Source organism: Lissotriton vulgaris, chromosome 3_1 (genome assembly GCF_964263255.1).
Source record: "Lissotriton vulgaris chromosome 3_1, aLisVul1.2, whole genome shotgun sequence".
Lineage (NCBI taxonomy): Eukaryota > Metazoa > Chordata > Amphibia > Caudata > Salamandridae > Lissotriton > Lissotriton vulgaris.
The window spans coordinates 1,945,732,202-1,945,804,290 of NC_141689.1; positions in this window are offsets into that span (position 1 = coordinate 1,945,732,202).

Sequence of the window (72,089 nt, forward strand, 5' to 3'; positions counted from 1 at the left end):
TATACAGCTTTCTATCAGTCGTTGTTGTTTAAAATCTAGGAATTTCCCTGTAAGAGTTTGTAAGCTGCTGTTCCTGATCTCATTTCCGAATACTCAATCCCAATACATGGATTTTAGGTTTTTTTTTGTGGGGAGGTCTTGGCCATCAGTACAACCTCCTATTAACCCAATGTTTTATAATAAAATGTCTATGTTCCTTATCCAGCCTTTCTTAATTTGTGTATCTAAAGTATATACTTCCTTCCAAGCCAAAGCATATGGGTGCAGATCCGTGATTGTAAGGAATCTCAGATACCACAATCTCTCTCGTAGAGGTATGGCTCAGCGTCCAGAGAGGCTGACTCCGGAGCGCGGGGCTCCATATCCAAATTGGTATAGACCAAGATGGGAAAAGTAAATAACACCCTTTTAGTGTCCAACACATTCACCAAATTAGTAAAGATTGGAATAGGAATTGTAGATATCACCCTTTAATTGTCCAACCCGTTCCATGAATTGGCATAGGTTGGAGTGGGAATCGTAAATGTCACCCTTTTAGTGTCCAACACAGTCCCCAAATTGGTTTAGACTAGAGAGGGAATAGAAAATATCAGCCCTTTAGAGTCCAGCTCCTTCCCCAAATTGTTTTAGTTTGTAGTGTGAATAGTGTCCAACACTTTCTCCCAATTGGGTAAGATTGGAGTGAGAATACTAAGTGGCATTCTTTTAGTGTCTAACACTTTCACCAAATTGGTATAGATTGGAGAAGAAAAAGCAAATTTCACTTACCCCTTTGCTGTCAACCACCTTACTCACCTTTGTTTAGGCTGGAGTGGCAATAGTAAATGTAGCCCCTTTAGTGTCCAACACCTTCTCTAAAGTGGTATAGATTGGAGTGGGAATAGTAAATGGCATATTATGTTATGTTACGTTATGTTATGTACATTATGTATGTACGATATGTCTTGTACGTTAAATTATGTTATGTTACCTGGTGGATCTTACTTATTTTAGGGTTATCAAGTGTAATATATATGTATTTTTGAGAATGTAATATGTTTTGTGGGTTGTTTTTCTCATTTACTTTACACATTTTTGTCTATAAATGTATCCTATGGGCTTTGGGAGTTACCATTTTATTTTTAAGAAAATCATTTTCGTGATTTTCCTTCCTATACTTAGACAATCTTTTAAAAAATTCCATTTTGTGACTTCTATGTGTCCTACATTAAGCAGCACAAATAGAAGTGACAGAATGGCATTTAAAGATTGTTTATGTGCAGGAAGAGACACCTTCCTACACATAAACAATCTTCCCCTGGAGGCGGACACTCTTGCACTATAGTGCAAGGGTGCCTGCATTGGCGCTACACTGCTAAGTGTAGCACCAGTGCAGGGGTAAACGCAAGGCTACACCAAATCCTTGTAAATATGGTGCAGCTTTTCATTTCTGAAGTGGTGGAGTGAAGTGTTAAGCAGGGACGGCTAATGCCTCACTCTGCCACTTCTATGTACATATCCCCCAAGTGTCTTTGAAGAAATCTATTAGGGTGCTTAGTTTGCCTTCATCTTGGTGGTAGAAGAGGCTTTCTATTAATAAATTATAGTGGTTAGCAACCTCTGTGATAAGGACATAGGCTAATGTTCCCTTTTTTATTTATTTCAAAGACAAATTGGCTGTTTGTGGAATATTCTACTAATAGCAGCACTCTTATCAATTGTTCATGCAGCACAATGCAGAAATCCACCTTGCTGCAGTGTATGAAATGGAAAAGGCAGGAATGAGCCCCAATTAACATCAAACAGCATATTCCTATCATTTGACTAGCCTGGTGAACTCTTGGCTGCCTAGCACTAATGTGGGCACACTTGCACCATGGTGCTAGGGTGCCTGCATTGTAAGCAGGATATTTATTGCGTAGGAATTCACACCATCCTGCTAAGAACAATTTTCTGAGGCATGTCCCTTTTTTTATTTGGGCTGTAGAATGCAGCACACATAGAAAGAGGAAAACACAAGGAGAAATGAACATATTTCTCCTTGTTACTGCTCACCTGGGGAGGCTTCGCATGTTGATACATTGGCAGGTCTACTTGTAATGATGAATCTTGGAATGCACCAAAATCCATGGGTGAATGCTTGGGAATACTAATGTTCCACTCTTGGAATGTGTCCCATGGGCAGAGTAACTCAATGAAGCTCTTTGTGCTGCATTGTGTTACTCTAGATTTATCAAGCATGCATGGCCATGCAAGGTGGTCTTGCATGGCTTGATAAATCATATTTTCATGTAGTATCACCCTTGCACCCCCTTGTATGGTACAAACAAGACACAGCAGATTGGTAAATATGCTCTTTAGTGTAGATTGTTGGAGGTGTCTCCATACACTGTGATTGAAATGACAATAATAGCCTGGTATGGCTGTGTGTGGCTAAACATTTAAAATGGTTTGAATCATGGCTTGCTCAAAGTCTTTCCTTATTTGTGGGTAATAGTTATTTGTTTTATGTTCAATGCAGTGTAAGAGTTTGTAGTAAGCGCTGCTTGGTTTATTTGGTGGTAGGGCATATATAAAAGGCATATTTGTGTTTTGATATTCACCATGTACTGTGTATATCTGAGCGAAGGATTTGGAAAACATTTTAAAGGTCTCATACATCATTCAGATTTGACGTGCGCTTAGTTTTAGTAAGTTACCTGCTGTAAAGTATTTTAGGATTCATCTATCATTGTTTAGGATGTCATATAAAAGGAAATGTTCCTCATTATATGTCATTGTCGAATGTTTGGGTATTTCTATGTCTTAATATCACTGGTGGCTTTTTTTATTCATATAATTAAACATTATAAAGTGGTTATATGTGGTAGTTGTCCTGGATGTGTTTCTGGACTTTAAGTAGTATCTTTTTTAGGATTTCGTTTTTCGGGTTCCTGAAAGAAAGTGTTTGCCTCTCTTACATCCTGTATACCCTGCAATACCATCCATACCGCTATTTTTGTCACATTTGGGAGGTAGTTGTGTTCTTAGCATAAGCCATTACACTGTTTGGGGTTTGGCTAGGAATGCATATTCCAGTTATTTCCTGTAAAACCAGAATACATCTGTTTCTGCAATCTGTTTCTTAGACTTGAGGTATGATGACAAGTTCTCGTTTTGTCATCAACAGATTACACTAGTGGTGGTAGCACTTAATTCCTCCCTGAGCTCCACGTAAAGTACATTGTTCCCTACAGTTTAAACTGTTGCAGAACTTGTAGGGTGCACTGCTGTCCATGTTCCCATGCTAGAAGTGGAGCAGTGAGCTGATCTAATCCCAGAGCATCTGGGCCCTCTCTGATGCAGCCCGTTCTTCACTCACCATTGGGTCTCGGAGAGTTCTCGCATGTGTGGTTCTGGCAATGTCACCACACAAGCAACTCTGACACTAAGTTCTGTGCAGCAGCGGAATCAATGGCACACAAGTCTGATCTATGGATTCATTAAACACGCTTACTTACTCTAGAGGTTTAAGTCCTGTGGTAGGTGGACAACGTAGTGTGTGATGACATTATATCTGTGTTGACATCAGTTCTAGGATGCTACGTCATTGTGGACAGGGCTAGAACAACTGGATTATTAATTTACAAGATCCTAGAAAAGGTGCAAGTAGCCAATCGGCCAGTGTTATTGTCAACTGCAGAACAAAAGTCAAACTGCCCTGCGCAGCATGAAGAGAGATAACATGCTCAGTTTCTCTACTCTTCTCTAATCAGCTGGTTCGCGTGACAATCTCTGTCCTTGCGGTGATGTGGATAGTGGACCTAAAGAGCATTAATTTAACATAATATGTGTGGCACTTGGCAGGGGTGGGATCTGGGTAAGTCCTGAAAAAAAGGCAAGATTACTGGGGTGGATAAGAGCACACTGGAATGCTTGGCTGTCTGAGGGCCAAGTTCAGATTGTTGGCCTGACCAGGTGCTTGCTGCTGCTCTGGTAAGCCTGATAGTCTGTGTGGCCAGCAATTTCCAGGGGACAACAACATGGGTAAGATAACCCTGTGGGGTCATTATCTTGCTAGAGAGATCAATGTGGCTGCCACAAAACACAACTTGTAGGGCTGCCACTGTTCCATTGGAAACATTTTCACTTTTAAAGATTCTGCAGAGGCCCAAGTGTGACAGTTGAATAGAACTCTACATAAAATCCCCTGTACTCTTTTTCAATGTGGCCTTTCTCTCTTTGTATATACTAATTATCAGCCATGGATCGTCAAGACAGTTTTACAACACATTTTAAAGTACTTCCTTGTAATAAATACTGTTTAATGTATGTACAGATGAGAGGGATATATTCTATATTCAATGCAATCATCACTCTGTGTGATATGCAGAGAGGGCAAGTAGTGGATGTAGTCTAAACTCCTTAATGGGACAGTGGCAAGCACTGTGAGAAACTAATGCTGCTTTCAGTCCCATGATTTAGTCATGCTCCAACATAAACACCGACCCACAATCTGAACTCACCTAGACACCTAAAGGTGACTCAATTCCTAATGTGCAAGATACAAGAGTGAGTTGTGGAAGAAATTACAGATTTGCATCTAAAAAAAAGCATACTCTTGGGAAATGAAGGATACATTGAATATGAAGTTAAAATGTAATCAGGGACTGCTTTGCTGACATGTATCGCCATATGGTTTTTTACATTACCTACTGAAAAATAAATCCATGCTTTAGTCTTAAAATTTAAGGGTATGAACCTAGACCTGATTTCAAAGTTAGTTTTAGGACCTCTCTCTAGTGTGGGTGACAAGTGTAAATGAGCTGCGTATCCTAATGGGACAGCACAGGACAATGTAAAAAGTGAGTGGGTCAGTGCTAAGGAGGAAGGGGCAAGGAATGGGATGGGCCAAGTTGAGTGATGACTGTGTCAGAAGATTTGAGGGAGTGTTAGTGTTGTGATGTTGCAGGAGGGTATCAGTTAAGGTGTTAGGAAAGGGGTATTTTTCCTTTCTGCTTAAAAAGCCTTGCTTTCATTTGGTCCCTAAACAAACACATCTGCTTCTTTACAATACTGGCTTTAGTCTAGTCTGTGCTGCAACACAAAGGCAGTGGTAAAGGTCCTGCATAACAATTTTTGCCAGAGTAATTGTTGATAATGAATGACTTTGGAATGGAGAGCAGGGAACTTATCAGAGTATTTGACTATTTTCTTTCTGGACTTCTTAAATTTTAACTAGAAGGAATGTGCCTCTAGTCATTCTGTGATGACCCTTCCAGCTTGCCAAACCAGTTTGCTGGAATTGCTTTAACCCTAGGGTGGTTTCTTTACATGTGTATCTTATTGTGGTGTTTATCCTGTGAGATCCACTCAATATACTGGTTAAATTTACTGTATTAAGAGCCACATTCCTTTAGGAGTTTCAACGTTTCTGCACTTGGGTTAATTAAAATAGGTTATAGTCTGCTCTTGTAGAGTTCATTCATCAGTGCCAGGTTCATGTTTAGATTTGTGGTGATAGATGTGCCAGTTAGAAGGTCCTAGAGAGGACCAATCTTCAAAATTAGTAGTTATGAATAGAATTTGGACATGACTGCAGAAGTGCATGGGTGTCCATTGAAACTCCCCCATTATACACATATTGAACTGCAATTAGATTTATGGTGTGAATGTTTTCTGAATGTTGTTTTTACATACTTTGAAGGTTGCAACTTTGGGATGGTTTTTGGGCTGATACTAGTCTATGTTGGGCTAAATTGAGGCTTGTCCCGAGAGAGCACTGGGCTTAGGGAGAGGCTGAAAATCTGACAAAACTGGCGGCTGCCCGAGTCAGCACTCAACACCCTTCGGTATGTACTTCAACTCCAGTTGCAGAGGGTTCCTTTTCAACCCTTATGGTAACTCCCAATACTACATCACAAGCTGTCTGTTGCACACAATTTCATTCCATCAGCTTTCAGACCTGAATAGCTTTCCACATTGCTCCAAGTCCTCTATTGTCAAACTTTGCCATCCCTGGGCTCCACTTTGTTACCTAGTTTCCCTCGATCTGGAATGTGCCAACACCAAAATAAAAGTCTACTGAAGAACGAAAATGAGAAAAGTCAAAAGCTTTGTGATCTTTGTCATGCCCATATTTTCACTGGTACCAAAAGAAAATGCTGTTGTGTTAATTAGAATTAGATGCATCCACTGGTAAAAATGACTCAACCATTAAATGTTGAAAACACAATGCATATGCAGAGTGCAGCTATGCACCAATATATGGAGTGTTTGGTCTTTTATGCTCAGTTTTTAAAATGTTTGTATATGTCCTCAAAGGTGGATGTTTGTCCTTAAGGAGTGCTTTCAATGATTGTGAAAATGGCAAAATACCCCTCCATATAATTCCTCCGCAGGCAACTGAAATGTTTGACAAATTGCACAATTGACCTCACACACTGTACAGACACCACCATGTTCATGTATATAATTACCTGGCACTGGCAGTCTGTAAAATGAAAAGAATATGGGGCCTCATTCATATTGGGGTTGCTGCAGGGACTCCTCTGACAACTAGCGGAGCCCTCTCTCTCAGTTTTCCCACCTCATTTATAGATGAAGAAATTGCTGAGTTTCTAATGATGGAGCCTCAGCTCGCTACACTGTCAGAAACCCTTTGTGAGAGGACAATCCATCAAAAGACTTTTGGTTGTACAGTGTTAAAAGCCCCAATCTTTTTAAGCTAGTCCTTCCAAACTTGGTTCCTCTTGATCCCATGACATGTAAAGCATGGCGATCCTCATAAAAAAGGAGAAAAAAAACACCAATGCTGATGAACAATGTTTTTTTTGTTTTACAAAATCAGTCCCCAACATAAGAACATGACAACCACATGCCAAAACAGGCAGCTTTGCATTCACATTTTTGCCAAAAGTACTCCTTCTAAATTAGAAGTGACATTGTCCCTCACTCTGATCCTCAGAGTAAATTCGTTACACTTAGATCTGATAGCCTTATAGTGATCTTTTCCAAAATGTTTTGCCTGCTTGCCTCCAATTTTGCTGAATGTTACTCCTGTTTGCTTAGCACTTTACCATTGCTAACCAGTGCTAAAGTGCTTGCGCTCACTCCCCCAAATATAGTTTAATTGGTATATCCACAATTGGCATATTTACTTGCTTACTTTATTTACCTAGAAGTCCCTGGTAATGTGCCATAACTGTGCCACACTGAGGCACAGGGTCAGACTGATTTGCATATGGCCATGTCTGAACTGGGGTGGCAGAGTGAGCTAAAGAACGGTGATGGATTAAACCCAGATCAGTTGACTGGGGGTGAGTGTTTGTATTGTCAACGCTCCGTCCATCACCCCCTTTTGGTTTTTCTTTGTTCGCCCTAAGTTGGCAGGGTATGCTCAGACGTGAGTCCCTTGCTCACTTTGCCACTGGATTCAAGCAAGCCCGACTGAAGACGGCTGTAATGCCAGAAACCGGTCCTGGGAAGCTTGATTCCGGTCCAGGGAAGACATGGCTTGGCAGTTCGGGCTGGACTGTTCCTATGAGGCACAGGGTCAGACTGATTTGCATTGCCCATGTCTGAAATGGGGTGGCAGAGTGAGCTAAAGAACGGTGATGGATTAAACCCAGATCAGTTGACCGGGGGTGAGTGTTTGTATTGTCAACGCTCCGTCCATCACCCCCTTTGATTTTTCTTCATAACTGTGCCAAGGGCCTGTAAATTAAAAGTTTCAGTGGGCCTGCAGCACTGATTGTGCCACCCACTTGAGTAGTCCTTTAATCATGTCTCAGGCCTGCCATTGCAGAGCCTGTGTGTGCAGCTTTAAACTACTATGTTGACCTGGCAAGTTAAACCTCTTGCTGGGCCTAAACCGTCCTTGTTAATGCTTCTAGGTCACACTGAGGGTAGGCCCTGTATAGCCCAAAGGGCAGGATGATATGTATTTAAAAAGCAGGACATTTACTTTTGAGTTTTACATGTCCTGGTAGTGAAAAACTCTTACTCTCATCGGATGACATTGGAGTTGTGTTATTACATTTTATAAGAGTCATTTAAAAATGAAAAGACATGACTCCGTAAAGTTTGGTGTCTCTGGAATCACAATTTAAAATCGTAATGTATATTGAAGTCAGATTTTTAAAATGATTTCAAAAAAGCCACTTTTAAAAAGTTTGCCTTTTTTTGTTTTAGCCATTTGGTGTCTGTTCCTGATCACAAGTCTAGGGTGGGTGACAGCTGGACTTTGTGTATTCTCTCTAGATAGTCACACACAATGAAAGATTAGATGTGACTTGAATAGACAACATCCTGTCCCCACACAAAGCGTTGCATACCACCCTGTAGTCAGTCTGGAGCAAGAGTAAGAAGGTCAGGACATCTGTGCACCTCAAAGGCTTGTCTTTGAAGTCTCCCCCACTTAAAAAGCACCACTGGGTATAAGTTCTGGACCCCAGACACCACCACTTTAGCACACTTCTGGACCTGGGGATAGTCCGCCAGGAAAGAGTACTTCAGGTTGCTGAAGAACTGCCACTCTACTGGTCTGCTGCTCCAGAAGCACTGCTGCCCTGCTGAGCCGACCTGCTACCTGCTGCCTGCTGCCCTCCTTGTCTGAAGCTTCTGGGACAGAATAGGATTCCACCAACCTAGTATCTGTACCTGGACTCTGCCACCTGTGAGTTTACCCTGCCTACGGTGCTTATCAGCAGAACTGATACAGCTTATCTTTTGAGCAGCGCATACTCGAGCAGAACCGTTGCAGCTCCTCAGCTGAGCGGCGCATCCTCAAGCAGAACCAACGCATCTCTGCTCTTGCCTTGATTAGACCTAGTACAGAAGATCCACAGAGCCCTTAGAATTTTCAAAACAAATGTATTGCTGATGGCATGGCACATCTGCAACCTTATTCCTCTCATCCCTCGTTGACGCCAGCTCAATGACAGCGCCATCCTCCACATAGCAGCCTCACTGCTCATCTGAACTGATGCATCATCCCAACTGCGTGCTACTTCCTCAATTTACAGACTCCACATCACATGCCCCCATCAACAGGATCATCGACGATGACGCACAGGACTTCACACCACAGTCTTTCTGCTTCTCAGAACTGGCGTATCACTTCGACTGTGTGATGCTTCTTGTCTCAGATTCATGTAATGCTCCGCAACCAAGATTTTAAGGTACTTTGCTCAGCAGGCCTAAACTGGCCCATGTAGCTGGCTAGCGCTCCATCACGGTCGGCCTGAACTTGTGACTTTGTCCCAGTCCAGTGCAACCAGAATTCCCTTATTGGTGCTATGTAATTTTTCACACTATTTTGCCCATAATGTTTAAAATTGAAAATCTCTGGTTTCCCTGATTGGATTTATGTCATTTTGGTCTTTATTTTGTTTTAACTGGTGTGGTATATTTATGTATGGTGTTTTCATAGTTTTTATTGCGAAGTGTTGCACAAACACTTCCAAAACGCCTTCAAATCAAGCCTGACTGCTCTGTGCCAAGCTACCAGAGGATGAGCACGGGTTAGTTTGAGGCTTGCATGTGCCTTACCCTGACTAGGATTGTGGCTGCTTGACCGGGGCTCATACCCCAGTCAATCAGTAACCCAACTTCTAACAATTACCTTAGTGAGAGCTCAGATGACAAAAGAAGGACACCTTTACATAGCAGCGCCTAAGGTTCCTCCAGTACCTACCAGTCCATCCTCCTCTCCAAACCTCCCACAGAGAAATGTGTTTTCAATACACCAAGCACTTGTAATACATTTTATTTCTCCAGCAACAACACAAATCATTTTGTGACCTGTTTGTGTATCTCATGTTATACGTTTTTCTGTTCCATGTTTCAATGAGGACAGGAATTGAATAACTGACCTACAAACTAGTAATTAGATTCATATATATAACCCTCAACACTACGCTATTTAAATACCAAAATACCAAATTATCACAGCTTGACCAATCTCCTGAAGAAATTCAGTCAAACTAAAATCATACATATCAATAACTCAGTTAGAGTAATGCAGAAAATTAACAGAAAGCACTCTGGACAGTTTGCTGTCCAGAGTGCTTTCTGTTTTGATTCCCATCCCCCATTAATACTCAATTGGAAGGTGCAATCAAGATGAGACCTAAAAAGACAGATAGAGGATTTAGGGACGTTTCAGTTTTATCAGTACATTTAAGAGGATTAAATATATTAATATAAGGCATTTAAATGTAGGAGTGCAAAAATATTAAATGAATACTTTTGTGTACCATCAATTATCAAAGTCCTAATAGAGTTCAGGAAAGGTCATGAGCCATGTCAGCCAAAAGGTTCTCTCCCAGGAGGGAAAGAAGTCTTGAAAAAGTGCACACAGAGTATGCATCAGTGCATCTACAGGTCAGCAAACAGCAAGATCTCCACGGCAGAAGGAAAGGGTCTCCAACAGCAACAGGTCAACAGCAACTCTACCTCTCTTTGTCACACAGTGTATATGAATCCACAAGTTCTGGGGTGACACCTCCTGCATCACCTCATCTGGTCAGACCACTCAGTCCATTGATCAGTTCATATTGGGTGATTGTCATGCAGCATAAAGAAGTCACAGACTGTAGCAAAACGGTGGTGATCATCACGTAAGCCATCAAACAATCCAGTGTATATTATTTTTAACAATGGTCCTTTTGCAGAAGCTCATGTGTTAATTCAAGAGGACAGTTTCTCATGGCAGATGTTCCCAAAGTAACAAGAAAATTGCAAGTAGTCCTAGTAAAATGTAAATTGATACTTGTATAGCGCACTTCTCACCCGCAAGGTTTTCAAGGCGCTTGTACGAATACCGCTGTGGAACCTGTCCTGGCTTTCTCTGTGAGGCTTCCACTCCTGGGCACCCCCAGGGTGAAGGCCAGGCATCCTTAGCATTGTGGGGGGCGTTGTGGAGATTAAGCAAGCTATTGCCAAGAGTTGCAGAGTGGGACTCTATGATTAGAATAGGCACCAAGGCGAGAATTATCTAATCCGTGGAATTTTGAGCCCAAGACCCGCTGAGGCAGAGAATTGAACTCTGGTCCCGGGCTAGACCTCTGCATCAGGGTCTGCCGCTCTAACCATTGAGCCACACTTCTCCACTAGAACTTTCTCTATGAAACATAGTTTCAATCCACAAGGTAAGTCCATAAGAACAAAATGCAAGTAAGTAAAGAAATGCAGGTCTAATTAGAATTTGGTTCATGAAATATAAAATATATAATGATGAAAATATACATTTTATTTTAGAGTCTTAATATATTTGTATATGTCTTTAAACCTAAACTCACTACTTTAATTGAAATTATCACATATAACTATGGCATACTACTCCATTTTCCAAGTATCAATGTATAAAAATATTTCAAAACATAGAATAGAAATGTTTTTTCCAGTAATTCTTATTAGTACATAAATGAAGATTATTCTCCGAAAGTTACAAGTCGTTTAATCATATTGCAACCGTGCAGCACCATTTTTCACCACTTGGGGCAAATTTTCATGTATGCATAACATGAAATTTTAAAATAAGGCTCCTTAAATATGCATATAATGCCATTTAAATTACATTAGTTTCAATAATTCTTCACACACATTGGTATTTAATGAAGATGATTTTTGAAACTGGTAATACATGAGTTATCACTTTCACTTTTCTACTACACGCTAAATATGGCAACAAAATGTAGCAAATCACGGACCTATGTTATTCAAATGAATGATTTCATCTAACCTACTCTCTTCTGCATACTTTTACAATGCAGTAAATAAATCTTTTCACGATCTGTTATCATGATTCTGCAAAGTATTTTTAGCACAATTGGTACACGTTGAACATTTTCCTCTGAAAAGTATCAAAAATCAGTTTATATGTTAGCTAGAAGTATTCAGCCGTTTATCTGCTTCATCAATCCCCCAGTTGATGGTGAATTGAGCCATCACCCAAAATATTCTTCTGATGTTACACATTACAATTCTTTAGTCTTCATAAATTTTAATCCAGAAGTTTCCAAGTGCCTTCATCTCATCATAATATCCACTTTTCTTATCTTCCAATTCTATTATAGATCTTTACCTTTTTACCGCTCTAGATTCTTTCCTATATTCCAAAAATTTTGGATATTAAAGATGACAACTACGGTCAGTGTACAAAAAGCAATTGTCAAGATGGGTTTCAAGATTTTCACCACTAAACCATTTCTGAGTTTAGCAAACCATCTACCCATGGAACAGAAGCCCTTCCCAATTGATTCCCATGCACCAACAGCTTTTAAATCGTTCAAGTTTTTTCCAAGGTGTAGACTGCTCTTAATGTACCTTTTCAAGTATTTACTCTTGTCCAATGTTGCACCTTCAGCATTCAACAGACCCTGCCTTCCTTTGTGATAAGGACGTCTAGGGCAAGACAATTTTAAAGAACCATAGTTCTCATGGCAATCATTTCAGTATATATTACTAGAAATCCACCAGCAGTATGGGTAGATAGCTTTTCTACCACAATAGACAATTTCCGTATTTTTTGAGAATTTATTATCACTCCAACAGATGGATATTAGCTCCAAAACTGTCTCCCAATATCTCTCCAATACTCCAATAAGCCTTTGGTGCATTTCTTCATTAGCTTCATCAGATTGACCCACATGATAAATATTTGGAAAGACTATTCCCATGTAGTAAGATCCATACCACTTTTTAGGGAAATCAACACTTCCCATAAACAGTCCCCAATTTCCCAGATCTTGAAATGTACGATCACATTCTCTGGAACCAACAAAGTTTGTATTAGCATCATTCCAATGCTTTAAAATATATAGCTTTCCTCTAGGTTGCCAATCAAAAGCAACAGCAACTTAGTTCTTATTGGTTTGAGATCCGGTTCCATAAGTACCCACAGTAGTATCCTAATATGATTTGCAGCTTTAGCCATGATCTCCCTTCGTCAACCCTCATTCAATTCTACAAATTCCTTTTCTACATTATGCAAAAGGCTTGTCAGGTTGTGTTGGTGTGCAACTGTGAATAGGCCTAAAAACTTCTCCCATCATTTAAGCTGTTTTGATATCAGGCAAAGTATTAATCAAATTTCGCACAGGCACTTCAGAAAAGATTAGATCATAGTTAGAATAATAATACTGAAATTGTCCTTTGCCATAAAATAAGCTTGTTAATAAACTGCAAGAAATACTATAGGTTGCAGATAGATGATGATTGGTCACCCCCTCAGAAACTGAGGTAGGCAATTATAAGCACACATAACAATCTCTAGCATCTGTGGTTTCTACATACTCACAAAGTAGTTTTGCAAATACATTTGTTAAAAAATCACAAGTAGACTGATCTCCATGTAATACCTTATCATCTGGAATGCTTAGTCCAGTAAGACGGGCTACGTTATTTCTAGGCATAGAAGTAGGCTCAAGCTTACTCATGTGGACATAATGGGGAAAATATAATTCAATAAGAAATACTACAAGCAAAATAGAAAATATAGCAAGTTTACATGCACACATACATATGCATTTTGTTGATATTGCGTTAGGTCTCCTAGAAATCAGACCTTGTGACTCTTGATCAATTTAGATTAGATGTTAACAGTGTTATCAGTAAGGGTAAGCATAGTTTGAAAAGTAGCGCTACACATAGCTACGCAAAGTGCACTCTGCACTACGCGAGCTACGTGTAGCACTACGCCAACTGCCTGTTCGTAATGTGCGAGATGTCGTTTTGAATGATTGCACAGTGCGGAAAAGTGTCCGGCACTGTGCAATAATTGAAAACGTCAACTTGTACAGTGCGAGCTGTACTTTTCTTCCGCTCGAGTAGATTTTTACTGGAGCTTCAGCTTTCTCAACGTGGACTGGTAGTTTCTCATCGAGAGCGGTAGCGAGCATGCACGACCACTCGCAATGAGAAACCTAACCTCCCCGCATTGAGAATCTCCCCGGGAGGTTTATTTTCCATGCTCTCAATCGGCAACTTGATGTTGCTGATTGCGAACAAGGAAAAAGTCTTGTGAGGATGTCATTTTGCTTGCTCGCGGTCGCCAACTTGATGTTGAGTACCGGGAGCAAGCAAAAAGTGACTTCGCAAACTACGCGAGCGTAGCGTAATACTTTGCCCAGGGTTAGTTAGCAGCACAAGTAAGCTTAAGGAGTTTGTTCTTTGCAAGGCTCTAGCTACGTTGCTCTACAGCAAATTTCTTTAGCACAAATTTTGTGCTGTTCTCTTTTACTGGCAAATTAATTTAGGAATGTTCAACTGAAACAAAGAGCTTACTCAAGGTGCTTCATGTGGATTCGAATTGTTGTAGCAAAATATGTAATATGCCCTTTCCCAGTTATTCAATATCAGATGAGTCCATTCAGGTGCAGCGTATTTTTGACTTGGCACTCTAGCTCTTTTGGACCTCCTCACTGACGGTCCTTCTTCATCATTGTCGCTATGTTCAGAAGGACTAGACACTATTTTTTTCCATGAGAATGCAACTCAATCAGTCTTGTTGTATGTGCCAATCGTGCCAACCGTGTACTAATCGTGTTTCAGGTGTACTGTTCCCTTAATTGGGGTCAAAATTGTGCATAGTCAGCTCTTCTTCGTGTAACCCTTCGGTACCTACAAAAGCCAACTCTCTAGGACCGCCCTCAGAAACAGTGCACAGAGTCCCAGCATCTAAAGCCCTCTCTACAGTTTGTCTAACCTGAGATGACTGTCTTTCTGTAACCACCTGCACATCTGAAACAGGCACTGTATCTTCAAGAGGACATGAGACTCTGCGAGTATGGGTAGTGTGCACACAGATTGGAAGTCCACCACATTTCACAGCAGTTCTGGTTAACAGCATAACCTGGAACGGCCTAAACAAACGAGGAACCAAAAAGGACTTGCACACATGTTTCTTCATCCAGACCCAGTCACATGGACTGTGGTCATGGCACTGCTTGTATTGAGGTGAAGTAGCAACTTCTGCAACCTGCTGAGACAAAGAACGTACCACATGAGCCAATCCTTTACAGTAAGAGAGCACCAAATCATCTGTTATATTCACCAATGCATTGGCTAGAACTGCAGGCTGTCTCATAACCCTCCCTATAATTATTTCATGAGGAGATAGTCCAGTTCTTCTGTCTGTTGTACTTTCAAACTCATTAGCACAAGAGGTAATGCATCTATCACAGTAGAGAAGTGGAAGCACATACCTTTGTCAATCGGGATTTCAGTGTCCCATGTATCTGCTCTACAATTTCAGAGGCTTCTGGACGATAAGCACAATGGAGCTTTTGATCAATTTGCAATGCTACACATAGCATATTTAGGACCTCGTTCTTAAAGTGTATCCCTCTGTCTGACTCCAGAGAAGTCAGGAATCCAAAACGCAATACCAACTCCCTCAGTAGTAAATTTGCTACAGTGAGACTTTCATTTTGCCTTCTTGGACAGGATTGCACCTATCTTGAAATTATACTGACAATTACAATAATATATTTCAAGCCATTACACATGGGCATCGCAACAAAGTCAAGATCCTATTAGTTGAAAGGACCTCCTGTCCTCCTCATATGACTTAGTGTTACTAGTGTTCCTTTTCTCACGTTTTGTTGTTGACACACCATGCTGCGATGAAACAAAGCTTCTGCCACAGATCTGCAAGGAACAAGAAGGTCTGGTGGAGCAGAAAGAATTCTATGAACTAATACATCAACAACGATTGTCACAGCATTGGCAAAATATTTGGGGTGGAAGATCACATTCTCTAAGTCCAGCACAAGGTTAAAAGAGGACATGTTTAACTGTATCCATTTGAGTAATTGTAGTAGATATGAGATGAATTAAGTGAATGAATGAATTAATGTTGGATTTATAGAGCGCGTGGTTACCCGGAGGCGTCCCAGCGCTGTACCACTGGGGAACCCATCCTGGCTTTTACTGTGAGATGGTCCGTTTACTGGGCATCCCCAAAGTGCAGCCAGGCATCCCCAGCGGTGATGGAGCCGGAGTGGAGATTAAGCAAGCTATTGCCCAGAGTTGCAGCGTGGGACCCCATGGTTAGAGTGGCACCAAGGCGAGATTTATCAGGCCCGCTGACAGTGGTCCTGCACCCAGCCGGGTCGGGAATTGAACCCCCGTCCCGGGCTGACCTCTGCCTCTGGGTCAGCCCCCTCTAACCATTGAGCCACACTTCTCCACTGTCCTGATCAATTATGTTTTGTAATCTGTAAATTCAAATATTTTCAAACTATGTTATAAGCATATGTGCGTTTAACAGGTTTTAAATGTTCTAAATGTTATTTTTAATGTGAGCCTATTTGTCCTTTCATTCAGGCTTTGTATCACATTTTAGAGGCTCTTTTATGAAATCATTTGATTGTATTTTGTATATGCATTTATGACTTAATATGTAGAATAAAGCTTGTTTGTATTGGTAACTCTCAAGCTGTCAGTGATGTTACAAGCTTATATCAAGGCAACAAACTCAGCCACCTGCGCAGAATACACATATTGCAACGAGGATGCCTCAATTTCACCAGCACAATTAGCATACATAGCCATCACATTACCTTCTGCATCACACAAACAGGATCCATATACAAACAGCACATGCTCTGATTCAGGTAGAGGGGTACCAAGGATAACCAGTCATGGTTTGGTACAAAGCTCTGTCCCATCCAAGCAATAATATTCAGCCTTTCGAATCAAAACCTAGTTTCCAAGAAAAGGCGTCAAAGTTGCAGGGTTTAAATGAATGCAAAGTTTCAAAGTCACATTCTCAGCTCCAAGTATGATTTATCTGGTGAAGCGGCTGTTTGCGAGGTGTTGCGTTTGAGTACAAATAAGCAACACCTCTACTGAATGTGGCACACACTTTAAGTGGACGTCCCATCACAATGCTCTGTCTGTTTAAAACTCACATATATTGCTGCAACAGATTTCGAAAGTTCAGGCAATGCAGCAACAACCGAGTCAAGAGTGGCCAAAAAGTATGCTACAGGTCAGAGAGCATCTGGGCTAGTACTGATTATGCGCATCCCTCACTGCAAAACAGATTAAAGCTTTTGTTATAGTCAGGCATTCCCAAAGCTGAAGCTCGACAAAGACTCTCTCGCAGTTCAGTAAAAGAGTACATGCAATCATCATCCCAGGGTAACGGATATTACACGTCTTTGTTTGTAAGCCTCTGTCGAGGTTTGTCTGTCATAGAAAAATTGGGTATCGATTGTCGACAGTAGCCAACCATTCGCAGAAAAACTAGGACTTCCTTCGGAGTACTTGACGGACTCATATTCAGTATCGCGTCGCGTCTTGAGACACTTTTTTTGCTCCTTTTTCAGAGTGGTGTTCAAGATACAGAGCATCCCTATAATTGCAATTTGGACGGTGACACCTTATGTCAATTTACAGCCAAATGATTCAGTAAATAGATGTTATCTTGTGTGCAAGCCTCCTGAGTACTTGATGCTACAGACAAGTCATCAATGTATTGGACTTGGACAGAATGATTTGGCATCTCCGGAGATTCCAGGTCTTTCTTTAAAATCTGATTAAATATGTATGGGATTTCCGTGTACCCTTGTGAAACTCATCACCATGCCAAAACATGACTGCCAAACCAAAAAGCAAATATATATTGAGTGTCCTTGTGCAATGTAATGAAAGCCACTCAGCTTCACATGGCATCTGGAATAAAATCACGGCTGGATTCGATATCACAAGACAACATGGGACAATAATCTGATTAACCTTTCACAAATCAGGAACAATTGGGTATTTACCATTATGTTTCTGCAAATCCATATTAGGAGAGCTACAGTGATTTGCCATTATTTCCTTTGGGATTCCTTGCTCAACCATCGAATTAATCAACGGCGTAATTCCAGATATGGTTAATGGACTCAAATTGTACTGCGGGATTCATGGAAATTCAGCATTAGGTCTCAATGTAATATTTACTGGAGCCACACCTTTGATCAGACCAATGTCTTTTCCCATAAATTCCCAGACCTCTGGAAATACACAGCCTGATTCATCAAACTCCCGTTTTGCGAGCCCCTAATAGCGATTCATAGTGAATCGCTATTAAGGACTCGCAAAACGGGATTCATGTAGGAATATGCAAAAAAATGCGATTCCTACTAATTCCTTATTTGCGATTAGCAAATTGCTAATCGCAAATAAGGAGTAACTCCCCATTCATTCCTATGGGCCAAAAGGCCCATAGGAATGAATGGGGAGTATTCCTTATTTGCGATTAGCAATTAGCTAATCGCAAATAAGATAGCGATTGAAAGGGTGCCAGGGGTGTCCAAAGGACACCCTGTAGCACCCCTTAAATGCTAATATGAACAGGCGTTGCGCACACACATGTCCAAAGGACATGTGTGTGTGCAACATGCAACTCAGAAAAATGCTTTTAAAGGCATTTTTTGGAGTTATCGCTATTTACCACGAGGTTTGACCTTGCGGTAAATAGCGGCCCGAAATTGCGATTTCGCAATTTTTAAATGGATGATGAATTGCATTTAAGGAATCTCAAATAGAGATTCCCTAAATGTAATCCATCGCTAATTTGCGAAAACGCAATTAGCGATTTTTGCATTTGGGATGATGAATCCCAAATGCAAAAATCTCACTCGCAAAGGGCCAGATTTTCAGAATCTGGCCCTTTGCGAGCCGAATTCAGCTTCATGAATTAGGCTGTAAGTGTCTTTCAATTCTAGAGCCAGGTCATTTCTGGTTAACATAGGACACAATCCTAAGCTTACTGATTTCTATTTAGCCAATTTTAAGACAACATCCACATCATTTGTGTGAAATTCAATTCCCCTTGGCATGCAATATATTGAGCAATTTAATTTGCAAGTCTCGTCCCAGTAAACTTACTGGACTTCAATCACACACAACACATTTGTGCAAATCCTTGAAAAACCTATTTCTACAGGCACAGGTGTCATTATTGGGTTTGACATCTGTCGGTTTGTCACTCCAACTTAGATTCTTTCTCCCCTAGGGGGTTGGTCTGGAGCTTCAGCTGTTCTAACAGTGGAAGGTGTAGCACTAGTATTGACAAGACCTGACCTCCCGGTCAGAGTAACTGATCTCCTCTCGCGCAGCTCCGCCATTAGGGCAGTGACCTTAGCACCTTCTGGTGATCCATGTAAGTATTCAAGGCCCTCCTCCACCCAGATGCTCCTGCCTGTACCTCATCCCATGTGGTCTAGTGGGAGAGCCTGCTCTTCTGCTAGTCCGCTCTGTGGGTGTCATCCGTTTCTGTTTTGCCTTTTCTGTTTTGCATTTCTCTTCTGCATTTTTTCTCCTTAGCCTTTTCTCTTTTTGCCTCTTTTTGTCTGTTTTCCTTTCTGTTGCCTTTTTTCCAGCTGCTGCTGCACGGGCAGCCCCTCCCCCAGCGTGTTCCAGCTCCTGGCTCCCGCCTCCCAGCTGCTCACCCTCGCTCTGACCCCTACCTAATGGTGGCTGCTGTGCAGCCACAAAGTGGGCGCTCTGAAGCTGTGCCAAAGGCAAAACCGTCTGCGCCCATTTGTGACCCAACCACTACCAGTACCAGGGACCTTAGTCCCCTGACTCTACATCGCTGTGACCACAGCACCCTCCACAAAACCCTGGCCGCAACAACAACTGTCAGTTGTCGACGTTTACCAACACTCAAGGCCCACTCACCTGTTGACACTGCCACCACACCTTACCCACCTCCGGATTCAGACAGCCACCCCAACCAGCAGTCGCCACCGTACACAAGCCCCCGAGCTGCATCCTCCTCAATGGGGCGGTTTCCGACCACCACAAAAGCTCCCATTGAGAAAAGGGAGTTTCCAATCCCACTATTGTGCTGCTTACAATGTCAGCGGAGTTTCCTCCGCCCAACATTGTCTCGGTCATGGGACTCACCAACAACTGGTCGACAGTCCCGACCAGCCCATTAGGATGTGACTGAACACTGTTCGGTCGTATTCCTACATTTTACAATGGGAGCATGCATTACAGCCGTACACTGTCTGGAATGCATGCTCCCTTGGTAAAATGGGAGGTGCAATTCATCCCGGCATCCCGTGGCATGCATCTCAAGGTGCCTGCCACATGGTGCAGGGATCAACAGGGCGGCACCATTGGTGCCCCCTCGGCCTTCAACTGAAATGGTGTCGGTCGGAAGCACCTCTGAACATCATCGGAATCATGCCCTTAATCTTATTATAACCTAGGCAGCCCCCTTTTCTCTTTCACAACTTGGGCACATTTTTACCTTTGGAGAACATGGAGGTTTAAAATGAGACTCCTAAAATTGGATATGATGCCATCTAAATGACATTAGTCCCATTAATGTTTTACACACTTTGGGCCAGATGTAGGTAAAAAACATTTACCGATTTTAAAATACCGAATTGTACCGATTCGGTATTTCAAAATCGGTAAATGGTATGTAGGTGCCAACATCTGGATTCGTTACCGAATCCTTAACACTTCTTTAATTACCGATTCGGTAAATACCGAATCGGTAATGTCCATTCATTCCTATGAGCTTTGAAGCCCATAGGAATCATTAGGCATTACCGATTCGGTATTTACCGAATCGGTAATTAAAGAATTCACAAGGGTGCAGGGGGTGTCACTTTGACACCCTCTGGCACCCCCAAAACAGGCACAGGTGCCATGTGGCAGGCATACCTGCCCTAAGGGCAGGTCTGCCTGTCACATGACATAGGTGTGCATGCACACATGTGCATGCACACCGGAATCGGTATTTTACCATCAAATTGGTTTTGATGGTAAAATACCGATTCGTAAAGGCTCCTGGGACTCTGAAGAGTCCCACCTACATATGGGTGGATTCAAATCGGTAAATTTACCGATTTTTTTTTTTACCGAATTGGTAAAATTACCGAATCGGTAATTTTACCGATTCGGTAAAATTTTGCCCCTACATGCCAAATCTTGCAAACCGGTCGGTAACGGCCGAAAATACCGATTTTCGGCCGTTACCGACCGACCTACATCTGGCCCTTTGTTATTTAATGAAGGTGATTTTTGAATCTTTTTTAGTACCTGAGTTATATGTGCCAATGAAATCTAGTAAGTCACAGACCTTTTGGTATTCAAATGATCTTACAATGCAGTAACTACATTTTTTCACTGTCTGTTTTTATAATTCTTTAACGGGTTTTTAGCACAATTGGTACACATTATTCATTTTCCTTTCAAAAGTGTCGCAATAAGTTTTATGTCAACTGGAAGGATTCTACAGTGTATCTGCGTCATCGCGTTCATTTCAATACTGAAATTCTGGTGTTATGTGTATTCCTATTTTTTTTCTCTATTTGCCGTTCGTTCTGCTGGGCATCAGCTTTCTGGATCCAGAGGAGCTCCCCTGGCGCAGACGAAATGGTGATTTCAGGATTGTGTTTACCTGAAGCTGATGTGTTCAGATCATCAATCACCCTCGCTGAAAGATGATGTTTCATCTAAATGCGTGTCTTATTGAATATCATGTTTCATGCAAAATAATTGGAAATGTTGACATCTAAGTTAGGCTTCAACCTTAAAATATCCTGGAAACGGCTGTGCTGTCTAAGCTTGTTTTGGTTCTTTGAAAGAGATGCCTCGCAGGCATCTTTAAGCATTAAAGACAGGACGGAAAGGCATTGACTGTAATGATGGGCTATGATGTGCAGTGAAATCCACACCCTGAACTGCATATCAATACAATTCCATAAGGGTTGGATCTCCAGACGGCATCTCTCACTGTGTTTATATTTCACAGGTAGGTTTCTAGTCCTACCTCACACAACCCAGAGGCCCATGTGGCTTTTAGGCAACGTAAAAACTATTTTAGCATTCAAACTATTTTAGTATTCAAACTATTTTAGTATTCGGGCACTGGCGTTTCACTCATGCATCATGAAGTGCCTCAAGGGGCATTTCATCAACTCACATATCACTTTACATCTTTGTTTTAGAATAACACAGACACTTAGCTAACCCTGACGTTTGTGTCCATATTCTTCCTATCGCTTAAATCATGTTCTTGCTAATTAGGCTATGTAGTTTCTAATGTATCTGTGGCGATCCCATAGACATAGAAGAGGTTGAACACAGAGTAAATGCCTAATGTGTTTTACAAAATATTCTACTATAAATGGATTATGCAAATCATGGAGAGAATTAAATTAAGTTATTTACAGTACACCTGGATCAGCTACTCTTATAAACCCCTGTAGAAGATGGGAAATGTGAGAAAAACTGCACAAATCAAAACTGTTCAAAAGATAATGATTGTAGAGCACAAATGACACGTCCTTTTTTACACTAATGTGGCACTTAGGTGCACAGTAAATGCCAGATTCTCATTCGATGAATCGGGATTTGTGAAAGTTTATAATCATAAATTGCACTTACCATGGTGCAAAGTCTGCCAATATTTGGATAGAGGGATCAAATGGTGATGCCTGAACTATTGTTCCTGCATTAGAATCACCCAGTTAATGTGATAAAAAGGTCATTACAGTCGTTGGTTGCATCAAACGTTCAAATCAAGATTTTATTTTGTCAGATCCAGTAGCAACGTTTGTTTATTTCAAGACAGTGAGTTCACAAAAATGCATCTGTCTCCTAAAATCACTAGATCACAGCCTGCATTTATTGTTTGCTAGGTAGCAGTTGACGTTTTGAGGACAGGATGATATTAGAGAATTTATAAACTTGCTGATGGGACTCAATCAACATCTAGTGGGGGGGATTGTGAGTCTTTAATACATTCGGCTGACCTAAAGGATATGTTGATAATATCTTTTTTCCTGGGTCATTACTTGGTATTTAGGATTATAATCATTGGTAATCAATCTGACTGAAAAAATGTTTATCTTGAACTGGGGGGGCACCATCTTAGAACTTGGAGGCATATTATCAAGGGGGTTTATCTCCGCTTTTTTGCCTTTAAAAGCAAACAAAGCGGAGATAAAATGATCTCCCTATTACCTAGCTGTCGCTAACACCAGTTAGCGACAGCTAGTAGGAGATAGCGACCATCTTGGGCCCCACTTTGCATGTCAGTGATATTTATCACTAATGACATGCAAAGTGGGCGTGCCAAGATGTTAGCGACTGGAAACAGTCGCTAACATCTCTATCTCCTATTACCAACTTTTGGAGATATTCGCGCTAACACCTGCCCTGAGCAGTTCTTAGCCATGTTATCCAATGGGAGGTGGATAACATGGCTAAGAGCATTAGCTCGGTAATGCAGGAATATCGCTGACTTTTCAGCGATATTCATGCATTGCGGGCGATTTTTATTGCATTTGCAATAAACCTTGGTAATACCAAGATTTATCTGCGATAAAAATCGCCGCAGTTCAGCTGTAAATTTTTGTCTCTAACCAAGCAATAGCGATAATTATTACTATTGCTTGGTAATATGCCCCAAAGTTTCAGTTGATATTGTGACCCTATTTCTCCCCTTGAGGCTTCGTCTCCTGATCCCTTACCATTTTGATCTTGAGGCAAGGTGGTGCAATTTAACAGGAATATATGGAAATTCAAAAGTGAGATGCAAGAATATTGACCCAACAAGTGCTAGACCCTTTCAACCTGAAATGACCTCGGCCCTTGAGGACATTGCAGTTGACATTTCTATTATATCGACTTGAAAAGAGCATCCAATCAATTGGCCCTAATTAATGTTGTTTCAGTGATAGATATAAGCCTGGCCCTTCATAAAGTCATTCACTATTGACTTAGGACTAGCTAAATCTCAATTTCAGTATGCCATGAAAAAGTGGTGTAAACCTGTAACTGATGCAGATAAGGTTGCTGTAATTGGGTGAAGGTTATTAATGTCGAAGGCAGAATACCAATATGACATAAAATTGAGACAAAAATATCGAAGGACAAAATATTGAAATAGTTTTTATAGATTTTCTATATGTAATTCTAAATGTTCATAGCTTGGTAATATATCTATCTTCACTATACGTACATTTGTAGTTGAGAATGGTACATTCTTACCTCCCTCTTTACACGTACCTCTTTGTTATTTTGTTCCTCGATATGCTTGTCATGATATTCTGTTCCGTCAATATTCTGCCTTCTACATTCCTTAGTACAATCTGGTAAATGCTATGCCTATGGTTCAGAGGCATGATACTGTGGATGGTTGATCCGCATATTTTAACTCTAGGGTAAAATAAGCTGATAAGTCTACTAAGGAGTTGATTGTGATCATGATAGACCTGAATGTGTATATCCATTCATTAATTTTCGGGCCTCCCCTGAAGATTTTACCCGTGCAATCTTCTTAAGACCTTTTCGTCACAAAGGTATTACCAACTGGAGCGAAAATGCATTAGAAATAAATGATGAGCGGTAACCTGCCACCTTAAATTTCAGTCTTTATTTTGGCCCTTCTGGTACCTCAAGTCTCAATGCTCTGATCTTTGTTCTAACTCTGATAGCATCTATTGAAATTTATGTTACCCAGTGCCCTGGCGTTAGCTGCTGCTCATTTACGTCAAATGGTATTACTTCTTTAGTGGTCCTAGTATTGCTCAAATTAAGAACACCTTTATAGTGGGTACGAGAGAGTAAAACAGGCATTAATCACAGCTTTATCAAACTATCCATTCCTAAACCGAGGTCACCTGCTATCTAAATGTCAATTCCGGTGATCTCCTTTCTCATTAAAATCATAGAGTAGATGGTGACTAGCAACAGTTCAGCAACACCTTCTTAGGATTGTAGGTTGCTTGCACTCTTAATGGTACTCAATCACTTGGCATCTTTTGACACCATCCTTCATGCCTCCCTCCTGTAAAGATCACAGTGATTTTCTGGAGTGTCGATTCATTCTCTGGGGTGGTTTGGCTTGTTTATATATGGCAAAACCTTTCAGGTCATCAGACCAAGGCAAGATCATCAGTTGAGGCATCATGCGCTGCTGTTCCACAGGGTTTCTCTTTACCATTGGTGCGCTATAATGTCCTGGGCTATCTTGTCACAATCACAAAAGTCTCCATCAGAGTGAAGACCCTTGTGACTATGGTTGGCATTATATGTCTGTGAAGGGTCATGCTAATGTATTAGTTGAGACTTGTGGGTAAACTATTGACATATTGTCTTTAATCTTAAGCCTTTCTTGAATAACGATAAATAACTGTTCTGCTTGTCTGATAGAGGCTTTAAACCAGTTGTGAGATTGTTAGTCTAAGTGTTCAAAGACAGCATTTGCTTAATATTGCTATCTGAGTGATATTCCAAGCGTCAAGATGATCCACATTTCTTTACATCAAAGGAAACAAGACCATCGTTGATACAAACTGACTACTCACTGACCAGAGCAGGCACTGATTATCCAGGATAAGGGATATCTCTGAATTTAAAAAATCTAATGGGAAACAGTGGGAGCTAAGAGTGTGTAAATCCTGAACAGTAAGAACCTGATTCACAAAGGAAAACTTACACTTTTCTGTAAATGTACCCTTTTTCAGTATTCACAAACTATTATTTGTTAGTAACTTTAGGATTGTGAAGACTCCGCAGTGGGGGCAGAGAAATCCACAAATAACAAATAGGTTTGTCCTATCTTTTTAAGTACAGAGTTTTCCACCACGTCTGTAGGATCTGCACAGTCCGAAAGTTACTATTACATTGTAGATTATGAACACTGAAAAAGAGTAAACTTACACAAAAGTCAAAGTTTTACTTTGTGATTCAGGCCCTTAGTGCTTGACTTATGTTACAATTGAGATCAGTCTTTTGAACAATTAAGGTTAGTTTTAGGAAGAGGAACTGAAAATCTACCTATTCTAGCTAGAAATATTGGTGTCCCGTCACCTCTCTGTTGGTGGCTGGCAGGGTTTATGGCATCACAAAAAATACTTGACATGGCTTTCATGCAAGCTGCCATTAACTTCACATAAAGTTATACCTTTTTTTACCGAAAAAGTCTTACACAGAACTGTATGCACAATTTTTCTACTCAAAGGCAAAAGGAAGTTAATTTCCGGAGTGGGAAAGAGAAAGAAACACGTTTTTCATTGGGTTGTAAGGGGCGAGTTTTCGCCAGAGGTAAATATTTTTTTTGCAAATTAAACTAGCATGTGAAAATGCTCATATCAACATTATAAATTCATATGTTCTGAAAAATGTTACTTGTTTTAAAGGAACTCTAATAGAGAGCTACGGCAGTTACAATTTAGTGCACAGGCTTAAGGTCTCAGTTGAAGTTATATTCTAATTAGAAATATTAAATGCTTTGAACGTGGTCCTCAATAGCGAGCAAAGGGGCATATTACCAACAACTAGCGATAATTATCGCTATGTTGGCTTAGCGGCAATATTTTTACCGCTGAGCTGCGGCGATTTATATCGCAGATAAACCTTGGTATTACCAAGGTTTATCGCAAATGCGATAATAATCGGCTGCAATGCATGAATATCGCTGAAAAGTCAGCGATATTCATGCATTACCGAGCTAATGCTCTTAGCCATGTTATCCACCTCCCATTGAATAACATGGCTAAGAACTGCTCAGGGCAGCTGTTAGCTTTTGGAGATATTCGCGCTTAGCGCGAATATCTCCAAAAGTTGGTAATAGGAGATAGCGATGTCAGTGACTGTTTCCATTAGTGATAAATTTCTCTGACATGCAAAGTGGGGCCCAAGATGGTCGCTATCTCCTACTAGCTGTCGCTAACTGGTGTTAGCGACAGCTAGGTAATAGGGAGATCATTTTATCTCCGCTTTCTTGGCTTTTAAAGCCAAAAAAGCGGAGATAAACCCCCTTGATAATATGCCCCTGTTGTAACCTAGTTCTGGTTTCCCCCCCCGGAACCCTAGGCAAGTGGTGCCTACCAGCTCTCCTGCGCGAGAGCATCCATCGTCCCCTACCCTCCTCATTGGTTCCCCAACATTCCACACTGTCCTGGTTTCTTTCCCTTGCCCCCAACTGCCATTATGACTAACTGACCTACGCACCTTAGGTGTGGGGCTGATTGAATAAACCTTCAACTTCTTTACTTACCTTGGCTCTGACTTTAATTGCAACAGTGGCGACGAGGACCTCAGCCCCTCACCGCGAACCCACTGCCTTCCAGTTTGAATGCAGAAGCAACCTTTTCTAGAGGCACGGTGCTGCAGCTGGGTCAGGGAAGAACTGACTTGATATCAATAAGTCAAGGGTAATGAACAGCTCCGTGAATCCGGCAAGTCGACTTTTGAGTGAGTCGAATGTGAAATGAGCCATCGACTTTTGAGTGAGTCGAATGTGAACTGAGCCATGGACGCATAGCAGATTAATTCGACCAGTGAATACCATTTGAAACTCGAGCGTTCTTGTGAAACTGACAAAGTAAGACTCGAGATTAAGGTTAACTGGACTCTGCGCAAGTTCATGTGGTGAGCCGTGAAGTACAGTGAGGAAACTGAGCAGCCTCCGTGAAACTCGGCAAGTTTGAAGAGTGAAAGCGATAAGTGAGCCTTGGACTTTCAAAAGATTAAGTGTGACCGGTGAATACCGGCAAGTCGACTTTCGAGTGAGTCGAATGTGAAATGAGCCATAGACTTTTGAGTGAGTCGAATGTGAACTGAGCCATGGACGCATAGCAGATTAATTCGACCAGTGGATGGCATTTGAAACTCGGGCGTTCTTGTGAAACTGACAAAGCAAGACTCGAGATTAAGGATAACTGGACTCTGCGCAAGTTAATGTGGTGAGCCGTGAAGTACAGTGAGGAAACTGAGCAGCCTCCGTGAAACTCGGCGAGTTTGAAAAGTGAAAGCGATAAGTGAGCCTTGAACTTTTAAAAGATTAAGTGTGACCGGTGAATACTAATGAAACTTTGGGCGTTTCTGTGAAGATGTGATATTAAAGGAAAGGAAAAAAAAACGCAAGACCCGAAGTAGGTGAACACGGGAATCTGAGCAAGTCCATGAGGTGAGCCTTGGTAGCCGGGTGGTTGTGAAGTGAGCGGAGCAGGGAACTATACTAAAATAATCTCTGTAACCGCGTTTAATGATGTTTAAGCTGCGCGTTAGCGTGTGAAGTGAGACTCTCCTCATATACAGCGCAAACCCAAGGCCAAACGAGATAACGCTCTGAGGAAAACAAAGAATTACAAGCTGAAAGTATATAAGCATTGAAATGATTTAGCGTGTAAAGTTCTCCACAGTGTCGAAGATTAGTGCAGCGCATGACAATTAAGCCGTACCTTAAGTGAAAGTGAGGTGTATTTAGAGCGGCATAAACCCTTGATTGTGTAACTGTCCGAATGAAAAAAGGGTGACTCTCCTCAGCTCGAGGCGAAGAGGCTCATCTACACCTCAGAGGTGAATCAGCATCGGCGAGTGTCAGCTCTCCTTCTGGCCCTTTTCTGTATGATTTAATGAAATGATTAGCTTACCTTGAAGCAACATATTCGTGAACTTGAAAGAGGATGCGGCTGGCAGACCCCGGCGGCGCTCGGCGATCGTAGAGTTTTCCTCAGCACTTTGGCGCAAAGGGGAGAACGACGCACTTCACGCAGCAGCGCCACCTTGCCGTCGAAGGCCGCAACTGCATCTGCACACTACAATTCCGAGAGATAATGAAATCGAGTGGTACAGTAAATGAGTGAATAAGAATAGTACCCCCTGGTGGAAATTACGAGCAACACTTCAAGAAACAGTGTTTAGGAAAAAAATATTACTTTATACACTAAATGGGCAGATAGATGGAAACGTTAAGGAATAGAGATACCTAGTTAAGTGGAACAGTCTGAACACCCACACCTAAGTAAAATTCTGAAGATATAAATTAAATGAGCTATGTGAGAAGAATCCGAACTGAACTTCAAGGTGTTAGGAAGATCAACTGAACTAAGCGCATCATCCACAGCAATATTGGAAGAAACAACGGTACAGTTAACACATAAAGGGAAATTATATAAGTTGAATTTGTTTGCAGCAGTAACATGGATAAAAACATAATGTGCATCTTACCCCCACCAGAAAAAGAAGTCAAGAAGGGAGCGAACAGAAATGTATTTGAGGAGGTGATGGATGACTTAAGTGATCATTACAAACAAAAACTGTTTGTCAACGCACAAAGAGACAAAATTCACTGGGAAAATGGTGATTGCAAAAATGAATTGAACATAAGTGAAACCAAACCTGAGAGTACCATTGACATAAGTGGAGTTGGAATTGACGTTATCGCTGATTCAGGCTCAAATTGCACAGTGATAAGCAAAGGTATATGGAAGAGTAAATTGGCTGTGACACTAGGGAATGAATTAGAAGAAGCTGACATGTCCCCGAAGACATACACAGGAGGAAGCATTAACTTAATGGGTTGTAGAGAAGCAAAATTGAGCTATATGAAGAGAAGCACGTGGAGTATGGTTTATATTTCAGAAGAAGGACCCTCGGTACTGGGGCGGGAAGAACAGAAGAAATGTAATATAATGAAAGATCCCAACCGTACTGAACCTTTGAATAGGCTGGCACAAAACAACAACAGACTCATTACAAGCCACAAAGATGGGGAAGTGTGGCACTCTACTGCACTGATTGAGTCAAAACCCATCACAAGAAAGAATGATGCTGATGACAGTGACCAGGAAGAAGATGATGGTCAGTGTCTGGAGAAGTCTAGGTGTAACATGCAAGGAGAGTACTATGACTGGTTATACAATGAAGAACCAGGGAATGAAAGTAAAGAGGCACACAAACATGTACTATGTCCTCACCCCAAAGTTCAGTTAAGGAAAAACAAGAGGCTTGTGGAAGGCTGGAGAGAATGTGAGTTAAGAGACACAGGGGACCCAACCACATTCTCTAGTGGAACTTACTTGACGAATTTGGAAGGAGGACAGGTCTTTGTGGAAGCATGTATTGAAGGAGAGAGAGTTGTTGGAAGGGAAAGTACATGTGACACTGGTACAGAGTACAACAAGAGAAGTGACGTCAGACCTATCACCGAGGGTGACAACATGAGGGATACCCATTTTATGGGTAAGCGTAGGCGTAGACGCAGTGCATTATGGTCCTGGAAATATCCCAAGAAAAAGGATCCTAAAGCCGTGGTCACTCACCTGGATGGAGAAGTCAGTACAAGTAATAGCAGACAGGAGCACAATTCCAAAATGGATTGCCAAGGCGGAGTGAACGATGAGGAATCAGAGAAAGAGAACAGGAAGGCACTCAAACCAGCACTATGCCCACGCCTTGTGGTAAACGTAGGAATTGACTAGACTCATACTGGATTGGCGGGCAAGCATTAGGTCTGTGGACCAAAATACTCAGCGAGCACTCACGGAAGTTCATCATCCACGTGGGGATTGAACTGAACTGTGTGTGAGCATACACGAAACATTGGCAAGTTAAATGATGTAGAGTCAGACGATGAGGAAATGGACACACTGAAACACCAACAATGTTCCCACTCTGAAGGTTCTATGCAAAGATATGTGGATTGATGATGATAGAACCAAGTAGGACACTGTCCCACATGCAGTAACACGAGTTCACACTATCTCCCACCTGCCACTGCCTCAGCTGACTGTCAACCATTCAGACCAGTCACTGGGGGTCATTCCACGCACTCCATTTACCAAACGGAGCTGTACGGTGACTCCCACTCTGTCTCTGAAGCCTAGTCTGGCGGTCACTGCTTCAGCGGTAGGTTTGGCAGAACCTACAAGGCATCCCATTCTGACACAGAGAGTGTTCCTCATGCCCTTGTTGTCAAGGGAACATCAGGGAGAACCGCCCACAATCCCAAATGTTATTAAGGCCTTGTTGTGACTAAAGTTGACTAGTTTACTTCTGACACAGAGAGTGTTCCTCATGCCCTTGTTTCCAAGGGAACATCAGGGAGAACCGTCCACGATCCCTAATGTTACTAAGGCCTTGTTGTGACTAATGTTGACTAGTACTTATCACCAAAGTTTTCTCTTTGCAGAGAGTTCCTCATGCCCTTGCTTCCAAGGGAACATCAGGGAGAACTACCCACAATCCCAAATGTTATTGAGACCGTGTTTGTGACTAATGGTTACTAGTTTACTTATCACCAAAGTTCTCTTTGCCACACGTTGGGCTTACCTGTTTAAACTCTCAAGAGAGGAAGATGTGTTGTAATCTAGTTCTGGTTTCTCCCCCCGGAACCCTAGGCAAGTGGTGCCTACCAGCTCTCCTGCGCGAGAGCATCCATCGTCCCCTACCCTCCTCATTGGTTCCCCAACATTCCACACTGTCCTGGTTTCTTTCCCTTGCCCCCAACTGCCATTATGATTCTGACTAACTGACCTACGCACCTTAGGTGTGGGGCTGATTGAATAAACCTTCAACTTCTTTACTTTACCTTGGCTCTGACTTTAATTGCAACAGCCCCTCAATGCGTTATTTATGACCCAGTTTGCTTTGCTCTTGCGCATCACAATGTAGCAAGAGCGATGCAAAACTTAAGCAGGCCCGGCCCGTGCAGGGCGTTATACCGAGGCGGTGACGTCAGGCGGAGGAGGGGCAAGGTGGGGGGGTTTGAAAATTCGGGATATGGACCATTACCCGTTTTCTCACCCGTAGCCACTTTATTTCACTCGCCCACCCTAGCATGTACATGTTTTGTTAAGTCATGTTATGAGTTTTGTGGGTGCATTTGCTTATTGCTATATCTTTATGTTTTAGAGCTCCCAGATGAAGGGCTCTTTAGCCCGAAATGCATATGAGCATTTAGGAGCATTTACGTACCATTGCGATTGTGATTGAACTTGTGGAATGAATTTGAATTTCAACATTTAAATCATGATGAACAACTGAAGATTGATAAATTAAATCTGATAATCCAAAAATCTACCATCACTTAAGAGGAGTCTTGTTCTTTTCAAGAAGCAAAGGTGTGCCCTATCTAGGGATGCATCCATTTCACTGTGGTTGCACTTGTTCATGATTATATTTCCGACTTGCCTGGACGGACACGTTACCTAAAGGAGCACCCGACCATTTGAAACTATTCAATATATTTGTGTTTACGAAGCTCTTATTACCAGGATATAAACTAGGCTGTGCACCCCCCTCCCCAACTGTGTTGTCATAATATGGCCACCACATCACGAAAACCTCAGTAAAATAAAAATCCTTGATCTATTGAACATCTAAAAGTATTAAACGAAAATATGAATTTAGTTGAACTAAGGATGTCTGCCCTACTGAATTCTACTGCCAAAGGTGTTTTCCACGCTAAGGCCTAGCAGACACAACTATATGAACACTTCACGCTAGTGGGTTGCATATTATTATATCAAGTTCAATTATATCAACTTACAGTTATATTACATTCAGTACATTGCCTACTACTACATAGACTATCCAACCCTTTTAACTATTATATTCATCTATTATACTTACCTATACTTATCTTACGATAAAGAGAATGCAATATTAATGTCATGTGATATAAAAAAATGCAGTATAGTGAGGCATAACCTGTAGATAAGCTTCTTGATAAATGTTGAAGAAATGTACCTAATCCAATTTGATAAATGCTTGGCAAACAAAATTGGAGGCAATACCATAACCACTATTTTAACCCATTATAATTAAAAACACTTATTACATTTTCCATTGACTTCTAGCAAACATTCTGAAGTGAAAAAGAGGCTGGATAACCTCTGAATGCACAAGAGACTATGTAGATTGTTCCTTTCAGAAGTGTAGTTAAGGGTGCAATGGACACTAATTAAATCAGGAAACATTAGCCCCCCATTTGGTAGCAAATAACAGCAAATATTGATTTGGATTGGGCAGGGCCAGCTTTAGAGTGTCCAACCGGTGCAGTTACATCTGGCACTGAACTCGGGGGGCAGACCCTGCATTTAGAAATAACTCATACGTTTATTTACTGTGTATTCCGCAGTTTTCAGACGAGAAAAAAAATGCCAAGGTAACTCTGGTGATTAATGTTCCTGCTTGAGGAAGATCAGAGTTTTGTTTAATGGCAGTTTTGACTCATATTAGAGTAGACAGACGGTTAATATGCGAGTTGCATAGAACCTGTGCCACGGAGATCACATAAGGTTATTTCATGTGGATAGTTCAGTGGGTTATGATTTTGTCGCAGACATCCTTCTTTTACTTGCAGCTCAGTAGTTCCAATATTAATATGGTACAGTGACCTATGAACAGGCATAAAATAGCTGTATTCAAATTGTATGGTGTGGGTTAGAACAGTACATGCTTTATCTCCAGTCTTTCATTATCCTAATGTTGCTAAAAAAAATTAAAGTGAGTAGAAATACATTCTTCTTAGTAAAACAAAACTCAACCACTGTGGTCCGATTCAAATCCTGAATTTGTGCTTCTTCGCACAAAATATTTTTAAATATACTGCCACTAATGCAGATGACAGGATTCCTACCCCTTGCAATCCTCACCGTCATATCTAACATTTACTATAGACTGATTTACACACCTTTGATTCATTGTCTCTGTATAATGGGTGTATGTGATGTAAAGTGATCTGACACCTATACTGGTATGAGTAGTTCTATAATACAAATTAAATGCATATGAGAGAAGTGCTATGCAGAGATGAATGGCACTGTTGGAGGGTGGCAGTGGGGGCCCTAAAAAAGATTGTACACCACTAAATGTCAGTGACATTGCACCAACTGCACTCATGATAAACACCCCCTTTTTTTCTTCTTAGCTTTCTCAAGCCATACATTAGTGAGGAGCATAAGCAATACAAAACGAATATCCTAACTGTGCTATGTGTGTTAAATCATATGTGCGGCCTTTACTAAAGGACAGCATGATTGGACAGGTTGAAATCTGTGATTGCAAAACACTTAGTGCCTCATTTATGAGGCCCTTTACGCCGCCGGAACATCACCTTTTGAGATGTTCTATGGCGCAGGAGCCTTCTTGACATTTATGAATCAGCACTAAGTCACCTTTTTTGGCATAATGCTGCCTCATAAATATTGTTCCCTTTAAGGCAGTTTTCTTCATTAGAGGGGAGCTCAATAGGTGTTGCTGAGCGTGTTCCCAGCAAAATCCATAACTTTGTTTTACGAGAAATCGTAAATTTGAGGCAGCATCAAAAGCGTATGCTTTCCTAGAGGAGGCGTAAGGGAGGCACAACGTGGAGAAATATCTTTATTTCTCCTCATTTTCCCTTTTTCTACTATGTGTTTTGCATTCTGCATCACACATAGAAAGAGGATAAAGCCTGTTGTGATTGATTGTTTTTGTGCAGGAAGGTTTCCCTTCTTGCACAAAATAATCATACCTGCAACACAGGCACCCTTACACCATGGTGCAAAGATGCCTGTGTTGGCACATGGCAGCCCATTCTGCCTTGACTCAGGGGAAAAGGACAGAAATGCACCGAATCTGATAGATACGGCACATTCCTGCCCTTTTCTTTGCCATAGGGCAATGCAGCATAAAGGCCTTTGGCTCTGCCCTACTAGAAAACCTCATAAATGAGGCCTGCAGTTTTTGATAACATCAGAAAAACATACTTGAAAGTAACATGACATTTTTTTAGTTGGGACTTCCTATGGAACCTTTTTAGGTTAATCAAGCCACAATGAGACACATTTTGGTAGACACAGTACTAAATGCGTGACGGCAAATCTGTCTGGGAAGTATGATGGAAATCTGTAAAGGCTCCAAAGTGCATTACATCTGACTCATGTATGTCTGGCCCTACCATTTTCGGCAGCTGGTTACTTCCCTGAAGAAGGACACAAGAGGTTCTGGGAGCCTGTTTATAACCCTTTGTGCACAGATGGGGAGACTGTGGAGAACCACAATGATAGCAGAGATCGAGAAAGGAATGGGTGGGGGCATGATAAAAAGCCCTGCTCAGACAGCGTGGGTTAATGTACTGTGAGTATCTGCTTCTGGTCTGCTCAAGTTCGATCTAGACCATCTGTTGGTATATTTAAATAGTAAACATTTTAAATTATTTTATCTAAAAAGCTTCATAACACATAACTATACACTGATATCAAATGATCAATTCCATTGCCAACACAGAAATTTGGTTCACAGGCTCCTCCGGCTCCTTGAAATTTCAAGGCATGATGCGGTGGTGTCTGCTATTTTACAAGGTCAGGTCCAACGAACCCATTAGCCAAAATAATGCCTCTTCCTTAGGGTATTGAGTAAAAAGTGCCTACAAGGGATTTTATTTGGACAAAGTGATTCTTTTTCAAATTCCTTCAGATTCAATATCTATAAGTTTTGAACCTATGTGTGTTTATTCAAACATACAGGCAATCCATGGATAAAGAGTTAAATCAAGAACAACAAATACAGGGATATCTTTTGATAAATATATTTTCTTATTTAGGCTTCAAAATTCATAGGGTACATTCAACACTAAAGTTGATTCCAATGCATACAAATGAAAAAGGTACATCCGAGTTTGACCTATATTTCATAAGTAAAAAATCCACTCCTGATCAAATCATAAAGGTGACCGATATATTCACAAATAAAACAGTCACTAAACGTATATTAATACATAAGGAATTGGATAGTTCAGTCAACGTTTCGGTCTTCTATCGTGTGAATCCCTCAGACCATCTTCGGGACAACACAATCTGCATTTAGCAATGACTCTTCCAAAAATAGATCAATCTCTTGGACTTTGGCAGTGTTGCATAGATTTCAAGGATAAACACTGGAATTCCAGGATGTGTTCTGATATCTTTATTGCCAGAGCAGTGAAGTCATGATCTTCACGGGGAGTCTTTTCTGAAGAAAAGCTCCTTGATATCTTTGATATTTATGTATACTGCAGTCAATGTTATCAATGTAAAAAACACAACGGGCGGTAGTCCCTTAGTGTGCCACCACAAGGTGGTGCCAAATCACAACAAATGGACAGCATAATGCTTCTTCAAGGAGGTGGGCAGTGTTTCAAAGATAAAATGCTTTTTGACTGAAGCATCTGTAATATTTTCGCATTTCCTCCAGAAGCAGTTAGCACAACCATATTGTTTGTATTTACTTCATTATTGGAAAAGCAACCTCATTGTGATGTTGACATCATCTAGGTAGTTGTAGGTAAGATAGAATAGTGGGGCATATTATCAAGGGGGTTTATCTCCGCTTTTTTGGCTTTAAAAACCAAGAAAGCGGAGATAAAAGTATCTCCCTATTACCTAGCTGTCGCTAACACCAGTTAGCGACAGCTAGTAGGAGATAGCGACCATCTTGGGCCCCGCTTTGCATGTCAGTGATATTTATCACTAATGACATGCAAAGTGGGCGTGCCAAGATGTTAGCGACTGGAAACAGTCGCTAACATCGCTATCTCCTATTACCAACTTTTGGAGATATTTGCGCTAAGCGCGAATATCTCCAAAAGCTAACACCTGCCCTGAGCAGTTCTCAGCCATGTTATCCAATGGGAGGTGGATAACATGGCTAAGAGCATTAGCTCGGTAATGCCTGAATATCGCTGACTTTTCAGCGATATTCATGCATTGCGGCCGATTTTTTTCGCATTTGCGATAAACCTTGGTAATACCAAGGTTTATCTGCGATAAAAATCGTCGCAGGTCGGCGATACATTTTTGGCTCTAACCAAGCAATAGCGATAATTATCGCTATTGCTTGGTAATATGCCCCAGTGTGTCTCCATGGCCTTAGTTTTCCACTATTTGAACTTGTTTCAACTTCTTCATACTATCATGAAAATTAGTACTAATAGTTTATTCACTTCTGTCTTCGTTTAACATGATCTTAAATATTGTTTCTTATTTCTATTATTTAGAGTCTACGATGATTAGATGTATTTATTTGACCAATTTCTATTGTTAAATAAAATAATAAATCCTGCTATTATCTCATTGCGTTTTTTACACTAGGCAAGATTTCTGCTCTGTATATATGTGGCATAATGTTAGCTTTTAACATGCCGCAAATATTTAAGCCATTTCATGATCTAGAATTTCCCCCACAATGTGTTAGATAGTAGAGCAAACGCCCCCAAAAGAGTGCTGAACTTTTATTTCAATTCAAGTAACACAGCCTTGAGTGATGTCAAACCACTGTGAGCTGGACCTAATTTGACTTAACCCCTACAGATTTAGCATAAATACGAACAGTGGTGTTTTTTATCATCCATAGCAAATACATATCTGTTGATTAATATATAAGTAGTTGAGATTTTATTAAGTTAACTGAGCTAAGGGCTTCATACACAGCTTCACGGTGAATTATTAATAGTGGAATGGAGGGTCATTTGTTCAAATCGACCTCAGAGTGCTGTTTGCAACACGAAAACTTTAATAATTCACGCAGTTTCACTAGGGAAATCCGATGCTCCATTGAACAGGCATCAAAACAATCAAAACTCTCCTAAGTGCTGCATTTCTTTCTGTGCGTGTGAATGTGTGTATGCTTGGCCAGGAGCAGAGAGCACTCTGCCTGTGGGAGGAGATTTATAGAGGAAAAGATTTTTATTAGAAGATGACGAATTGTTCATATATAAATGGATTTCGGTGAAAGCACAGTTATTGTATTGACCAGTAAATGATATCATTCTTTTTAATTTAAAAATATCTTTTTGGGGTTTTACAGAAAATTAAGCCTAAAAAGAGAGTGACATCAGTGTAGAAACAAATAATCAAAGCAAATCAGTCAAAACAAACCATTTAGAAAAGAAAACATGCCAGGGAAGAGTAGAAGATCTATAAATCTCTTGAAGCAAACCTTCTTGTAACGAGCATCAATACTCTCTCGATGAAGCAAAGAATATGGTACCAGGTAAGTGACATTTGGGACAGCCTTCCAACAGTTTATCATATAAATTGCATCAACGTGTTGACAGACTTATTACAATTAGCATTTGTAGAGAGGTCAGTGAAGAATAAGAGAATCCTCGTAGGTCACATTTCCAATGTTAAAAATGACACCAAAGTGGCGCAAGCCGCTTATTAAAAAGCCCCCTATGGGGCATATTTACAAGCCCCCTGCACCACCAGTACGTCACTTTTAGTAATGTACTGGTGACACAGGGTGCTCCTCCATATTTACAAGGAGCGGATAAGCCACTGTGCGTGACTTTTCCTCTCCTTATAAATACGGGCCCTTCACATGCAACACTTTCCATTGAAGGGGCGTTCCATGGGTTTTGCTGTGGGTGTTCCCACACAACACCCATGGAACAAGACAAATGTCCAGATTTACGAGAAATCGTAAATCTGGAGATGCGTCTAAATGCTACGCGACCCTAGAGGTGGTTTAGCGAGGCGCAACAAGGACAAATGTTATAATTTCTGCTAGTTTTTTCCTCTTTCATTGTATGCTGCATTCTACAGCACACATTGAAAGAGGAAAATGCATGTAGTGATTGTTTTTGTGCAGGAAGGTGCTCCTTCCTGCACAAAAACAATCTCCCCATGACGCAGGCATCCTTGCACCATGGTGCAAGTGTGCCTGCTCCAGCGCATGGCTGCAGTTTGTGCACCAGCGCCGGGAGGGAGCACAGAGATGTGACACAGTCTTGTAAATATGTTGCATCCCTGTGCTTCTGAAGTGCCACAGCGTGGCGCATCCAAAGGGCTCACGGTGGCACGCTGTGGAAATTAGCAAAATTAATGTACCTAAGCGGCGTTCATTTGCCCTCTCCCGTCCCCCTCCCTGTAGACACCACGTATACCCTGAAATATTGACCGTATCACTCCGCCAGTAAAAGCCCGTGCCCATATGTACATGACAGCCATTTTAGGCACCTTGGCCTCTTGCCCACTCATTAGAATCACTGGCTTCCCTCCTGCGCGCATTTGAGCACCCCCCTCCCACTCTCACATGCATAGACCATGAAACCCAGCACTCTGCGCAACCCTGCTATGAAAGGCAACCCTCCTGCTTGACCCAGGCACCCCCCCCATTTCCCTCTTGAAGAAGCATCCTTCGCCTCAGCTGACATAGCCCCCCAGCTGTATCTGACTGCCCCTGTTCTCTCATGTACGGGTCATAAGACCTCTCTCTCTCTCTGTGCGACTCTGACCCTGCGCGCACCCTGACCCCCTCCTTCTCCCTCACATGGACAAGTCATAAACCTTCCTCCTCTGCAAGACCCTGTCCTTGGGAGTCACGGCCGCGCCTGACCAACACCTCCTTTCCTTCCATGAATGCCCCTCTGTTGACGAGCCTTCCCTCCGCGCTCGATTGTCCACGTGGCATGAATACCACTCCTTTGATGACCCCTTCCCCCGAGTCCGGCTGACCACACATGTCCGAGGCCATCGCCTGAGCCAGGAGATACCATTTACTGCCCTTATTGTATGAAGTCACTCCTCTTCAAAGGACCCACTATTGATCCTAGCCACCCCACCCCCTGGGCTATGATCAGGCGCACACATCCTAATAATCAGCGGAACATTCAGCTGCGTCATTGCCCCCTCTCTTATCAGCAGGTCAAGGGTCCCAATTGTGAACACATGTGGGGTAGGATTGACACGAGGATTATGGGGTTGTCTTTTCTTTGTTTCACAATGCTGTGACTGTAATGCCAAGTGTTTTGTAAAGTATAAAAGACAGAGTTTCAGCTCACTTGTTAGAGCACCTCCCGATGGCACCTTGTTTCGTGTCTGACATGACTGGCTCTCCTCATGAGAATTAAACTCTGTTCTTGATTCCTGCTTCCAGCGCCCGTCTCTTTATTTTGGTAATTATTCAGAATGGGAACTAAGAGGCGACTTGCGCCAGCAGCCTGGGCATCGATAGTAATGCGGGCTCCTGTTCCACAATTGGCGCCCAATGTGGGGCCCATCAGTGACATAAGGTCCAGTAAGAGAGATCCAGACGATGAGGTGAATATCTAAATGATCAAAGTATACCTGCCTTGAGAGGGCCCTCGTCCGGCTGCCGATTGAATGAACTTCACCGATTCTGAATGGACCTCTCTCGAGTGACCTATTGTCCTGACTGGAATCCCACAGGACTGCTGCGGTAAAATCATGGAGTAAGAGAACGATCGGGCGCTGGAAGGAGGAAGGCGAAGAACTGCCCACACGGTCCGGTCCGGGTAAGGTCGCGTAAATGCGACAAATTGTGAAATGATTGTTTTGGATAATACTAGTATTACGTTTTGTTGAAACCTCTGGAGATTCACCGTCTGCAAACGGAGAAAACAACAGGCTCTCTCTTTGCAAGCAGTGAAGGATAGGTAACGCAGACTTTTGTCCCCATTGTAATCCGTCATGCCTATCTTCCTCCCCCACTGTTTCCCGAACTGTCGTTCGTGGATTATTGTCTGGAGATTCTTTGTCTGCAAACAGGGAAGAACAAGGTCTCTCTTTGCAGGTAGAGAAAGAGTAGGTAACGATAACTTTTCGTGCCCACTTATTCTCCCCACTGATTGTTTGATTGACCGAACATTGATTGTTCGATATTGGTTCTTTTGAGGTATTCACCGCCGCCAAACAACGGAGAATAGAAATATTCTGCCTAGTCTTTGCCCGCTGTGATAAGATAGGTAATGCAGACCTTTGTCCCCGTTGTAATCCGTCATGCCTATCTTCTCCCCACTGGTTGGTAGCCTGTTTAGCCCGGACCGCTTATTAGAGATGAACCACCCAGCTCCACTGGAGGGTACACCTAATAAGGACATGTTCATTAAGTGTGGACTAGTCGCTATAGCTTATAATAGGTTATGGCATAAAAATACAGGAAAAAGAGTTGAGCGAAATCAGTAGGCCACTGATGAGTTATCAACTTCGCTAAAAATAAAATAAGAAATGTTAGAAATAACTCGCAATAAGAAACATAAAAATGGCGAGGGAAGACAAGCTTGACACCAAGGCAGCCACGAGGTAGCTAGGCTCCATTGCCTACTCCTGCTCCAAACATGTCTGCCTCATTGCCCGCCACGCCCAAATAACGGTCACATGAGATAGAAACAATTCAATAGGTACCTACCCCCATTCCGGAAGCTCCCGAAGTGCAACAGGTCCGCGGTTACGCCCATCCGGAAGGCGAGGCCTCGAGGCACGAGGGGCCCGCCTGGCCACGGTCAGGAGGAGATGATGTTGGGCAGGCGGTCCAAAGAATGGCAGAGTCCTCTCCTTCTCTCCTGCTGCCCTGCAGGCCACGGGGGGGGGCTGTCTTGCCTCAGCCACCGACCACCCCTCCCCTCCTGTCTCCCGCCTGGTCCGACCCACGAAGAAGGCCGAAGCCAAAAGCGAGAATGGCGGCGCTTGCAAGTAGTCCCGCCACATGTCAAATTCCTGCATAGTTACAGGTAGTCCCGCCACATGTCGACGAGAAAAGGGGGGGGGATGTCTTGCCGCAGCCACCGACCCCCCCCCCCCCATCTTCAATGGCTGGCACGGCCAATATCGAAGCGACGGAGCCGAGGAACGGCGCGGGGTCGCTGGAAGGGGGAGGTGACGCGAACGAGCCTCCCCCACCTCCCTCCAGGTGGAGGCTTCCAGCGACACCCCAATGCTCTTACTTAAAGAGGGTCAACATCAAAAAGCGGTCTTCTGCCCTGGACGGGCGCACGCCCCATGTCTGTTCTTCTCCTCAACCTTGAAGATTCTATAAGAGCCGGGGGGCACCCCGATCCCTCCGCATGGGCGCCCCCGTCCCCCTCACTGGGAACCGCGACATCGACGCACTCCTGCCAGCGCCAGCTTCAGTTTGGAAATGGCTAAGGTGCAGCCACGGCACAGACTTGTTCAGTTCCGGAGGAACACCAGAATGACCCGGTAGGAAAATTGTTGCCGCCCTCCCCACTCTTTGACTATCGTTAGACTGTTACCACATGATTCAAAACTTTTTGAACTTCCAACGGAAGGCCCCGGTCCAACCACGAATCATTGGAGACATTCTGACTGTGCTGGAACTCGCCTGACCCCACCCAAAAATGGCGCCGACACAAAATGAAACGTTTTGAATAAACTTTGTTGCACCCTGATTGCGCAGCCTTTTGTCCCGAGATATATGCGCAGTTTTTGGATAATGAAAGTAGATATGAAGGTTATTAAGTATGTGCTTGGACAATGAACTGACTTAGAGTGGGTACTGATTATAAGTTGGAAAATGAATTGGTGTAATTTAGGTAACGAATGAACTTGGGTACTGATTATAATTTGGAAAATGAATTGGTGTAATTTAGGTAACGAATGAACTTGGATAATGAATTTATGAATTTATTAAAGATGAATCACTGACATGCATCATGCTTGCTCTGTAGGGAAGTTTAACGCGATTTTATTGCACTGCTGCACTTTATGCAATGAACTGCCACCTATTTCGTTCTTCTTATGTACAGTTTCAATCTGCTTTGTAGCCGGCCCACCGAGTTGCAGGCCTGTATTTGTACATCAACACTTTTTATTAAAAGTATTTTGAAAAAGAAAGCATGGTTGTAGCAGTTGCATTAATGAGTTTTGGATGTCTTACTACTGTGAGCTAAGAATAAGTATGATGAAGGATGTAGATCAAAAGGGATTAGATATTTAGCAGCTACATTGTGTGTCACAGGCAGCCAGAAAAGCGTTTTGGACACCCTTAAAACGACACCACGGAGATGCCACCTGACCGCCACCTTTGCATCCGACGAAGAGGGTTGCGACCAAGTAACTCATGTAGATACGCAGATCGTCAATGATTATCTATCTGACATTACTGGTCCCTCTGGGCTTAAACGCCGAGATGGTAAAGAAAGGCGGTACGTGGAGATAGGTCGAGTAAGTGGTAAGTAAAGGCATTTTCGGACTACTGCATGCTGATGTACTTTGAATGCTGTCCCCCACCCCTTCTTCTTCCTCCCTTCTGCAGGTCACGCCAGAACGACGGCTGAAGTGTGGGAGAGCGACGGTCGAACCACCGACGAAAAGGGAAAGAGGGGATAAGTGTATAGTCCTCATAACGATAAGTTTTAAAAAAGACGTAGACTTAAACATGACTGTTCCTCCTTAGAACATAGCGACTGAAAGGATAGACTGATATAGAAACTGGACAGGTACTGAATGACGAAAAATTGACTAGAAATGACATGTTAAATAATGTAACTGGACGCTTGACTAGGTAGGGAAAGGACAAAGCAAAATATACGGGTAAGGGTTGCCACGGCACCACCCGTCTAGGAAGTTAGAAATGTTGCTGATGTTCAAAATGCACTGCTCCCCTTTTTCACACTCTTATAGATATAGCCAAGCTGCCCGACTGTTCTCCCGATCAATACTTGCCGTTGCCTCAGCCTGGAGAACTTCCCACCAAAGGAAGGGACTGAAAATGGATTAAGATCCAACCATGGGTAAATAGCACGACCAGGTTAAATTCTGATCGACTAACCGAGGTGTAAGTATTGGCAATTGAGAACGCTCGCAGAGATAACTGGCAAGAATGAAAAGGAGGGAAGGGTAGAAAGAGCTAAGCACGTAGATAAATAGGATAGTAAAGATACGTAGGATATAATATGAATTTTGTTGGCCACCTGTCGTTTTCTGTTTGTCGTGGATGTCTTATATATATGTGTAATACATGTGCCGTTTTCCCTGTCTGAGTTTGTGTGTGTGTAATGTATGAATTTATGTCTTCCCTCTGTCCGTATCTGCGTGTTACCTGACCTATGCTGTTCTGTGTTGTGAGCGCACTAAATGACCTATTTGCGTACACGTCTCTCTCTCTCTCTCTATCTCTCTCTCTATCTCTCTCTACATGTCATACGTGTACCGAATGGCTCGTTTAGATCGCGGACGACTCTCGCTCTCTACGAGAGTCTCCCTATTTTCTCTCCTTCTTTTTGGTAAAATTGTGCCCCACCGGCACCAGTCTGATTTGATACATATTGAATGCGAGGGCGTTCAGCGAAATTGACCGAAACTAAAATTGATTGAATCTCGCCATATTACTGCCTCTCCTTTCTGTAAAATGAATGAACTTGAATTGGCTGAGAAGGAAAGGACAGGTAAGACGACTAAAGTCCCCCAAATCTGGCCAGTTATAGGGGAACTGTATGTCAATGGCACCTTATGTCTGTTCTTCAGAGACGAACACCAACGTCTAGATCGACCCCCAATGCCCAGATTGCCCCACCCCCTTTTGCACCCAAGCGCGAGCGCCCGAAGCATCCCCGCCCCATTTGATAGACCCCAGCTGCTGTCCCGGATATAAACATGATGACCATGAGTAACTGTCGTCCCTCGAGAAATCCCTGTTTTACCTGACTCTCGATGATAGCGCCCCCGCCCTGTTTGAAAAGGTTAGCCAGCCTTGAAGGGAAATGTTCCGAAATATTGAATATGATGAAATGCACAGTTGATGGGAATCTTGTTTGTCCTCACTTGAGTTATAAATAAGACAATGAGTAAACTCGGCATGAACTCAGTAGGAATGCCGACATATGCACTGCTTGGTAATAGACATCTGACTGTGACCGATGAGCGTATCTCCCAAATGCGTAGGATTAAGGGAGGAACTCACATGCATAAATGTCTTCGTCTGCCAGTTCTCTAAAGGCTTGTTTTGTACCTATTCAAAGATTCACGACCACCGAAGGAGAAGGGTCGGATGTGACGTACAGCCTGGCTGCAGATCTTGAGACACGTGTGACCTCGACCAAAGGTGGAGCTGCAGAACAACAAGATGCGGGACGAGACAGCAATTTCAAACGTGGAAAATGAAACTTGACGGGCTGCCCTGAAGCCCTCCGTCTGCTAACCCACGTGTGCCTGGAGTCTCCGTCCCCCTTCTTTGGGCCCGATTGATGGGCCTGCCTGCTTGTTATCCTTTGCTCCCTTGGTCTCTTTTGTGTGTCCCAGGAACTCTGACCCAACTCCTCCTCTCTCCTATCGACTGTTTGAACAACACACACCCTCTTTTCCATGTGACTTCACGCCAAAAGGAAGAAAGGCATTCAGGTGGGAATAGGGTGTTGCCACGGAAATATAGGTGCCGAGCATAAGGCGCCGCTAAACGGATTGTTTAGGGAACAGGACTGTGGTCTAACAGCAGAGGACTGACCGCACCCTGCAACGCGTAAGGATAGAACCGAGCTGGACCTATAGCTCCACCGCCGGTGCTCAACAGCGCCAACGAAAGGACACGGACTAGAGCCTACCAGTGATGGCTCACTGATAAAAGACACTGTGACGAAGAGACTTTGTATATTGAACTGATTCCGCCCTCAACTGCTTGGTCAAAATGTTCATTGGTCACATTTTTAAGTCAGAAACATTTATACTATGTAGTGCTTTTGAAATGATAGGAACTCGACAAATGCAATTTCCTATGTGCTGCATTCTGCCCATCACATCAACTGTTCATGATTTTTATGCAATATGTTAGTATTGACAAATGCTATTTCATCAACCACATGTTTATATGTACGCCCCTTAACTAGGAAGGATAGGAAAATGAACTTTGTTGTTTATATGTACGCCCATCAACTAGGAAGAATAGGAAAATGAACTCGCTTATGTTAAAAGCGGCGACTGTGGAAATTAGCAAAATTAATGTACCTAAGCGGCGTTCATTTGCCCTCTCCCGTCCCCCTCCCTGTAGACACCACGTATACCCTGAAATATTGACCGTATCACTCCGCCAGTAAAAGCCCGTGCCCATATGTACATGACAGCCATTTTAGGCACCTTGGCCTCTTGCCCACTCATTAGAATCACTGGCTTCCCTCCTGCGCGCATTTGAGCACCCCCCTCCCACTCTCACATGCATAGACCATGAAACCCAGCACTCTGCGCAACCCTGCTATGAAAGGCAACCCTCCTGCTTGACCCAGGCACCCCCCCCATTTCCCTCTTGAAGAAGCATCCTTCGCCTCAGCTGACATAGCCCCCCAGCTGTATCTGACTGCCCCTGTTCTCTCATGTACGGGTCATAAGACCTCTCTCTCTCTCTGTGCGACTCTGACCCTGCGCGCACCCTGACCCCCTCCTTCTCCCTCACATGGACAAGTCATAAACCTTCCTCCTCTGCAAGACCCTGTCCTTGGGAGTCACGGCCGCGCCTGACCAACACCTCCTTTCCTTCCATGAATGCCCCTCTGTTGACGAGCCTTCCCTCCGCGCTCGATTGTCCACGTGGCATGAATACCACTCCTTTGATGACCCCTTCCCCCGAGTCCGGCTGACCACACATGTCCGAGGCCATCGCCTGAGCCAGGAGATACCATTTACTGCCCTTATTGTATGAAGTCACTCCTCTTCAAAGGACCCACTATTGATCCTAGCCACCCCACCCCCTGGGCTATGATCAGGCGCACACATCCTAATAATCAGCGGAACATTCAGCTGCGTCATTGCCCCCTCTCTTATCAGCAGGTCAAGGGTCCCAATTGTGAACACATGTGGGGTAGGATTGACACGAGGATTATGGGGTTGTCTTTTCTTTGTTTCACAATGCTGTGACTGTAATGCCAAGTGTTTTGTAAAGTATAAAAGACAGAGTTTCAGCTCACTTGTTAGAGCACCTCCCGATGGCACCTTGTTTCGTGTCTGACATGACTGGCTCTCCTCATGAGAATTAAACTCTGTTCTTGATTCCTGCTTCCAGCGCCCGTCTCTTTATTTTGGTAATTATTCAGAATGGGAACTAAGAGGCGACTTGCGCCAGCAGCCTGGGCATCAATAGTAATGCGGGCTCCTGTTCCACAACGCTGCAGCACTTCCTTGTAGATCTGCTCCTATGTATTTAAAGGTCGTAATATGAGAAGAACATTACATTTGGTGTGTACATATGCAGTTACATCACAGTGTAATAAAGTTGTGGTTATGGGATAGGAAGGAGCACTTCAGGGGAGATTAGTACTGGCAACATAGTTATCAAACGTATTCCACAAAAACGAGTGTGCAGCTGTTCGGTGAACTTCGAAAACATTGATAAAAGTATTAGAACTGGCTTGTCATTTCTCTTCATAATGTTGTATGTATCAGCCTTCTGAATGGCGTTGGCACTTTCGACCTTAGACAATAAAGTTACATTTTGTCTTAACTGTTGTTTTTTTAGTTTGAGCTTGCAGAGCTGCCCTAATACTTCGAAGCTGCCTTTGTTTCCAAGCATAACATTTCTTCTCTACTTGTCTTCTTTTTCATAAGAAGCCACATCACTCTTTTTTTAGAAATAATTTGCTTTAATCCAAAAAAAAGAAATAATTATATTTTCCAGTTTTCAACACACCGGAAAATCAAAACGACACATTAGAGACTCTTGAAAATCATTTTAAGATATTAGTAGTAAGTAATTTAAAAAAAAAGTTTTTAAAAATTACAATGTCGAACCAAATATTTCTGTTATGTTTCCATTACATATTTAAAAAAATGACATGAAGTATGTTTCTAAGTTTTTGAGCAACTATAGGAAAGAAGACTGTTAAAAATCAAAAATCAAAATAATAAAGCAAAAAATTTAATTATTACTTCAAGACAGTAATATATTTAGTAAGCTAACCGGTATCATGTTTTCTAACCTACAGCTTACTAAAAAGAATTTATGAGAGGAATTCTTTTTTAAAGAAAGAATAAAGAAGCAAGATCAGGACAAAAAAATATAAAGCCATTGTTTTTCAAGGTAAAGACAGTGAACTGTAAATAAATATTTTTTTAAAAAAATGTTTGTCAAATGTAACCACTGTTTTTAATAACACAATTTAGCTTAAGACTGAATATCCATGTCCTAAGGATAATATTTTTCAATCCAAAAAATAGAGAATTCTGAAAATGGAAATTAAACAGTTGTTTTACTCCTGTATCCCTAAACAGATAAAGTCAAAGAAATTGGACCTTCCATATAAGAAACCAATACCTAGCTAAAAACCATCATCATCTAAAGAGGAAACCATCTACAACTCATAAAAAATAAACAAAAGGTAAATAAAACTATTAAATATATAGCGTTATCATTTAACCTTCCTCAACAATTCCTCAAATAGTTACCTCGCTTAAAAAAAGCACAAAAAACGTACATGTTCTTTTTTATATTTCAAAGTGCTGCACGAATTCCAAGATCATTCAAGCCGAAGGAAGATCAACAAATACATCAAAGGAAAGAAGAAATCAATTTCTAAAAAGGTAATCAGGAAATTCATTTTTTTTGCAAGACACATTAAAAGTACTAATTACTATGCAAACTATAAGCTAATTTAAAAGTAGGCTAAGTGCTGGATTCTACAAAAGTTTTAATTTCGAATCTTACTCCCACGAAATATTAAAGTAGAGTAAGAGAAGGATAATGCAAATGTATTTTTAATTATTGCTACTCCACAGAAGTGTTGTAGTAGAGTATTTGCTGGATAGTGCAGTTTTCAAAATGTTGTAAACTAAGTCCAGAGGTGTGTTGAAATAGAGTAAGTGCTGGATAGTACAGATGTGAAATATAATATTATAACTCCAAGGGAATGTTCAAGCAGTGTAAGTGCAAGATAGTGAAGATGTTAAACTTGCAATACTAAGTCAAGGTGGATGTTGAAGTAGGATAAATGCTGAATTAGTGCAAACATATAACTTACTATTCTTACTCCAGGGATGTGTGGAAGTAGGGTAAATGCAGGATAGTGCAGGTGTATTACTTACAGTGCTAACTCCACAAGGGTGTTGAAATAGGGTAAGTGCTGCATAGTGTAGGTATATAAGTTACTACTCTAAGTCCACAGGGGTTCTGAAAAAGAGTAAGTGCTGGATAGTGCAGGTGTTAATTTACTAATATAACTCCAGGGGAATGTTCAAGCAGTGTTAGTGCTGAATACTGCAGGAGTAAAAATTACAATTCTAAAACAAGGTGGGTGTTGAGGAAGGAGAAATGCTGGATTAGTACAGGGGTATAATTTACTTTTCTTAACACAGGGAGGTGTTGAAGTAGGGTAAGTGCTGGATAGTGCAAGTGTATAACTTACTATTGAAACTGCAGGGAGGTTTTTAAGTAGGTGAAGTGCTGAATAACCATATAGTTACGAAAATATTTTCATTACCAAAAAGTACAGTTTTTAAAATTTACAAATAAACATTTTTTTAATCCTCTATCCCAGAACAGAAACCTTCAAAGAATTAACAACTTTCAAAACATATTCAAAAGACAAGCTGAAGACCATCTTCTACGAAAAAAAGAACCCATCCGCAATTAATCCAAAGTAAGCAAAAAGTGAAAAGTAATGTGAAATATACAAAAATATCAATTGACCACTTAAAAATCCTCAAAGAATTATGACAGAAAAGAAAGGGACACAACACTAACAATTTCTTTTTAAAATTGACAACAGCTCAACAAATTTAAAAACCAGCAAAGAAAAAACCAGATCAACAAAGAACATATACAGAAAGAAGCAATCAAGTTTTGAAAAGGTAAACAAGAGATACATTATAAATTACATTAAAGTGTTAATGAATTAATTTCTATCCAAACTCTAAGGGAATGTGAAAGTAGGGTAAGTGCTGGTTAAGGCATGTGTATAAGATACGATTCCAACTCCAAGGGGGTGTTGAAGCAGAGTAAGTGCTGGTGTATAACTTACTATTCTAAGTCCAGGTAGGTCTTGAAGAACAGTCATGGCAGAATTGTGCAGGTGTATTATTTACTATTCTAATTCCATGGGGGTGTAGAAGTAGGGTAAATGCAGAAAAGTGCAGGAGTAACAATTAGGTGTGAAGGTATGGTAAGTGCTGGATATTGCAGGAGGGTAACTTACTATTCTGACTCCAATTGGGTGTAAAGGTAGTGTAAGTGCAGGATAGTGCAGGGGTATAACTTAATATTCTAACTCCATGGTGGTGTGTAACTTCTGTAGGTGCTGGATAGTGCAAGTATATAACTTACTATTCTAACTCCAAGAGGGGTTTTAAGGTAGGGTAAGTGCTGGATCTTGCAGGGGGGTGACTTACAATTCTAAATCCAACGGGGTTTAAAGGAAGGGTAAGTGCTGGATAGTGCAGGAATATAACTTAGTATTCTAACTTCAGGGTGGTGTGGAATTTATGTAAGTGCTGGATAATGCAGGTGTATAGCTTACTATTCTAACTCCAAGAGGGGTGGTAAGGTAAGTAATTTATTTTTGATTAATTAAAACCATTACAATAAAAGGAGAAAACAAAAACAAAACAAACACAATAACTAATTGAACAGTTACGGATACAGTGCATAAACAATAATTTTCCATAATTGATTAACATTTTCCAGTTAGGGATTATAGTGCTACCAGTATTTTCACAGGTTTAGTAGCAGGTATACAAGTTCCAAAAAAAATGCAATGTGTTTACAAGGCCGAAGCTAAAGTGCAATGTGCTAGCAGCGAAAGATCAATAACAGTTAACAGTAGGAAAAAAAGAAGAAACATAAAATAACATTTCTACAAATTGTCTGTAACTGTCACATTGCAAAATCAAGGCTAAAGTGACCTATGCTATCCTCAAAAAGTGAACTGTGCATTAAGTGCAAAAGGCTAGCAGCAAATATTCAATAGCAAAAAGTGAACAGTGCATTAAGTGCAATAGGCTAGCAGCAAATATTTAATGGCAGTAAGCTACGGAGCAAAAGAACCGTATCACAAATATCTAAAACTAAAACCAGCTAAAATACAATAGGGAAACAGAATCCTTACTAACCAACTAAAATACACTAGTAAAACAGAGTGAATTCTAAAGTGGCTTGTGCTATCAGCTAAAACGTAAAAGGTGCATTAAATCTTTCACTGCCACAGCTAAAGCGCCTTGTGCTAACAGCAAAGAATTGTTATTTAATTTTTTAACACAGTCTATAATGAATTGCAACTTTCGGGAATAAAGTGCACATACACAAATCAATAAAAATAGTAAACATATTAAGCAGGCCATTATTTAAAAAGTACTCTAAAAACAAGCAAATATAACACGGTTAGAAAGTGCCAAAAAAATAATCTATAAACTCACTGAAAACAGCTACATCATCATTTCACAGCCATAACAAATTTAACATATGGTTTGGGTGTCAGCCTTATATAATTTCTTTTCCACTCTAAAATGAATTGAACAAATTGATGTGTAATATAGACATTGACACCGCTTAAGCAGAATATTAATGCCGATCTACAGGTTCTAACTCCATTTTCCATAAAAAAGGTTTTAGAATTATTTTCCGTTCCTGCAACATTTTTGGGCATAATGTTACCATATGCAGCAAGGTTTCATCATGCTGCCCACAAACCCTACAAATATTTGAAGCCCATTTAGACTACCATTTAGGGATTCCATCTTTGGTTGGATATATTCCAAACCTTAATAACATACATTTCTTTTTGATTAAGGGTTTTTGATGAAAGAGTAAATAAGGTTGGGCAATCATTTTATCAAAAGAATTGGCAATAGACCAAAAGTGAGTTTTTTCCTCAACTCATCCTGAACTTCTGACAACAAAGCAACGGTTGAATTAATATATTTTTTAAAACCATTTTACTCCTTGTTTCATCCTCAAAATTAGGGCATTCAAAATTTAGAAGACACTCAGCTAAATAGTCCTGCCAGCTTCTGCAATATTCGCCTTTTGAAATCTCACACCAGCACATATTGGCCAGCGTGCCCTCCACGACTCGAGACAAGACCAATAAGACCAATAATGTTTTTAAAAATGAACCTTGACGCACCAAGAGCTTATTCCTTAGACCATATTCCAATCTTAAATTGGAACGTGGAATCTGCCTAGGTATCCTAACAACTGATTTATATGTTCTTGTCACTATGTCCTCCAGCACTTTCAAATCTCCACCCTTAAAAATTATGGACACATAGTCCAGGGAGGGAATAAGTTTTGCTTTCATGACTTTAGGCAGGTGGTCCTAATTGGGACATATTAACGTATCTCTCAGTTTTCGAAAAGCGAAGGCAAGTGAAGTACCTTTTGCCTCAATATTATCAAAATGCCGTCTAAACGTCAGTCCAACATCAAATGTAATTCCCAAGTATTTATAGGATTTTACACAATCAATAGACAAACCATTAATATTCAAATTTTTTACCCCTAGTTTTCCTTTCCCTATTAACATTATTTTTTTTGTGTTAATAATTAAGCCATTTTGAGTTACATATGTATTAAATGAGTGTATTAATCTTTTTAGGTCTATCATGGTTTGGCTAATTAAAATGGTATCATCAGCATACTGTAGGTATTTAATTTCTTTACCCATTACAGCAGGGGAATGCAAGTTTACATCATTAAAATGGAACGGGAAATCAGACATAAATAAATTAAAAAGGCAAGGGGCGAGCACACAACCTTGTTTTAGGTCGACATTCGTTTCAAGCCGGTGTGTAGTGTGTCTACCATCGGCAATTTTGACCTGAACTCAGGTATTGGAGTACAATAATTTAATCATTTTTATAAGAGTTTCTGATATAACCCACTTCATTAACTTAGTCCAAAGGATATTTCTGGGTACAGAATCAAAAGCAGCTTTTAAGTAGATAAAACAGATGTATAATTTTTGTTTCCTACATAATGCTCTTTCTCCCAATAATGACAATAATATCAAATTAGAAAGAGTTGATTCTCCCTTCCTAAAACCTGTTTGTAAAATAGGGATCAATTCTTCTCTTTCTACCCAAGTCTCCAACTCCTCTATCAGACAACTTGCAAATATTTTCGCATCAACGTCTGTTAGGGTTATTAATCGATAATTTGCTGGATTGTCCTGGGGGCCACTTTTGTAGATCCAAAAATAACAGGTGATGGACAGAATGCAGAACAATGTCATACATTCACCCCAGTACAGAGATCTGGGCCTAAATCCATCATTTTTTTGCTCACCATGCCTTTCCAGTTTAAACCCAGCCATATACAAATCAGTCTTGACCCTGTGCCCCATGGGAACAGTCCAGCCCGAACTGCCAAGCCAGGTCCTCCCTGGACTGGAAAACAAGCATCCAAGGACCAGTTTCGGGCTTTCAGCCCTCATCAGCCTGGATAGCTTGATTCCAGTGGCATGGAAAGCACAGGACTCACGTCTGAGCATACCCGTCCCACTCGGGGTGACAAATGCAAAAATAACAGGTGATGGACAGAATGCAGAACAACGTCATATATTCACCCCAGTACAGAGATCTGGGCCTAAATCCATCGTTTTTTTGCTCACCATGCCTTTCCAGTTTGAACCCAGCCATATGCAAATCAGTCCTGACCCTGTGCCCCATGGGAACAGTCCAGCCCGAACTGCCAAGCCAGGACCTCCCTGGACTGGAAACAAGCATACAAGGACCGGTTTTGAGCTTTCAGCCCTCATCAGCCTGGATAGCTTGATTCCAGTGGCATGGAGAGCACGGGACTCACGTCTGAGCATACCCGTCCCACTCGGGGTGACAAATGCAAAAATAACACGTGATGGACAGAATGCAGAACAATGTCATACATTCACCCCAGTACAGAGATTTGGGCCTAAATCCATTGTGGGCTAAAGAACGGTGATGGATTAAACCCAGATCTGTTGACTGGGTGTGAGTGTTTGATTGGTTCAGATGCTCCGTCCATCACCACCCCCTTTTGTACCACTTTTGTAGATCGGCTGTGTTATACTTCCCTTCCATGACTCCGGAATACAACCTGACTTAAGGATGTCATTAAAAAGGATCGTTAATAACTCCTTCCAATACCTAATTTTTACTTTAAAAATAGCATTGGGGAATCCATTAGAGCCAGGTGCTCCATTTGATCTAATTTTAAGTAGAACTTTTTTTACTATGTCCACCGACCATAACTCAGTATCAAGGGAGCCTGGTGTATGCATAGTACTGAGAGGGTCACACCCTTCTACTGGTTCCATTTTACAATGGTGGTCAAGACATTCAAACTCCTCGGTCGGTTGGCTTAAGGAAGTTATTTTCATATTAAAAAAATGTATCCAACTTAATTCATCTATATTGGCACTAGTACTTCTAAAATTTCAATTTTCTAAATTATTAATGATGCCCCAAAACAGTCGCAAATCCTTAGATTTACATGCATAGTAGAGTTTAGCCCAAGTTTCTTCATAGCATAATTGTTTAGCCCTCCAGATTTCATTCTTGTAATCACTCTTTAGATCTCTAATTTTAAGTGAGGTTAGAAAGTAGGAAGACCCATTTGCTTTTCTATACAATGATCTTATTGTTTTGTTAAGGGACCGTTTCAAGTATAATAAATGGTAGGAATACCATCCTGGATTCTTGGGATTCAGAATTATACCCCCAGTTGGTTCCCTATTAGGAAATGTATTCAATAAAGAGTCACATAGAGTGGGCCAAAGGGCAGCCATTGATGTTCCATCAAAGTATGCGGCCCGAGCATCGTCAATTAAAAGTGGGAGAAAATCAATATTATCTTTCTTTGTTTTTTCACTCCATATTAACTTCTTTAGTTTAAAAGCAGCCGGGGCAGTTCTTAATATTCTAGTTTCTAATAAATGCTCAAAGGGTAAACTAATCGTAATAACTTGCAGATTATGTTCACTCTCCATCCTTGGAACAACCTCATAACTTTGAACCATTTCTGAGAGTTTAACTCACAGTATAGTATAATCAATTATCAAAAGGCAGTCGGTTTTATTATACTTTGGGAAATGCTCTCTATCATGCCACATCATTAGGTTATATTTAATAAATTCGCATTTGGACTATTGGGCTAAAAGATCTGAATGGATATCCTGCTTTTTATACGATACAAGATGAGTGTTAAAATCCCCAGAAATAATCATCTGAGCATCCCTGTGATCATAATATAGCACTTTCACTGTTTCCCATAACTGGATAAGTTGAGATTATCGAACCTTTTTTTTCGAACTTAAATAAACATTTAAAATAATCAACAATTGACTTGCTACTAATTTAACGCACTGAATCCATTTGAATTGAAGATCTATCTTGTAATGTTCAACATTAAGGCTTAAAGAAACATATACTGTAAGTCGACCACTTGGTTGACCAAAGGCGGTGTCCCTACATGCCGCATTCAAGTATTCGTAATAGCTGATCAGGGGTGTTCTAACCAAATTCCATGTGTCTTGCAAAATTCATATATGAAACAATTTTAAAAACCTACAACATTTACATCCTCTATAAGTTTATTAAAACCATGTGTATTCCAAGAGCAGAATTTAAACACTAAAGGTGCATTATATGAAGTACCCCTACATCAATCAGTCTTTACTGAATTTTTTCTTGATAAAATAGACGGTAGCCAACTCCAATCATCAGCAGCCTCGGGAACCTCTTTTAATTCCTCACACACACATGATCCGGGCTGACAGCTTTTAATTTTAATACCACCTGACCTGTTTAAGGCTGAAGTTGGACCTGATGCGCCTTTCAGTACTCTGAATTGGTTAACTTCAATTAGTTTTAGATCCTCCTTCTTCACTATAGGTATTAGTGGGGTCGGGTATTGCAGACCATGGAGTCTCCATACTTTAATCCCCCATCTTTCAAAATGTCGCTAATATTTTCCTTACAATCTCATCCTTTAGCCAAGTCGTAATGGATATCTCCCTGTTACCACCATCAGTCTTAAACTCTACAGAATCCAGGTCTTCAGATACGATATCCCCAAGGTCAGGAGTTACCCTTAGTAGTTTCAAAATGTTCCCTCTATTTAAAATATCACGTGTACCTTGAGTAGAGTATTGGGGACAAAAAACACATTTTGATTTTCAACCTGCATTTTGGGTGATTCCATATTACTCCTTAACTGTGGATCCAATAGATCCATATTCCCAGCAGTCACTTTTTGATTATCAACCTGCATTCTGGAGAGGTCCATATTACTCCTTAACCTGGAATCAGATAGATCCATATTCCCAGCAATCACCAACGGTAAATTGTCCGGCAGATTTAATTGTTCAATCTGCTCCGGCTTTAGTTGAGCCTGAGTACAAGCACGATCAGCCAGTTTATTCTTCTTAGTTTGCAGAAGGGTGGGATTTACTAATTTTCCAATAGGTGGCTTCTGATCATACATACAGGGCTGAGCTCCCTGACTAATCTGGTTGTTATGTGTCTGGGGGGGGTTTACAGTTTTATATTTAGCGATATATTGCACTTCTTTTGAGACTCCTCCATTCCCTATAGACCAAACAGACCCTGTTTCCCTTGGATGGTTCTGTCTATTATCATTGGACCCTGCTAAATCTTGGATTAGAGTAATCTTGTTCTGATTAATAACGTTTTGCATGCCCTGAGATAAATCTTGGAAAGGCTTATCTTATCTTCCTTGAATCTCTCGAATTTCTAGTGTCTTAGTTTTTGTCCCCACGTTTAGATTAGGCTCATCTTTTGACCCTTCACTCCCAACTTTACTATGTTGTTTATCTTTTTCATTGGCTTGAGGGTCAATTGAAGGTCTAAAAATTGGGAAGAGGGCCACAGGACCAGAGTTTGAGGTTAATGGGCCACTATTGATTACTACCCCAGTGGATATTTTTTTGTCCTGGGCTGACTTGTGTGCTTTTCTTAACCTTTTCCTCGCTCTTTTTTATAAGACTTTGGATACTTCCATTGCTTCTGATGGTGCTGTTGAGCAACTCTTGTTTAACTCCTGATTTGTCTTTGCTTTGGGGGAGTGTGGAATCTCTAAGGGTACACCGATATTACCAGCTACTGGTCAAGGGGCCATATTTTTGTTACTAACAATCCACAGGAGTGAACGTTTTGAGGCTAGAGGATGTTTTGCTATGGTTACAGTATTTATTAAATCATCACTCCCCTTGACTTTCCTTCCAGATAGGAGTTTTACTTCGTGGACCATGGAACTGACATTGATGGCAGGTCAGACATTTTATCAATCAATTGAGCAGAGGTTTTAAATATTAATTGGTTCTCTTTATCAGCTTGAACCTTTGAGATCAACTTAGTTAATTGAAAAAGTTTTGCGTCAATTCCTACAACGTGTGATGCTAAGGTATTTAAAATGTCCACCTGAATATCCAACTTATCAGAGTGGAAATTAAGGGCATTTGTTATAGAATCCATAGTGTTAGGCAAACAATCCCATACTCCACGCTCAGGATTGCCAACATTAATTTCCATTGCATCTGATTTTGCCTGAAAATTTCCATCAAATTTTGTTAACAAAGATAAATCTGCGGAGTTAAAGGATTTACACTGCTCATTAATATCAACCTTAAAGTTATTGCGCCTACTAGCCACACCAAGAATCAAGACTGACTTATTAATACAGAAACTATTCTCCAAGATTACACTGGATTGACTAAAAGGACCAGCGTCCCCTTTTAAGGAAGAATGGTTAATCGGACTTAATACTAAATCATCACCAACACCTTTATTAATTGAATTAGCAGCATTATGATCAGACACCAACGCCACAACTCCAAGAGGGATGTTAAGGCACAGTAAGTGCTGGATATTGTAGGGGGTAACTTACTATTCTAACTCCAAGTGGGTGTAAAGGTAGGGTAAGTGCGGGATAGTGCAGAGGTTTAAGTTACTATTCTAACTCCAGGGTGGTGTGTAACTTTTATAAGTGCTGGATAGTGCAGGTGTATAACTTACTATTCTAACTCCAAGAGTGGTGTTAAGGTAGGATAAGAGCTGGATAGTGCAGGGGGCAAACTGACTATTCTAAATCAAGGGTGGTGTTGAAAGTTCGTTATGTGTTGGATAGTGCTAAAGTTCTATATCCTATTCAATCTCCTGGAAGATGTTAAAGTAGGGTAAGTGCTTTTTAGTGCAGATGTATTTCTTGCAATACAACCATCAGGAAGAGAGTAAAAATAATGTAATTGCTGAATATTGTAAGTATATTTAATACTTAACAATCTGTAAAGGGAATGAGGAACTTTTACAAGTTTAGAATAGAGATGAAAAGTGTTTAACTAACAGTTTTTTTCTACATAAACCTTTTCTAAACTATTATTATTTTTAAATCTATTTTCATTTAATTTCAGATAATGTCTACAGATAAAACTGCATGATACATTTCTTCTTCAAAAGGAAACCAATTGCTAGCGCATGCAGGGTACATATATTGCAAGGAGAGAATTACTGAACCAAGAAGACATTGGAGGTGCGTGCATATTACTCAAGCCATTGCAGAGGCAGAGCGGTTACTCTAGGAGACACAGTTGTAAAAGCAACTGAACATAACCACTCTGCCTCAGCAATGGATATTGAGGTTAAGAAAAAATAAACAAAATTAAAGATATTGCAAGCACCTCCAATGAGTCTTCTGGTTCTATTTTAAGGGATGTTGCCCCTACTCATGTTGCTAGTAGTATGCCAATCATACCAAGTCTAAGACGAATTATTCAAAGAAAAAAACAGGCTAGTAACCCACAAAGAATTACACCTCAAAACTATTCTGATATTCAAATTCCTCCTGAACTCTCTCTCTCTATTTCTAATGAACCTTTCATCCTGCATGATAAACAAAACCCTCAAAAAACGAATTATTATCTTCAGCACACCCCGTAATCTTGCCAAGAGAATAGTGAAATTTGGATGATGTATAGGACATTAAAAAGCACGCCCGACAAAGGCATACACTAGAAACAAGATCGGCGACATGCTGAAAGGCACAAAAAAAACATTTAAATATATCTTAACTAAACCTCCCATTTCTCTCCTTGCAATATATGAAACTCTATGCAACATTTTTCTAAAATATTACGTTTAAAAGGTTTCCTAACTGAGCGCAGTTCTCCATGCTTCTGATCTCTCCATCGACGCTCCTCAAAATGGCTGCGACGTATGACGTCTACGCATAAACGTCATCAAAAGCAACAAAGATAAAAAAGGACAATTTATTATACATTTTGTATTATAATTTATTTGTATTTATTTACATTAATATGCATATTGAAATTGAATAAATTTTTTTTAAAATGTTTGAAAAATAAAAAATACAAAAATTTATACAAAAGTTATGTTTTTTAATAAAATGAAAATGACACAATCTATCATTGTATTAATTTACATTTAAATTTTTTAAATATGACTACTTTTAATAATAGAAACAATGTCATAAATCCTATTAAAATGTACTTACCTCTATGCTACTCCCATTTGCTTGTTAACCATCCCGCATCAGTCTGGAAATGAACACAAAAATGATTGACGCAGCAAACACATAGGCTGCTATGGAAATACATGTAGGACAATATGATACATAGAAATCAATGGAAAAGCGTGTGAAAAAAAATATTTAAAAAATATATATTTTTAACTTATCAATTATTTTAAAAATATTTTTATAAACTAATATAAAACATCAACATTCAATATTTTTTTTTATAGTGTAGGAGTATTAGTTACAATTGCAAATCCATTGGGGTGTAATAGGAGGGTAAATGTTGGATAGTTGAGTAGTATAACTTACTATTCTAACTCCAATGGGGTTTAATGGTTGGGTATGTTTTGGATATTGTAGGGGTATAACTTACTATTCAAACTTCAAAGGTTCGTTAAATAGTAGGGTAAGTGTTGGATAGTGTAGGGGTAAAAATTACTATTCTAAATCCAGGGGGGTGTTTTATTAGGATATGTTTTTGATAGTGTAGGGGAATAAATTACTATTGAAACTCCTTTGGGGTGTAATAGTAGGGTAGGTTTTGCATAGAGATGGGGTATAAATTACTATTCTAACTCCAGGAGTGTGTAATAGTAGTGTAAGTGTTGGATGGTGTAGGGGCTCAAATTACTATTCTTACTCCAGGGGAGTGTAATAGTAGTGTAAGTGTTGGATAGAGTTGGGGTATAAAATACTATTCAAACTCCAGCGGGCTGTAATAGTAGGGTAAGTGTTGTATAGTTTAGGGGTTAAAATTACTAATCTTACTCCAGGGGTGTGTAATATTAGGGTAAGTGTTGGATAGTGTAGTGGTTAAAATTACTATTCTAACTCCTGGGGTGTGCAATAGTAGGGTACGTGTTGGATAGTGATGGGGTATAAATTACTATTCTAACTCCAGGAGGGTGTAATAGTAGAGTTGGATTGTGTAGGGTTTAAAATTACTATTCTAACTCCGGAGGTGTGTAATAGTAGGGTAAGTGTTGGATAGTGTTGGGGTATAAATTACTATTCTAATTCCAGGGGGGTGTAATAGTAGGGTAAGTGTTGGATACCCTAGGTTTGAGGTCTTATTTAATGGCAACCCATACTCCCTACAAAATGTAATGAAGTTATTCAGTAGTTGTTGCAGGCCAACGAAGGATTTTGAAATTAAGAGGGTGTTGTGCTCAAAGAGTAGGGCTGGTACTCTTTTCTCCCCCACCTTTGGGGCGTCATATCCATTCATGTCCAAGTAACCAATCACACCATTAATAAAGAAAGAGAATAGCATGGGCACTAAAACGCATCTTTGTCTCACTCCATAGTTAACTTGGAACTGCTCAGTGAGCTGGTTGTTATCCCCCCACTTAACGTGTGCAGTGTTAGAGGAGTGCAGCCTGATTAAATTTCTAATATACTATGTGGCAACCCCATTTCGGCCAACACTCTCCACAAATTTGCACTGGGGACCAAATCAAATGCAGTACGTAGGTCCACAAAGGCAACATACAATTTGCCCCCTCTAATCTACCCTCCCTCCAGTAGATACATAAAAACCTAAAGACCTGATCTAACGTACTAATGTTTGTAAGAAAATCTGCTTGGAAATAGCTCAAAATGTTGTGTTCTTAGATCCAGTCCTGGATCCGACGCAACACCTGCTTGCAGGAGATTTTCTGCAGTGAGTCGACTAGGCTTACAGACCTATAGCTGGCCGGGTTAGCTCTGTTGCCCATATCAAAAATTGGGATAATCTCTGCTATATTCCATGAAGGAGTAATATTCCTACCTGCTGTAACTTAGACAGTTAAGTCCCTTTTGTACAAATTATTTGGAATACGATCAGGTCCTGGGGTTCTGGCTGCAATACTATACCAGATTCCCACTGAGTTTCTTCCATAGAAAAAGTAGGGCCTCTGCAACTTCGTCCTGGGTCCCACCTATCCCCTATGTGCGCCTAGGTCCTCTAATGACCTGAAAGTTACAAAAATATATATCTTCCCGTAAATCCAATTTTTCTGCTAAATAGTGTATATTTTATAAATCCAGATCAGAAAAACAAAAAGCCAAATCTTGTTGTTATTAGTTTAAACTGCACCTTTAACTATGTTCTGTGATATTCCTTGCATCTTTGCTACTGGCTTTGACAGTAGGCATATTGACATTACACCTCAAATGTAAATATTACATTGAGCAGTTGAGTGATTTTCTTCTTTGAGGTGACTATAGACGTCACAACTCAGCTATAATAAAGGTGTAGGGCTGGAAGGGCACCATATAGGTGGTCAACACTCACTCAGGCTGGGTTCAGGTGTGGGTTCAAGATCATTGGCTCATTTTCTGTCCCTGAGGCTCTGATCAGGTGGCCAGACAAGAAGCCCCTGGAGTCACCCTGGATGTTTTGAGTTCAAGCAGAGAAACATGTCTTAACAGCTGGGCAGGCCTCCGAGGGCACAGGTTAGGCTTTAGGTAGCAGGGCAGTCCTCTTGGTGCAGCAGGTCAGTCCTCTGAAGTACACAGCAGGCCACAGGCAGCAGAGCATTCCTTTGAGGATCCTATCTGGTCCAGAAGTAAACTGAAGAGTGAGTCTGAGGATCCTAATTTTACACCTGGAACCAGCTTTGAAGTGTAAGAAACTTCTGGAGCTTTCAAGCTATAGAAGTGTCTAGAAATGTCTGCCTCCCTGCCCTGGTCCCAGTCACAAAAGGCTAGTGTAAAGTCCTCTGTCCGTGAGCTGAAGCAGCTGGTTTGAATTGTAAGTGGGGTTGTGCACAGTTTCACCCCCATCCTGCTAGGATTGCCCACCCTAGCAACTACCCATCACCTTATATTGTGGCTGTCTGGGAGTAAAACACACATTTCAACTGCCAACTACATATCACAATGTGTCCCAGGAACAGGCTGCAGGAACCAAATGGTTGGGACAATACAATGCTAACTTTCTTAAAGTGGAATTCCAGGAACTTAAAATCCCACTTTACCATTAAAGAAGATTTAAATCACAATTCCTTAGACACCAAATATTATATTTCTACCTTCTCCTAAACAAACATTATCACTTGGTAAATGTAATCACGTACTCTAATGTTATCCTATGGGAGAGGCAGACCTCACAATAATGAAAATTGAATTTGTGAGTTTTTCAGCACCAGGATATGTAAAACCTAAAAGTACATATACCAATATTTACATACACTGCACCCTGCCCAATGGGCTGTTCAGGGCCTACTTTGGGTGTGAACTATATGTATAAAAAAGACCATAAGTAAATTAAATATGCCTATCAGGTGTAGGCTGGGTAGGGCTGGTAGAGTACACAGAGTCATAAAGCCCCCAAAGAACGAATTTAGGAAAACAGAAGGGAAGAAGCAAAAATGCTTGGGTGAAGACCCCTATGGCTGTCAGGTCTTAGGTTTGTGCTGGTGGTGTCAGTGGTTCAACAGCGGTCTTCCCAATTGCAATCCACCCATCCCGTAATATGGCAGTCAGACCACCAAGCTCTTTGTGATCGGAGCTGGACGGTGGGTATGGCAGTTCACAGATAACAAAACTGGTAATAAGGCCCTATGTGTATGACTATGGCAATTCTCAGCCTCACTAGATCCAGGCAGGTTTAAAGAGTCAGAGACTAGAGAAAGTTAGAGCAGGATTTACTTCACAGAGTTTCAGAGTACGCAATTTATTTAGTCTATATATTTATGAAGCATACAAATACTAAACAAAATGATGCCCTGGTGCTAGTCTAAGAGCAAACTCTCTGTACTCGAGGATGAAAAGCACATTGGTACAAAAGCATATCAAACAAACATTTTGTTAAAAGTTGATGAAATCTGAGTGGCTTAGAAGTGGAATGAAAGGACGTGAGCAAGGAGTTCCAAGCTATAGATGTAATCACAGAGAATGTTCTGTTACACAGTTGGACACTGCAGTAATTTTGAGCAATCACAAACTTGTCAGGCTGAGAGCGCAGAAACCTAGTCGGATGTACATAAAATTACATAAGTAGCTAGGTAAAGATCTTAAAGAGCTTTGTTACACACACATTGGGCTATGAAAGGGCAACTTTTACAAATAGACAGCCAGGGTAAAGAGATAAGATGAATTTAAATAAAGCTCATCAGATCTTGATTCAAACCAAGGAAAAGAGGAACTGCAGCAATCTGTGTGCACTGATATCTATTACCAAGATAACCATGCAGATTGAGATATAATAAAGGACAACAGTCTCAAATTAATAGAACAGGTGAATGGGCAACTGTCTACATGTGAATAAGTGGTACAAGATGGATAATCTTTCTGATAAGTTGATCTACAAAGACACAAGTAGCAGACAATGTATCTGTATTACCCATGAAGGAAAATTGAAGTACACAACAAATAATGGATGGGATGCCTGAATTAATCTCAGCCTCTATTAACCACTTTGGCCACATTCCCGTCCATTGTTTCTTTACCCAAAATTCCATCTCAGATTAGATTCACCCATATGGCAATCAGCCTTGATCCTGCTTCAATGGGAATAGTCCGGATCAAACTGCGAAGCCAGGTCATCTCTAAATCAGAACACAAGCAACCCTAAAGTTGGTTTGTCTTATTTTGGGCTCATCAGTTGACTGTAGCCTGGCTTCTGTGGTAAAAAGACCATGTAACCCATGTCTGGGCATACCCATCGCATCTAGAGCATCACACTGAAGTATACAAAACTGAATGGGATGCCTAAATTATTCCCAGCCTTTGGTAATTACTCATAGTCACATCCCAGTCTATCTTTTTTTGCCCACATAGCTACCTCAGATTAGTCCCAGCCATATACAATTCAGCCTTGATCTTGCTCCAAGGGGAAGAATCCAGCCTGAATTGCCAAGCCAGGTCCTCTTTACACTAAAACAGAAGGAACCAAAGAATGTTTTCACCCTATTTAGAGCTCTTCAGTCAAATGCAGCTTTGCACTAGTGGAAAAATGAGCATGGGACCCATGCCTGGGCATTTCCCTTAATCTTAGGCCATCGCACTGAAGCATAGAAAATATATGGCTGGAAGGCTAGGATTAATCTCATCCATAGGTAATACTCAGGCCACCTCCCAGTTGTAAGAAAGCAAGCCCATAATGACAAAAATCCAATTAGTAGAACCAGAGATATTGAGTTTTAAAGATTCTGGGGGACATAGCACCAAAAAGCGCCAACTGTGGATATTTCTGGTCACACCGGACTGAGACAAGTTCAGGCCAGCCACGGTGCAGCACAGGCAGGCTACAGGGACCCAGTTAGGCCCGCCAAACGGAGTATCTTAAATCATTGTTTGCAGAGTATGGCGAGTATCTACATCAAGGATGCTTAACACGGTTGAAGCAATGCGTCAGTTCCGAGGTGCAGTGAGGCTGTGGTGCAAGGTCCTCTGTCATCATGGAGGGTCCTGTTGACAAGCGCTTGGAATGTGGAGTCCGGCATTGAGGAGGCGTCACACAGTCAGGCTGATGCATTGGTTCAGAGGAGCTGTGAGGCAGCAATGCAGAGCTCGACATTGTCGTTGAGGCTGCCGTTGATGAGAGATGGAAGACTGCACCAAGGATGCATCGCACAGCAGCGTTTCCGAGGGAGGTTGTGGGCAGTGGTGGCAATGGTGGCAATGGAGGTCTTTGCGACGGGTCCAATCAATGCAGCAGCAGAAATGCATTTGATCTGCTTGGGATGCATTGTGCATCAGTGTGATGTGTCGGTTCTGCTGGATCCACAGAAGATGACAAGCACCTTACACCCCACTTCCAAGGGTCCAGGACTGGGGTGGCACCATGTGGCAAGGAAGACTCACAGATTGCAGTGTCCATTTGCAGAGGCAAGAATGTTGGAAGCCTGTTATATCCCCGAGGCTTCAAAGCAGGAGGCCAGCTAACTAGCCCTTTGAGTCACTCTGGGGTTCTGGGTTCAAGAGATACAGGTACAGTCCTTCTCACCCAAGCAAGAGTGCAGCAGGCATCAGGCTGGCACAGCAGGGCAGCATTCCTTCAGTTCAATCAATATGGAGCTACAGAGGGTTATAGGAACCAGGTCGCCCTCCTCTCAATAAGTAAACAAACACACAAGACCTATTCCTTAAGGCTTTTTCTTTCTTAATGTGGGTGTAAATTAACTTCATCTTAATATTTACGTAGATTACTCCTTCAATTTCTAATAAGATATTCTCAACCCACTTTCCTCGCCTTTTTCTTCTAAAAATGTCTTTTGTCAAATGACAGTCATTGGTGTATTTACCAAAAACAAACACATCCTTATATGTGTTATATTAATCCAAAACATGCAAAAATAGTGACAAAAGCAAAATGGTACCTCACATCCACATTAAGAAAGAATAAGCCTTAAGGAACAGGTCTTGTGTGTTTGTTGTCAGCATTCCTTCAGGTCAGCAATCCAGCAGCATTGCCGTCTTTTCAGCAGCACAGCAGTCCTTATTTCTGTCAGGGTATTAGAAGTCCAGAAGTGTGCTGAAGAGTTGGTGTCTAAGGTCCAGTATTTATACCCAGTTGTGACATTGAAGTGGGGAGATGCATCTAAAGGCATGCATTGAAGTGCACAGGTGCCCTGCCTTCCTGGCCCTGGTTCCAGGCTTTAGGCGTCTGCATAGCCCCTAGTTATGCAGACATTTGTGTGGAGGCAGGACACAGCCTATTCCAGTTCGCTTGGGACTGGGCCCATCCCCACCCTCCCATCCTGCTAGTGATGGCCCATCCAGTCAAAACTAAGCTCCCCGTTGTACTTGACTGTCTGGGAGGAATATACAAAGCCCCACTGACTTTCAACTACTCCCAGTCATCTGACCCAGATACATGCTGTAGGCACTAAATAGCTAAGACAGTAAAATGTCAACTTTCTCGAAGTGTCATCTTCAAAATTGTAATTTAAAGTCCAACTTCGCCATAAGATTTTTCATTACAGTTCCAAACTACACCAAACATGAATTGGTTACCTGTTCCCATTTGGACATTGCAGCTTATTAAATGTAATAGGAGTAATAGAAAATTAATGTAAGAGTTTCCTACTTTCAAGAACATGTCAGACCTAAAGGTACATGCTCTACTTTTTAAATACATTGCACCCTACCCTCTAGAATACCCTCCCCAAAAGTTAAATTATATGTATTAAAAAGGAAGGTTTTTGCTTCACACACACAGGCTGCAGTGGCAGGTCAGAGCCATGTTTAAAGCTCTACTGAAGTGGGCAGCACAATCAGTGCTACAGGCACACCAGAAGCATTTAATTTACAGGCCCCGGGCAAAGGTTGTACCGCTTTACTACAAATTAAATATGCCAATTGGGTATAAGTCCATTTCTTTTATCTTTGGAGAAAATAAAAACACTTTAGCACTGCTTAGCAGTTGAAAAGTGTCCAGGTTCCTAAAATCCAGCAAAAATGAAGTCAGCAAACTGGAGGGATGATCGCAAAATATTAGGAGGAAAACCACGCCAAGGATGACAGGTCTAACACCAGACCATACTTTCTTTCTCTACAGTGCCACCTTACACCAGGCCAATTCATATGCCAATCATTCTTAATCCTCCTCCAACAGTAACAGTCCAGGCTGAACTGCCAGGCCAGGTCCTCTCTGAACCAGAATACAAGCAACCCAAGGCTGATTTCACCATAATTGAGGCTCATCAGTTGATTGCAGCATGGCTCAGGTGGCATAGTGAGCACTGGACACATGTCTAGGTATACCCTTCCACTTATAAAATTAGACTGAAGTATAGAAAAAAATGATAGGTGGGATACTTTAAATAATCTCAGTCACATATTCAATCGGGCTGCATCCCAGTCAAATTGTTTTTGCACACAATACCACCCAGATTAGACCCAGCCATATGCAAATCAGTCTTGATTCCGCTCCCATATTAACAGTCTAGCCCAAATGTCAAGGCTAGTTATCTCTGAACTGGAACACAAGCAACCCAAGACTGTTTTCTCCCTATTTCGGTCTCGTCAGTCAGGTACAGATTATCTTCATTAGCAAAGTCTGAGGGCATGATGCTGAAGTATACAAAAAAGTGATGGGTGGAATGTTAATAATTACTCGGTCTGCATCCCAGTCTAACTTTATATATTTGCACATTGTGCCACATCAGTTTAACCCAGCACAGGTGAATGACAGTAGACAGTGCTTCACCCAGGGTGTGGAGTTCTTATCTCTGTATATGATGTGAGTGGTGGGTAGCCTCAGTTCAGAAATTAGGCATATCGATAATTCCCCCCTTCAGAAAAGTCATTTGCAACTTAGCACTGAATGAAGGATTGAAAACGTGTGTAGTCTAGCCCTTTCATTATCTGAGCAGTTACCTGCTGGACACTTTTCGTATAAAAAAGATGAGAACAGAGACTGGTATGAGAAAAGGAAAATTCTTCTGTGGAAACAAGGTGGAAGGCAGTTGCGGCCCGTGGTGGGAGTGCTTCCAGGCTCTGACGTGGGGCGGGACAGGGTGTGGCGTAATAAACTGCGGAATATGGCCAAATGCGATGCAGCAAGCACAATGAAATTTGTTTTATTTATTTGTTTGTGTACTTACCTCTGTGCGGATGTTTTCACCAGTTTACTATCCCCAACCCTGCCCCTCCAACGCCCCACGTCAGCGCTCGGAGGACCTCCCACCACGGGCCGCTACTGGTGGAAGGTAGTACACACTGCTGGAAGAATAGAATCAATTCTGCAAGATATATTACAATAAATACAGTTCAGAGGGGCAGATTTATGAGCTCTGGCGCATCTCTGCAAATCAGAGGGATGCGCCAGAACTGATGCGTCACGCAATTCCCTCCTTGCGGCACCACAGATGCGCCACATTTACAATGCGGCGCACCATGGTGCAAGGAAGGGCAGATGCGTGACGCATCTTGTGGTGTACGGGCGGCGCATTGCTGGAGTAGCGTCGCAAGTGCGACGCAACTCCTTAAATGTACAGAGGCCACCCATACATAACGTGGTGCGTCACTCCTTACGCCTGCTTCAAGCAGGCGTAAGGATTTTGACGCAGCAGCCTCGTAAAACTGACTCAGTGAAATCTTGTAGATTTCACTGCGTCAGTTTTACGCGGCTTTCCTACGAGGGAACGCCCACCCTGCGACAGAACGCCCACATGAAACCTGACGCAGGTTTCATGTGGTGCAGGGCTTTACAAAGTGACGCATCTGCCTAGATGCGTCACGTTGTAAATAGGGCGCAGGGATGCGCCACGTTTCCGCGCCGTTGCGTCACGCAACGGCGGCGTAAACGTGGCGCAAGTCCGTCATAAATCTTCCCCATAGTGTTTACAGTCACTTTTACGTACTCACATGTAGAAGACTGTTCCTTAATATTGTTGATGCAGTCCACCATTCGGATAAAGTCACACCTCATATCAACAGAATGGGGAAATCTCTTGTAACTGTAATGAAATCCCTTGTATATCAAATGGTGCTATGCCTATGTTGTTCTTTTTCTTAAAAATGGCAATACAATTGGTTATCAAAAATAATTATTGTTGGTGCAGCCAGTGCCTGCTTCCCTAAAGATGGATTTTTGATCCTGGGAATGCTGTGTATAGTCTCTTAGGTTAAGTATCAATCCAACTATTGCAGGCTGATCAGTCAAATCATCATTCCTACTAACGACCTCAAACAAGCCACTAAAGCATTGGTACTGTCAAGACTGGACTATGGAAACGCAGTCCTCTCTGGAATTGCGAAAACACACCTTGCTCCGCTAAAAACAACCCTCAATACGGTGGCTAGAATGGTAACGGGATATTCAACCACATCTCTCCTGCCCTCAAAGAACTCAAGTGGCTCCCCATAGAAATGTGGGCGAACTTCAGAACGGCCTGCCTCACCCACAAAGCCATCCAAACAGGCAAACCCCATTATCTGGCATCCAAACTCAATAAAGCAGGTCAGAACAGGAACCTCAGAAGCTCCAATACCTTACTGCTTATCCCGCGAAAACCTCGCAAAACAGAAAACCGCGGCCAGATCCTTCGCCGGCAACGCGCCCAAAATATGGAACTCTATCCCCCCCACATCAGAACTATTCCCTCCTTCACCACATTCAAAAGACAGCTAAAAATCCTTTTCCTTGATCGATCTCCAGCGATCAGATAGGATCCACCGGAATGCTGAAAAGGACATTGTACCCCCTAGCTGTGAGATAACAAGTCCTTGTAATGGACCACTCATCATCCTCTTTACTCCGACTCACACCCGGACTGTCTCACTGTTTTGCTATTGGCTTGCTCCCTTTGCTCGCTTATTGTATTATGTTATGCTCTCGCATGTCTTGCTATACAATTACTGTGAAGCGCTCCGATACCGTCGGGTCAGGCTAGCGCTATACAAAACTTCTTAAATAAATAAATAAAATTCCTGAAATACATCAACAAGGAAGAGGTGAAGAGGCTCATTGTTGGCATAACTGCACCAGTGCTTCCAGCTGCATCTCCCAACTTGTGTTTCTGGTTTCATGTATTTCTTTGACAGAGAGTAGCTTGTGATTTACTGGAAATACCATGACCTGCATTTAGCCAAATCCGATGGGGGACAGTTGCGGAGATGCCTGCAGTATGCAACCCTCATCTGTATTGTTAAAGCTCCACCTGAGTGCTTTGGAATTGTTCTTGGCCTGATTAAATACAGGCAACATTGTAGACTCCCCGAATCTGAACTGCTAGTTCCTGTTATAGATGGGTGATCATCACCTAGACACAAGTGTCTAGAAATTAACACAATTACTAACACCGGCTGCACTAACTGATGGTGAACTATTTGTAACTTGTGAGTTATTGAAAATATAAGGAACTGCAATTACCAGTGTGTAATGTGGAAATTGTACCCAGATGGCAGCAGTGTCCTTCCTCTCCACCTTTATTAATAAAGCTCTCTTTGAGTTATTATGCTGGTGAGACTCACCAGCGCGTTTCGGAATTGTGCTTAACCTGGTGAAATACAAGCAGTATTTAAAACAACTTGAATCTGAACCGCTACTCCCTTTTATAGGCAGGCAATCACCTAGATACACATGTCAAGGAATGCAGAAATGTACCAAGACTGTGGCTTCGGTAACTATTGGGGAACACTTCCTGATATGTGAGAATTATCATTAACAACAATAAACAGAATGCAACTGTGAATATCTTCTAAGATTCTAGCAGTGTTCTCCTTCCAGTCCCTCTCTTCCTCTAGGGGATGTTGTGATTATGCTTGTATACAATAAGGTCCCCCAGTGACAGCACTGACACTGTGATATATGTGTGCATGCTGTTCACAGCTCTGTCTCTGACTTGTAGGATGGAGTCTTGCACAGTGTGTCTCTCATATATATGATGGAATTTTTCACCTCTGCTGACTTCGCTATTCTGTGGTTTTATACTTGAGTGAGCTTCTACTGCAGCTGCATCGGCTGTGGCTGCGAGTTTTCTGTGTATGATAAAAGCTTGCACAGTTACTCTATCTTTGCTGTGTTTTATGTTTCTAACTGCCGTGACATTTTTAAGACCATAGGGTTGTGATTGTTTGGTATTTGAAACAAGCATGGATAACTAGTCTTGATGGAACAAAGGTTGTGGCTTTCACTAAATTGAAAAAAAAGGGCATACAACTTCTTCAACCAGTAACATTACATGAATGAATATATCACAAGCTTGAGTTTTACGTTAAAATATAATGAGATCTAGATGACCTACACCTGAGGATGAAGTGAGAGCTCTTCCTCTTAACAAGTCTTGGCTAAATATGGTTCAAAATTTAACTTTTAGTGCAGATAGTATTTTCATATATTTTACAGTCTGGTGTAATTTGATGGCCTACTCATTCGTACAGCTGTTCTGCCATAAGCCTAACGCTTTGTATTTTTTGTATACCTTATCACCAGACAATTAGCAACACGCCTGAGGTCTCGAGTGCCACCATCACACGCTAGACATGTAAGAGGACTAAGAAAGGTAGTAAAGCTTTCATGGTACGTTATAGTTAAAAAAAAAGTTTTTACAGCAACATGGAGGAGAAGGTGTGTTCCCTCCTTGAAACCATCGTGTATTCTTCTACATCGTTTATTCTGCTTTTGAAGCACCATCAGTCAGAAACCTTCGAAAGAGAGATGGCTATAGTTAAGAGCAGGAGTGCCCGCTCTGGAAAGAAGTTTCATCTAACTTGGGGGCCTATGTTAAAGTTGAGTCTACTGTAAAAGTGTAGGGTGTCAATGTATTTCCGAATATTTTTTTATTTCTTTCTCTCCTGGTTATCTCCAACACGTTTATTTACTCAATGTATACCACTTATTTCTACTCTATTCCCATTACTTTATTTTTAACTATTGCGTTATGGTTAAGCAGTACGAACAGCTTAGCAAAAGCAGCAGTGCAAGCTTCATGCATGCGGTTACACAAAGAAGCCATTTTACTACTAGTGCGCAGAAGCGAGAAATTCCCCCAAGCGAAAGATACGCCATGTCACGTGATTATGACAGACACATGCGCAATAGAAAATCCCGCGTAGCAGCAGCCATTTTTAGTGCAAGCAAGTTATCGTTATTAAAACACATATGCAAGCTTCATCTGGATACCCAGTGTTTAAATGAAATGCGATATTATTATAACAAACATGTTGATTAATACATTAACGTTATAACGAGAGGGCTGAATTCAAGCAGGTCGCGTTAATTGCAAATCCTTGCTAATCAGTGCATTTGTATTTAGTTACAAACCAGTAATATCTGGGCGGAAGTGCAATATGAAGTGCTATATACATTTTTTTTGATTTACTGTCAAAATTTACACTTGTGTTGTATGAGCTAGGAGGCTCTGAGAATATTGCAATATAAGAAACTGCACTCTTTCTACAATGTAATATTAGTCCATAAAATGCCTTATGATGTCAGCAATACTCTGTACTGCTTGTGCAACATTTGTGATGCCATAAAAAGCAACGTAGGGGCCGACTTTGATGTTGGTCAGAGTTGCCGTCGATCGAAATCATCGGTGAAACGTGACCTACCGACCTCTGGTTGGCATTCCGACCATAGAATTACGATGCGACCAAACATGGTGGGGCCGCATAATCACATTTCCCTAGGGGAGGTTCTGTGCATCCCTGCACCACATGGCAGGCACCTCTGGGTGCCTGCCACATGATGCAGTGATCAACAGGGG